The 70,236-nt window shown below is 42.7% G+C and overlaps 2 protein-coding genes across 2 annotated transcripts; one reads left to right on the top strand and one right to left on the bottom strand.

Moving 5' to 3' along the window:
- The first annotated feature begins 21,457 nt into the window (after positions 1 to 21,457).
- On the top strand, positions 21,458 to 36,928 carry atp8b3 (ATPase phospholipid transporting 8B3). The gene is made up of 29 exons (XM_084549014.1): positions 21,458 to 21,978; positions 22,194 to 22,266; positions 22,556 to 22,614; positions 22,977 to 23,068; positions 23,183 to 23,296; positions 23,820 to 23,979; positions 24,361 to 24,598; positions 25,307 to 25,379; positions 25,540 to 25,610; positions 26,690 to 26,781; positions 26,870 to 27,028; positions 28,045 to 28,133; positions 28,222 to 28,415; positions 28,530 to 28,738; positions 29,776 to 29,807; positions 29,858 to 30,122; positions 30,338 to 30,526; positions 30,657 to 30,769; positions 31,124 to 31,291; positions 31,617 to 31,728; positions 31,857 to 31,932; positions 32,026 to 32,155; positions 34,129 to 34,315; positions 34,470 to 34,693; positions 34,786 to 34,869; positions 34,946 to 35,170; positions 35,355 to 35,493; positions 35,646 to 35,776; positions 36,518 to 36,928. Exons 3-29 carry the CDS (start codon positions 22,590 to 22,592, stop codon positions 36,704 to 36,706), a joined length of 3,780 nt encoding a protein of 1,259 aa, XP_084405140.1. The 5' UTR covers positions 21,458 to 21,978; positions 22,194 to 22,266; positions 22,556 to 22,589; the 3' UTR covers positions 36,707 to 36,928.
- A 7,093-nt stretch (positions 36,929 to 44,021) lies between these two features.
- On the bottom strand, positions 44,022 to 59,258 carry onecut3a (one cut homeobox 3a; the record flags this gene model as incomplete). The annotated part of the gene is made up of 2 exons (XM_084547510.1): positions 44,022 to 44,362; positions 58,220 to 59,258. The coding sequence occupies 2 exons, from the start codon at positions 59,256 to 59,258 to the stop codon at positions 44,022 to 44,024; spliced, it is 1,380 nt and encodes a 459-aa protein (XP_084403636.1).
- Positions 59,259 to 70,236: the final 10,978 nt, after the last annotated feature.

Consider the following 70,236-nt stretch of genomic DNA (forward strand, 5'->3'; position numbering starts at 1 on the left):
GGCACTATGGGAACTTTGCTTGAGTGACCAAAATGATGTAATGCAGCGATTGAGTGCATATGTGTGCGTGTGGGCTTTTGTCACGCATTTTGTGTTACCATGGCGTTGAAATGTTGCAGTTTAAATTGGACTGTAGTGGTTAACAGTTGCTGTACAAACAACTCACCTGCAAAGACTTGCATGCACCTCTTTTCATGTGCTTGCAGATTGGTTGATAAGATGCAAACACTAATGTACCAAAGCTCACGTTCAAGAAAATAGAAAACGCAGTTTGATTCACTTAGGTTTGTAAACATTTGTTCGAAACATTTTAAAGTTGCCTCAGCTGAAACTTGATGACACTGGGAGCTCCAAGTTTACATCATTCTCACTTTGACTTTAGCACACCGGGGTCAAAATGACTCGATTGTCATGTAATTCATCACTTGAAATGTGCAACTTAGAATCATAATTCAAAGGATTACTTTTGTTTTTTGACCTTTGTGAGTCATAATGTTCTACACTAGAAGTTTCAGTCGTGCCTGGGAATTTGCATTTGCTTTCTGTTGATGGTACGGTTATAAAAGAATGAAAGAGACGGTGTTAAAAAGTGTCAACCATCAAGACTAAATTTCTTTTCTTGCTTCAAAAACACAAAATGCAGCACCTTCAAAGCCCATGAAACTATATTTTGCCTATGAGAACCATATCTATTCTTGGAGACAGAGCAATACAGGGATAATAGCATGTAAGTCATTGAATGCCATAGAAGTCTAATCACCAAATTAGTAAAACATTACTTATGAATGATCTGATATCTCAATAAACACTGTTTTGTATGCTGAGGGCCTGCTGTATATCAGTATATGGTAATTTACTTTTATGGTAAGTTTGTGGGTTTACTCACTGACAAGTATCAAGCGTAGCCATAAAAAGAAAGTAAAGTTCAACAGATAGGCTGGTTTGATAGAGGAACATCTGGATGTCACAGAACCCCTGAGGGGTCCCAGCGGATTTTTTTTCCTGGCCTAATTTTGTGCTCCATCACCCATAACGTGGTGTGTTGGTCCAGTCCTGTTTTAATTTGCCAATATGCAGATACTATATACAGAGAACTTAAACTATTTAAATTATTCATTTATTGTTTATTATCCTCTTCAAAAGGACCAATAGCCGCATTAGTCTGCATAGCCACTTGCTGCGGGCACAGCTGCAGCTGCTCAGCTGGGTGAAGCTGTGGTTGTGGTTACCGCTTGGACTTCTGGTGCATTATTTATTTTTATTATTATTTACTTCTCCTGTCAGTGGTGATAACTTTATGCCTGATCGATGCTGCTGTACTATAACTAGCCCTTTTGAACATGGTTGATTTAATTTTAGGTTCAGAAATATTCAGCTTGGTAACAGCCACAATCAACAGCCAAAGCACAGCCGTGGCTACAGTCATTCTCGAAGGGGTATACAAACTGTGGTCTCAACCACCAGAGGTCAAGAAGCCTGAACACTTCATATTATATCATAACCTCATAGTAAGTAGTGCATTACTTTTTTTTTTTTTTTTTTTTTGGGTGGTGTCCTAAGCGCATGCTAATGCCGTGTTAAACATGCTGCTGTTATCTGGCTAACGGTCACTTTCAGTGTGTCTGTATGTTAGCATGTACGTTAACAGACTGGTGTTTAGCTGCAGTGGTGTTGTCATTTATAGTAAGTTTTTTGTTTGCCGTGTGTGCTACCTTGGAACAGTAGGCTAACAGATTTAGCCCGTTGTCTGCTAACTGGTCTGCTAACTGGTTACAAAGACATAGTGACGCTGCTAACTAATATTATCTTGCAGGCCGGATACAATTAAGGGCCTTGAGTTTGACATGTGTGGTTTAGGATGTTGAGTCGAATGAATGATCACTTATTTAATATACAGTAGTATTAGCCAATATAAATATTATATATGGTCATTTAAAAAAAAACAAAAAAAACAAATCATACTAACACATACATAGATTAACAGTTAAATAACTAAATAAATTTTGTTTATATTTTAGTTCATTGGTACAGATTTCATTTAAGATTTAATTAACTGCACTTTATAAGAGAATGTGTTCATTGTAAAGCATTTCAGGCTTTAAGTATGAGTAATTGCTTTCTTGATCATCCCTTTACTAAAAACACCTGCACAAAATAAAACATACCAATGCTGCGGGCGCAGAATTGGTATTGGTTCAGCCTATTGGCACGGCCCTCCAAGATATTTACGGTTTCTCATGTGACCCCTTGGGAAAAATAATTGCCCACCCCTGCTCTAGAATCTTGTTTTATCCTGTGACATAGCCTTTGCGTTGCCTGGCAATGTGTGCAACGTAGGCCCCGCCCACACGCACTCCCGCGCTACCTGTAGGCTCCGCCCACGGGCTTCCAATGGCTTCCTTGTGTGAGCTCCGAGAACGACAAACGTTTGGCCCAGACCAACGGCTCAGACACGCTAGAAAAGTGGACATACGTGAAGCGGTAGAGTCCTGAATTTCTTTGGTTCAGTGGGAACGCAAAGGTTCCCGAAAGGTGACGCAAAATAGGTTGCAAGGTAACACAAAAGTAGGCCCAAGACAAAATTCCCCACCATGACCCTTAGGGCGCTCCGTAGCACGCGCCGAGTTTGCTCGTAGAAATCTTACAGTCAACGGTGAAAATATTGCTAGAGCTCGACTCTTTCCTACAAAAACAAATGTTCAGATCTAAAGACCGACATGGCCAGTTTGACCAAGTTATCCCCTTGACACATGTAAGTATATCTCACTCTGACACAGCTACATTTTCTCATAAATGGCATTTGATTTGTCCTGTGCTAGCTTAACCGCTCCAGTCTTTAAGTAAGCTAGCATGTAGCTAACACTGTGAAGTAGCAACTAAATCCTATGAATGAATTCGTCTTACATCATAGATTAAATTTGGAACTGGAACTTTTGCTGCAAACAATTGGCCAGAGTTTCGTGAATTAATATAGGGTACAATGTAGTGTTTCCAATGTACAAACTAAAAATGTACTGCATCAGATAACTTCTGATAGCTGCTAGGATCTGCATATACCTTTTGAAATATTATATATATTAGGGTTAGGGTTAGACAGTTTCTTGGGTTGTTTAACTTGAATAAAAAATGAAAACGAATAAATGTTAATAATACAAGAATATATGGGTATATTTGCTTGGCTGATCATAAAATGTTATTTTATTCGCAAGATACCCCTGTCTCTAGTTTTTCTGGATCTGATTGTAGCCTCTAGAACACCTGCTCTTAAATAGTCATACAAATAGTATCTGATAAGTCATTTACATTCCTGTCCATAATCACAAATAGTGTTATGTAACAAAACAAAAGTACTCGGTAGGCAGCTGCTGTCTTCCTGTTGACACTGACTGTTTCTTTGAAACGGCAGGACATGCTGTTTGTCTGGCCAGCAGCAATGTTGCCATCAGCACTATCCGGCTGCGAGCCGGCAACCTGCTGCAGTCTGGTTTGCTGTTGACTCAAAAATAGAAGAGGTTCACAGCTACTGTTTCTTAACCTGTTTTATTTTAGCTCATAAGACCACTTTTACCTGCTCCTCTGTTGAGATAGTGAGCAGAATGGAAATTTTATACTACCTATAATTTAATTTAAGAGGAGGAATGATTTTTGGACCTCCATCAGCCCAGCATTGATCTTTTTCTCTGCAAAGGGAATAAAAGAATGAACATAAGACATTGTTCACTGTGCCGTTCTTCAAGAATTTTAATTCTTTTTATGTCAAATATATTTAACACAACTTCTAATATTGGAAGATTCAGACACACTGTGTCCACAGTATGGGGGAAGATGACTTCTTCTGCCCACACTGCAAAACCAAAGAAATACATCATCATCATGCTTCACTGTTTCCATTTGTAGGGAGGTTGTAGCCAGCAGTTTGTTTCCGCAATTCTCAATTGTGTGGAAAAAAAAAAAGAAATACTTGATTCTACGTCTATCTAGTCAGGACTACAATGGCTGGTTGACAAATTCACAGTAGCACCAAGACATACAAACTGACATTGTGCACTCGTCTAGTATAATCACAGCTTAGGTTGATATTCATACATCAGATATGGACAAAGATGGTTTTGCTTTCTTGGAGAGCTTTGAATATTTTGTAGTCCTCTGAGATGAGGATGGCGTGCCAATATTAGTGAATCTTGTTTGCGACCTACATCAGACTATCAACTCAGTGTTGAAATGCTCAATAGCGTACATACTGAAGTAGCTTTAGAGTTCAGTTTTTGTAATGCTGACTGGCCTGCTCTGAAATTGAACAGCATTAATTTTTTTTGGAGAGGGATGAAGGCAATGTATTCTTAATGGAGCAGTAGTGTGAACGATCATCCAACACAAATCGTAAAGAGGGTGGAGGTTAACACAATATGTGTGCAATTAAACAACAGGCAATATGGAACATGTACGATCGATTTACAGAAATAGGTCTTTTAAAGTTCCTTTTCAGTAGGAATATGTTGAATATGTTTAGAAAGAAAAATTAAGAATTGGTTTCTTGAACTTTTGATCCAACGACTGTGCAGTACATACACCCCTGTACACAAATTTGACAGTCAGTCAGACATATAATGTCTTTGTGGAGAGCGGATCCTGTCTCCTCTGGCAGTGTTTCTATGAGGTGGAGCAGAACAGGACAAGGACAAGAGGCCTGGGACCTGCTGCTCCTCCTCTTCATCTGAAGTGCTCTTTGTTGGAACGACCTTCAGTAGGGGAGCTCCAGGACGAGGAGAATGGGTTGGCATGAGATTTCGAGGAAGGACAAGGGGTGTGAGGACACCAGAGCCTGCAGCACCAGATGTGTTCATGTATGAGTAGCTTCTCATGGGATGGAGGGCATATGCAGGGATTAAAAATGGGTGCGAGGGTTGGTGGCTGGGCATGACAGCAGAGTCTCTACCACCCCAGTAGTAGTTCCTCTGCAAAGATTGGTGGTGGGGGCTGGGGGCAGTGATGGACTGAACACTGCTTTGGAAATGGCGTTGAAGTTGGTTACTTTGGTGACCAGTGTAGGCTCCTGGATGCACCAGGCCATAGTGGAGCTTGAGGGCCATTAACTCTGCACTAAGCCTGGCGTTTTCTTCTTTCAGAGCCATGAGATGAGACTCCACCACATGATCATTCATCCTTCTTTTCTCCCGGGACCGTTTGGCTGCCTCATTGTTCTTACGGCGTTTCTCCCAGTACAGGTCATCCTTCTTCTCGTCAGGTATGAACTCCCTTTTGCGACGGGGACCTTTACGTCCAAGATCAGTTTCAAAATGTAAAGCATGGCTATTCTGGCCTCCATGAAAAGGTAGTGATAGGGGCTCCATGGTAACTGAGTACCAACAGAAACCTGAAATCAAGGGGAACAGATAAGAAGTTTTAGTAAAGCTGCAATGATTAGTTGATTAATCAATTAGTCAACAGGCATAAAAAATAATCTGCATTTTGTTAAGTGATAAATTGTCGGGTTGTGTGGAAATTATATTGTATTAGCAAAAATGCCAAACATTTGCAAGTCAGTCATTTCGTCTTTTTTTTCCTTTTTCTTTTTTTGGGTTTAGGAGGTCAGACATGAGACATTTGAAGCGTGGACTCACGTTGAAGCGAGTCATGTCAGCAGGCAATTGTGAATATTTTTCTCATAATGTTATAAAAAAGAGACAAGAAGAGTAATAAATAAATTGAGAAAACAGCAGACAGATTGATCACTGATGAACAGTGATGGGAACAATAATGGCGTTAAAATTAACAGCGTTACTAACGGCGTTATTTTTTAAATGTGGTGCGTTATGAAGTGTGAAGTGAAGCAACTAATAGAGCTCCGCTAGCTGACGTCACATTGGCAGGAAAGCGCGCTTTTCTCATTACTAGGGACAAGCAAAGGGGAAATCATTTTTATAGGATTCCCAAGATCCCACAAGACGGCAGATGTGGATTACTGCAATAAAACGCACAAGAAGCAGGCACAAGAAAGCGGAGCGGTGGGATCCCTCAAGAAACGGATTTCACTTGTGTAGCGATCACTTTATATCAGGTACAGAATCCAGCGTTTTCCAAGTGTAAAGTCTTGTTTATTTAGCATGTTTTTAACATGAAGTTCAACAGATTTATAAAGGCAAGTTAGGCCTATGTTTATAACGTGGATTACAAAGAGATGTTGCTCTTTCAGCACTAAAACTACTCACAATGAGAAAGAAATTCACGATTAAACAGTTACTTGTTATTGTAGTTGTGTTACTGTCAGGAACCTGCGCAGTGTTCCTGCCAATAAGGCGGTGTCAAAAAAAAAGTCACGTAATGCACGGAGCTCTATCGAAGACATCCAGCTTGGCTCTGAGACTACAGCCAGCCACAAAAAAAAAAGGTAACGTAATAGTTTCTTTCCCTAGTAACTTTTATAGTTGAGTAATTCAGTTACTAACTCACTTACTTTTTCGGGGGAAGTAACTATAACTTATTACTTTTTAAAAGTAACATGCCCAACACTGCTGATGCAAGTAATCATCAGTAATTTTGTAATGGAGGGACCTATTGTCTTTTGTGATGACAGCTTTATCAGATTTGTATCTTTCGGGAACCTGTGTTGGTTTGTCTTTACTGAAACCAAAATTACCCCTCATTTTCATTTCAAATTATGTTGAATCTCATTGGAAAATGTACTGGTATGGTGCTCGGTTTACAACAACTAAGCTGGGGCAAAAGAATATTAAATGTATACTCACTTATGGATTTATATTAGCCCTGTAAAGTCTGTCCACTTGAAGCAGTCGCTTGTCAAGCCAAGTCAAACATATTGACATGTCTGATCACTTCTGTGTCTCTTTTTTCACTACTACAGTGCACTCTGTTTCATTAAACTAGGTCTAGTGCCTCCCGCACTCAAACCCCCTTCGTCACCCTGTCTCACCTCCCACTTGTCTAGACCACGTGAGAAAATGTGACGGGAAACATGAAGTACAAAAGAAGTGTGTGGTATCTGCTCCAGGTTTAATTTAAAGAGATATTGTGCTGCTCAAGATCACAGGTGGTTGGGGGCTGAGTGTACGAGACTTCACATGCGTAATCCTTCAGACCAGCTTCTCAAAACGTTTAAAGATAATTATACATCTAAGCTGTAATTATGCAGAAACCTTTCTGTCCCATTTTGTTTTTAATCCAAACTAATTTTTATATAAACCTGATTGGTTTTGTAGAATTGCATTTTGTACTTCAGCTTGTCATGAGGAAATAATATACAGGCATCTTTTCGTCGGCAGCTTTGAGTCTGACAATGCTGCGAGTTTCTCACTTTATCACCCCCCATCTTCCTCTTTGATGGTCCTGTCCACATAGTGACTGCTTCCCCCTCTCCATCGCTTTCATCTACTCGCCTCGCTTCATTGTGTGGACAAAAATGCAGCCATGAAAGCTTTTTGTTGCACGAAGTAAAGTTAATATTAGATTAAAGTATGAGCGAGAGGAATACTGACACCTGTTAATAAAATTTATTTTATTTGTGTGAGTTTGTGGGTGGTTTTATGGGAAGCTGTGCAAGAAGGGTGAACATGGTGTTAAAACCACAGCCAGTCTCCTGTATGTGTGATAAACACTCAGACTCACACATACATTGAACTTACGCTTGTCTTTTAACTGATTAATGTTTCCCCCCACCCTTTTATTCTTACACACAACCCTACAGCTTATAAATCCATTTTTAATCAGACACAATATGGTTCTTTATTCTTGCAGTTTCATGTGACACCTCATAAATGAGCTGCAAAATAAGCTCAGGATGTCACGCAGCTAGTCGCCTTAAGCATTTATTATCATGCAGTGTCCTTTTTCATTGTACCCTCTCATTTTTATGTCTGTTATCCACTCTTAAAGCTCCTTCTTTGACCTTGTAGTCATACTTGGACTTGGCAGTCAGACTGAGCCAGAAGCATCAAAACTGAAGGTTCAAAGAGGCAATGTGCCCTGTGCGCGGTGGCGAGAACACACATCAGGTTAAAAATATTCAGGCCTGTGCCCAGTGAGAATGTAGACCCTAACCCTGTGTGTTTGCATGCCTCTGTGAGAACATGCACACCTGCATACCAGTGTGTGACACAAAGACCAAGTGTTGTAAACTCAAAAAAGCAACAGCAGGAAGAGAGAAAACAACAATCACACAGGGAGACACAGACAAAGAGAAAATAAAAAAAGACAGGGTTCTTGAGTGAAATCTCTCTTGAGGCCTGCTCTCTACGCTGCTGCACATTTGCACCTGTTTCTTATTGACTAATTATAGCCGGCCTGCTTTTTAGTAAGGAACTCTCAAACTTCTTCTTTTGGTCTCTATCCGTTTTCTTGCACTTTGCCATCTGTTGTTGTGTTTCTGTCTGCCTTGCCAGTCATTGTTAAAATAACCACCCATAGGAAAAAGTCCATATTCTGTGGCTTTCCACCTCAGTGTACTCTGTTCATGTCTCCTGTAAACTGCCATTGGGGAAATAAGAGTGAATAAATTCCCTCTTGGGGGAATAAAAAATTGCCTCTTTTCTTGGCTTGAATCGTCTGTTAATGCGTAAACTGCTCGCAAAGCTACTAATCCGTCGCTCTATCTCCCCCCAAAACACTTGTACATTGTTTAAACTATATACGTAAACTGCGACGTTCGCTTTTTAAATCTCGTAACTGTTAATGGAATAGATGATAATCAAACTATGAACAAATTATTTACAAATTTATGAACAGGAACAGATAATGAGGAAGGAGTGGACCTTTTTCGGTCTCTAAAATTTGTGTCATTACCGAATACTCTCATTTACCAGTTCATTAGGCACACTAGTGGAAACATGCATGCAGCAGTCATACACTTAATCTTCGCTTCGTGAAGGTTATGATATTCAGCGTTTGTGAGACAGCTGTGGATTCAAATGTGTTTTCATTTAGGAGGCTGTGGAGTTTCGTCAGTGGTCTAGGCTAAATAACAGAAACCTTTAATTCAATTCAGTTCAACCGCACCACACACTACAGTACATCCTCCAGAAATGATCATACACATTACCACCTTTCTGCCGCTGTAGCAATGTAAACTGAACATTATAACCTTGAAGCTGAGACTTAGTGCAGGACTGTTATGTCAGAATGCATTTGTCTTAACTAGTGTACCTAATGTTTTGGCAAATGAGTGTAAATATGGTGCTTCACTGTCTAGGCTAAAATCCAATGATCTTTGCAAGGTATTTGCACACTGCAAATGTTGAGATTCATACTTTTCTGTGGAACCCTAGACCTTTCAACCATCCAGCAGGGATGTGCTACTATGCTCGCAGGTCTAGATGTTAGACTACTACTGCCTTATCGCTTAAAAAAGATTAATGCAGCTGCTGCAAACGGCACGGCCGTATAAGTTCTCACGACATGTGGTGTGTGTGGTTCATCACAATCTCGGGCCTCACTCCTCTGTATTGTGCAACTGTGACCAACTATATCATGCAAAAAGTAAAACATACGTTCCTATTATGATTCACTCTGAGTGGTGAAAAGAAATGATAGTGGTGTCTAATGCACAGGAAGCCAATACAGTTGGATTGACTGCAAGCAGCATCTAATTGAAAATGTTCAATGCTTCAGAAATTAACGATATGTTCCCAAATCATTGTATCTCTGACCCAGCGACATCAAACATTGGCCTCATAATCGTCATTATCGACCTCCTTACTTTACAACACAAAGGGAAAAGGCTTCTACTTTTTTGATCAATGTAAAAATGTTGCCAGTGCCCAGGCCTTTTGACTAAAATGAGTTAACAAGATGGAAAAATGCAGTTCAGGCAAGTTCCACGTCCAAAAAAATCAAATGCTGTTTAGATGAGACAAACCTTTGTGCTCAGGTCAAAAAAAGGACAAGGAGCTTCCTTTTTCTTCTGCTACAATAACTGTGATATGATTTAGGTTATTTGAATCTGATGTTTCCCTGTAAGTTAACAGGTTAAAGAGCAGCAGAATAAGATTCAGAATTGATTCAGCATATGCTTACAACTTAAGTAAAAAGTACCCTTTCTTTTACCAGACAACAAAATAACATCTCAAACTTCTGTATGCTGTGAAAGTATGAGACCTTTTTATGCACAAAACATCAGAAACTTGTGTTAATTATTGGCTTTGCCCAATTTATATAATCAAATGTATCATTATTTTACAGTAAAGCAGAAAACAAGGTATACAACTGTTCAAGTAAGCTTACATGTATTTACAGGGTTGAAACACTTCCTCTTCCTCAAACAGCTCTTACCAGATATTAGTAGCATTTTGCAGATAATGTATGGTTGTTTGATGATGACAGATATGAAAATACAAACAACTTATTTTCTGTATTTTGGACGTTTCCAAAATACAACGATTTAAAAGTTTCCTGAGCTGATCATTGTTGTGAGAGCATGCATTGTTGTGCTTGGTGCTGCAATGAGCACAACACAATAGCACTCTAAAAAATATCCGTTCTTTGCTCATTAACGCTTCAATCATTTCCTTCCCTGAATCCATCTGATGTTAGTATACGTGGTCCAAAGTGTGAGAATGTGAGCCTGAGGCCTTACCTTCAACTCTGGTGTGCACAAAGTCCGATGCCGCCGAGCTGCAAGTGAACTATTTCAGCGATACCACGCAGTGGAAATATGCAGCAATGAGCTGTCCTGTGAGGCTGCACCGGGCAATTAATTCACAAATGCGTAGAGAGCAATTATAATAGCTGGCTGCTTTCAACCCCGCACGCTCACCTCTGCCTTTCTTTGCTTTCTCTCACACGAGTTGTTTTCCTGTCTTTGACTCTGACTGTCCACCTCTGTTGCTGCATGAATAGTGTCTGACTGCCCCCCTTGATCATGTTGTGGTGTTAGTGGCTTGCCCACAAAGGGTTCTCCCCCTCAAAGATGCTGCTGCCAGTGTCAAACAGAAATGTTTTGTGTATTGTTAGCTAAAACTGAATATTCCTCTAGAGTTAGATGATACCATTGGATATTAATTCTCTAACTGCATTGTTGTTGTCTGTACAGTGATCTCCTTTGTTTGTTGTGCTGTTGCTGTTGTTTATAGTTTGGCATTTAGGTGCGTATTTAAGCCACACTTGACGTTTCAGGCCTCCTTTCAGAAAAACGTAATTGTTAGTGGTCATAGTACTAACATTAGAACAAGCATTAGAAACAAAGAAACAACAGCTCTGTAAAAATGTGATCTACGTTCTGAGAGGAGTAAACTGAAGTGCCTAAAAGTTGTATGTGTGAGTTTTAAATAAATCTTTGGCACCTGAGATTCACAGAAAATACAGAAGTTGTTTCTTGCGTGTCTGTTTTCTTACTGACGGGGAGGCTTCGCGTATGTTGCCAATCTGCTTTTCGCAGCACGCTCTACTTACTTTAGAACCACTTGTTACAATGTGAGGACAACGTGACTTTGAGATTGGAATTATAACACATGCTGTTGTCGTGACTGGAAAGTTTACTTCAGCCCCCATTTCTATGTATAGGCAGTGTCACACAGACATATTTCTTTGCTTCCTGTTGTGATGTGCCCGAGCCATTATTGTTAAAAAAATATATATATCGATCAGAGATCCGCATTGGCATAGCAATGCTGCGTTATTGTCGTAAGGCCAAAAAGATACCATGTGCCCGTATAGCTCTAGTTTAAGCTCTAGTATTTCAACCAGACTTGTGTTTAGATTTCCTTGAAGTCTCTTTATGTCAGTTGTCTGCTTGGGATAAAACTGTGACAATGTTCTCTTGTCAAAGCTGGAAAGTGTATCACATTAACATCAACTGACAACATCTGAGGACTGCATAACCCAAAACTGAGGATTTAGTTTACTGATATTTTGCAGTTATTTCAGACTTTTACGTTTTTTCTTCCAGTTTCGTCCATGTTAATTAAGGTGTGTTCTTTTAAAGTGCTTCAGTCCAAAGAAGTTAAAAGCAAATCTATGTATCTGTGTCTTTATTTTAAAATCTGTGTCTGATACACAAACGTGCCATAAATAAAAGAGTGTGGACATTACTGAAAGTCTGATAGTTGCTTTATTTTAAAATACAAACACACTAGATAGGGACAAAATATTTTGCATGACAACCTGCTTCTCAGAGTTGTGCGTCCATCTTTTGCGTCCATCAGAGTATTTGTGTTGTTTGCGCCCTCTGCTGGATCTTCAGGAACATGCGCCGCTGATTGACACGAGTAACCACGCACCACAGACTACTGTCCAAATGTGATAAAAATGAGCAAAAGCACTGAATAAGTTTGTAATATAATGTTTTTTTGTAGTATAGAAATTCATTCTTCACTGTAAAAACGTATCTATGAGTCAGAAAGTCTGAATTTAGAGCTTACATTCTGAAAACGGAAGCTTTTTTTTCTAAGAAGGCCCTCTGAGCTTTTACATATAATCTATTTAACTCACATAATATAATAACCTAATATATAAAGCATACGGAAATGAATCGGGAAGGCACTCAAGCTCGTTTGTTTATATCAGAAAGTAAGACGAGATGAATGCATAAGAATGAAAACTGGTTCAACCACGTTGACCGCCGTTTCCACCAACGATGCAGCTGAGTGCATCCTCTTGTATGAATGTCAAGAAAAACAACCCTCAAGAATGAACAATTAATCGGTTGGAGATGATTTTGGTCTATAAAATCATGTCTGTTATAAAAAAAATAAAAATGGTGAATGGTGATTTAAAAAAAAAAAGTGGGATTGTTCTCTGATAGTTGCAGCGATGTTTGTTATAATGTCATGGTACCATTACGCTTTCTAAGTAAAATTCTGCAGAGAAATATGACATAAGCTGCGGAGATATTTATTGGAAGTAGAAACTATACCCCATTATTTGATAAGGGAAGGATGCTTAATGACTATTCGGCTGTATGCATTACATTGGAATTGGACTTATTTCCTCATTTTATAATAACGATTACGCACGGAAGGACAGCATAACCATGTGCCGTGGGTAGCTGTGTCTCGTTCAACTGTTGGCCTACAAATAAACGGTTCAATTTCCATTGAACCAAAATGTGCTGGGAAATCACGCGGTGGGGATAAAGGGGAATACCAAGTCAACAAGCACCCAGTTTCGTTGGCGCAGTCGCCAGTGTTTTCCACCACAGGTGAACGGTAAATGCGCACGATCAATAAACCGTCCCCTCACTACAATCAAAATAAACACAGTTATTTCATTTGTCATACCAAATAGAGACATGGAATAACGTTTCTTGAGCTTTTTTATTGCTTTCAGATTGGCATTAATAAAAGATGCACGCCGATGGTTTAAAATGTTTTGTGGCTCTTTTTTGTGTATACACGGTTTCATTTTATTAGAAACACAAACCACAGAAACTAGGAGAATGTATTCAACTTCCATCTGTACACCTGACGTATTTTTATGACATCTATGCACAGACTTTTAAGTACAGTTGCCATTATAAAGGTTTATCCTTTCCATCATCACCGACTCGCATTTAATTAATTTGTTTTGCAATTTATGCATAGCAATTATAATGCCAAAATATCCATAGCTGTAATTCAATTTTACAAATATTACATTCAAAAGGAGACTGCAGCACCACAAAGCTAAATTCGTTTCTGCTTGTATTAAACACATGGACAGTCTCGCACTGTCCTGTTAGCGTCCATCAGGACTGAGATGCATTCCGAGCTGAGACAGTCCTGGGGGAGCACTGCTGAACCGGCTCTTGAATCCCCTGTGAATGTGCGCCTCCACACCGAGACCCTGGTCCTGTCTACTCTGTATGTGCAGAGGCAGGCTGGGGTAGACCGCCGGTGGAGCCAGGTAGGATGACCGCCAAGGCAGCAGGAGGTTATTACATACTGCCGGGTGATTCAGGTGGGGCACCAGCCAATTTTGATGGGGGTAGGAGAGGGTGGAGGCATGGTGGATGCTGTCAGGTGCGGACAAAAACGCGTCGCTGGAGATGGGGATGTCATCGCTGGAGGAGACCTGTCGCTGGGCGTCCATCTCAGCCTCCACTGACCTCCCGCCCTCCAGAGCTTCTCGGGTAGTCAGGACACGGGGTCCCGAGAGGGGGAAAGCACCTTGCTGTGTCCCACACTTATGGTGTGGATTAAAATCGCTGACATTGGCGGTAAAACAGGGAATCTTGGCAAATTTGTGCATGCCTGTTTCCTGCTGTCTCCTGCTGTTTCCCCAGAGTCCGGCCTGGAAGAGAGCAGAGGGGTGAGGCGGCATAGGTGATAAGGACAAAGCGGAGGCCAGTACAGACGCAGGTGATGTTGCACAAGGAGAGACGGGTTTGCTTTTCTCTACGCTCATGCTGTGATACTGCAGGTTGAGCATCTGCGCCCGAAGCTGGGCGTTCTCCTCACTCAGAGCCAACAAGTGACCCTCCATCATCAAGTCGTTCAGCCTCCTCTTCTCCCTGGACCGCTTCGCCGCCTCGTTGTTCTTGCGCCTCTTGTCCCAGTAGGTTGCATCTTTCTTTTCGGACGGGGTCATCTCCCTCTTGCGGCGTGTGACGGGGCTCAAGTGGCCGCTGCAGGCCCGCAAACGGACGAGACGTCGGGCCAGCAGGGAGGACCTTGTGACGGGGAGCAATCCGTGGTCTGTGTCGGGCTCCACGTATCCGCTGCTCTCCACCGAGGAGCAGGGTTGGCAGGGGGCAGCTGTCACAGCACCGTCTGGGCTGCTCGCGGTGGACATGGCACTATAGTGGGGATTAGAAACTGTCAGTCAATCATTCTGTCAATTTCTATTCTCTTTCAAACCACACAAACAACCACAAGAAGTTTGTTTTAAAAGGGGCTGCAGCTCCACCAGCTGCAACAGTACACACTGTTGCATGCAATTTTATTCATAACCAGTTATCACTATGCAAACGAAAGGGGACATTCAGCAGATCTTGCACATAACTTTAGACACGTAGATATTCCACCAATTTTCTTCTGATCTGAACACACATTGGACGTCAGTACGTGTGCATTGTGCATTGCATTGCATTGTGGTGGGCTTTTGAACCAGAATACTTCCTCCCACCTCGTCAAATAATTTCGCTCAACAGCAAAGACGACAATGTAACTTTTTTTTTACCTTTCAAGCAATGATCTAAGTCAATTATTTAAGTCAATTTTATGTAAATCAATGAGCAGGTTTAATAGTAGCGTTGAGTTTTGTCTGTCACAAGCAAATCCCGCCGATTCCATTATACAGCGTATACGATGTTGAACTTTGCGCACTGACCTTGAATGGACGGATGACACCTGTGGGATGGTTTGGAAGACACGATCAACTTTGAGAGTCTTCTGTAATTCTGTAACACACGGAGCGACGTGCAGTCCTGTTCACACCGCTTAGATGAGTCACTTAATTTTATTTAGCAGCAACTTTGTGGGTGTTACATGTTTACCCAAAGAGGGCTGCGCTTACCTTTCTATCACAATCATCGGTGCTGAAGAGAGCAGGGTTTCTGGGCGGCGCGCACACTCGCTGCAAGCGCTCAGCCAATCGCGTTGCGTCGTGTCAGTGCTGTGGAAACAGATAGGCAACTTGACTTGGAGAGCAATGTGGCCACGGCCAAACCAATAGGTAAAGCTGAAATGAGTCACTTTGGATAAATGGCCTACTTTTTTTTTTTTAAGTTGCAGCACATCGATCTGCAGTATCTGAAGAACAGTTTGTTCACGTGTCAGTGAATTTATTTTATTACTTGGATAATAAAATAAATGTTGTGAACTAAAACGGTTTTAGAAATCTTAAACTGTGTTTGCTTTAAAAAAAAAAAAAACATATCCAGACTTTTATGTGCATAACTAATAAATAATTATTTTCCACTGACTTATTACATTCAACAGGCAGCAGTATTATCTTTCTTTTTCTCAGATGTGCATTAACTATCCTAAATAGCACTACATATTTTCCCACATTAATACTTAAGGAGGCTTCATGTATGGCTCCATGGGTTAGACAAACTTGATGCTGTCATTTTGCATTCTTGCTTTCCAGTACTTTCTCAGTTACTCTCACGGGTCTATTTCAATCCAATTCAGTACAATATTCAAAATGAATTTGGTAGTGTGTTTCTCATCCTGAGTTAACTGATCTCTCAATACTACTTTTGTCCAAACATGAGAGAGTCTTTCCTCAAACACCCTTGAAACTAATAAGTCACTGTCAGCCATACTTTGCAGTGCTAACATGTCATGCTAAATGTCAGTACATAAGATAATCCTTTAATTTTGCAGTGTTGCAGCGACATATAGTTAAGGACAGTGCACCTCCAGCTCCTTGGTTTTATCTACATTCAGCTGGAGACAGTTTTCTGCTTTTGACAACATATATACTGTGGGTGCCAAGTGTTCAGTCAGCATGGTAAACATGCTAATAGCCTACAATGAGCATTTTAACATATGTAGAAGACAACACAACTAGAAGCTAAAATCAGTCCTCCCTCACCATTGATGGTATGGATATACTCTAATTGGCCCTCTAAAAAGTCTTAACTTGTGTTTTATATTGTTTTTTGGCACTATACCCATCAACTAAATGATAACTCTGGTTTTATGTCAGATTTTTATGTATCCATTGCTCTTCACCGGTCCATACATCACCTGATTCTCTCGTGTTTCTTCATTCTTTGAATTTTAACAGTCTTGGAGCCACCTTCCTACAGTCACAATGGATATCAACGTTAGTTCTTTTAGGAGCTGAAGAAGTGAAGAATTTCATCATAACACACTACAATAGGTTTTCATTTAAATTGTCCCTCACCTCAACTTTCACTAGCCTTAACAGACGAACTGTCAGTGGAGGATATCCAAAGCACCACCTAAAAATCTGCTCGGCGGCGCGGTTCATTAGAAGATCCTGATCCACCACTTTTGCCCTCCTGTTCACTTCTTGCTTGAAGCTCTGGTGGTTCTGATGAAACATTGTCAGGCATGAAAACAGGTTCTCGCCCCAAGTGGTAAAGACACTTTGCTGTAGAGCTCAACCGCACTAAACAATGCCACCAGAATGGAAAACCACACTACATTGTACAAGATCACTCTTCTACCGTTTGAAATGAAGGTTTCCTTGTGTGGTGTGTTGAGTGTGGGGGCTGTCCAGATCGGCCGTCCTATCAGCTCTGTGTTTTTAGAAAACTCCAGCAGATTTTTCATTCTTACTCACTGTAACCACAGGCCACAGTCAGCCATGTTCCAACAGTCAGATTATTCTTTCAGCGAGAAGAAAGTCTCCAGATTTTTAAAGCGATAGTAACATGCATTGTTTTGCTTCTTGATGATTTGCTTGTATGCTTTGAAAAGAGGTTAACCAATAAACACCCTCAAGCACTCTCATATACACATTCACACAGAAATAAGGTAAAGGGGTTAACACTAGTTTATTTAGCACTAAGAGGAAAGTTTTTGCTTAACTTTTTGCCATGACATCCAAACAGTAAATCTTTGGGTTCATAAACATAAGCAGTACTGTTTTTAGATGAGAAGGGATTTATATTTAGTTGCATGATACTGAATCTACTCTGTCTGAGGATGGTTCATTCACATTGTTAAAAAGAACATGCTCAGAAAACATTGTGGTATATCATGGTGGGCCTGCATAATTTGTAGCACTGCCACTTTCTCATTGTGTGGCAACACCCACATCCTGACTGCATGTTGCAGATGATTTCTTTACGTGGATGACTTGTGTTGAGCCCTATATATCCTGTTGGTTTTATTATGATGCATTGACTTGATTAATAAAAACCCCGAATTGTCTGTATATCTTCTTCTACGGCTAATTGTCTCATTAATGAAACATGGTGCTGCTTGTAGCTTTGCGTGTTACTCGAAACATAGGTTTCATTCTTAAAAAGATACATCAGTTTCTCATAGGCACTCGATGTTTAGGAAAAATTACTCATTCACATTAGGTGTTTGTGGCAAGGCAGAAGTGACTCTATTCTCTGGCCACTTTTTACTTTCACACATTTGCAGCCATGCTTGTTTGTTTAGCAGTAATTCATTAGTGTCTAGTTCTGTAAGTACATACTATTCCAGCTTTATTTTCACTCAGCATTATGTTTTGTGACCAGTACAAATGCAATTTCTTGAACTTAGTATTCACATGCTTTCTTCTTGCTTACATGTACCTACCGTGCTTTCCAGGACTTTTTTTTTTTTTTTTTTTTTGCTCTTGCTGATATAATCACTGATATATTATGATCGCTTGAGAGAATTATAGTTCTGCTAAAGATTAGTCTTCAATAGATTGATAGATTGTTTGAGGGAGGTGTTGTTGGTCACTCAGAAAAGAAGAGTGTATAGCTGAGTTTTCCACTGTTCAGCCCCAGGTTATATCAAATTTGCTTTTGAGCTGTTCGTTGTTGTTTTTTTCTTTATAATGCAAGTCATTTTACTCCCTTTCTGTCAACAACGATATTGTGCGAATGTGTGGTATCCCCCATATAGCTACTTTTTGGCACATGTTGCAGTGACAATCATAAGCACCTTTAAACCCTAAATGAAATCCAAGTGACAGCCCCACTTATATTCTGCTAATAATTGAGTCTGACTGTGTCAGGCTGTTGGGTGATAGCACTCATACGTCTTAGCCTAGGATCGCCACTGCACATAGGACTAACTCTCTAATAGGATTAACTCATTGCTGGTTTTGGTTTTTATTGGACCCCCTAAAATGTGTCATTAAACTAAACTTAATCCAGGTAGTTTATCACACTGGAAACCAATCACGCAGGACAATCTATTTGTATCTTGTGAAACTGTATTCTCCTTTTTATCAGTAAATCTGTAAACAATATATGATAATATCTAAGCAAAAGTGTTTGCAGCATCGAAAGAAAAACTCTTGTCAGTGATCACTTTCAGCCTAGTCCATTCAAGTTCAGTAGGATCTAATGACGATGGCTCTAACTGCAATAAAAACTCTTACATCATTATTTGTTCCCCACAGGACCAACGCACACTTACCGATACCCTCCAAACCACAGTTTTATCATTACTGTGTTTCAGTGCACCCACACATTTCACTTAACAAAGCAATACGTTCAGGTGACTCATCACAGGGGGTAAATCTAATCAGTTTGTTCCTGTAAACTTTGATGTTGTTATGTCACTCTCACCCCTCACACACAAACACTCCCACCTACTCTCCCCCCAACAGCCCGCCATGTTCTACTTTCGACAAGCTGCTGTCCTCTCTGCTGTCCTCTTTGTTTTGGCTTTATTTTAACCTACTTAACATCTGTTTGTATGTCACTTCAAACCCAGTTTCCTTTGAAACCCTTTCAAGGAGGTCATTTGTGTGATTGTTGAGGTTGACTTCTACTGGCCTGATTCCTACTCCTTAACTCACAGCTGAGCTGTTAACCACTTTTTACAGGAAGTTGAGCCTCAGCGTACACGGAGGATATCGCCTCCTCATACTAAACTGCAGTGTGACTTTTGTACTGCATCACATGACAACCTTACAGTAGCAATGTAGGCCCCTGAGAAATAAGAACATTGTTCCCACAGCACAGGGCTTTCTCACACTCACTATGCTGAAGATAGGGCTGGTCTGAGGATCACGCACTGCTGAGATCCTGTGAGATACAGAATAAGATGAGAACACACATTCTGACGTTAAGTGTAAATGTTTGGCCTGAGATAAATCGCAGAGAGATATTAAATATGTATGTTTTGCCAAATGTGGTTTTTATTGTCGGTATAAGATTTGTATAAAGTGGTAACTGTTAAAATAGATGTCGAGTGTAACTGACCCACCCACTTAATGTGCTCATTAATTCTCCGCTGTGTTGCAGTAAATAATAACTTAACACTTTATGCAATACAAATAATCATAACCATCAGCTATTACTGTCATTGCTGTTCGTTATGGTACACGTCTGACGTTCAGCGTCATGGTCGCTGCGGTGGACATTGCAGTGTTTAAACCGCTTTTGGTTTAGTAGTGCATGTTTCCATTTTGTATTGAACAAAATATGAGGAAGTTAAACTTGTCATCTCCTCTGCTTGTGTTTTGGCTGCTAAAACAGCAATAAAACTGTGAATCTTAACCAAGATTTTTTTTTTTTTGTGTATACCAGATGATGTCCTTATCAGCAGGTCAGTTCCCAGAATTAAAAACGTGTTAAAATTAGTAAGAAGTGTCACTGTTGTGCACATAGCTTGGTCTTTGCTTGCAGCTGGCCAATATACTGGTTTGAGTAATGTGAGATTATGGGAACCCACTGTTTTCCTGTTCCATTTGGTCATTTTATTATCTTTAACTGGTACAGGCAGCCTATGTTGTACCAAACGGTATATGGCGGATTCAATTTTTAATTTTGAGAATTTCGGATATGATTGTGTAAACATCCTTTGACTGGCATATCTGCTTATAACTTCCAGACATAATTGTATATTTTATTTGTCTGTTTATAGAAGAATGTGATATTGGATTCAATGGATTAACTTTATTTTTTAAATACCCTCTATAATCTGTAATATCCAAACGTTTCAAGACACTTGCCTGATCTTTGATCCAAGTCCCCAGGCGTGAAGAGAAGAATCACCTTTGTGTTAATGGTTGTGAGGTTTGTCAGACGCGTTGGCCAACGGTTAAACTGTGGGGGAAAAGTCTGGCCTATTGACTGTCATTTTTTTTTTTTTTTTTTGGAGGTCTGAGAGCACCCATGCCACACCACTGGCGCATCACCCTAACCACTGTGCAGCACAAACCAACTGTAAAAATAGATAGGAAAGATCGCCCTAGATATGCACGCGCACTCACATACAGACGCGTATAAGAAATAAGATATGCACACCTTCAGGTGTTGATGTGTGGCCTTTGTGGGGGCGACCTCACTTAAGGAAGAGAAATGAGACGAAGAGATATGAAACCACAAATACTACATTTAACTGACACTGAGTGAACATCAATTCAGTGAACTGCCTTTTGTTCAGAGCTGCCATTGTTTATGGAGTCACCCTTTTTGACCTTCAGCTGATGGTTAAACTGCAGTGGGTGCTCACCTCCACCAGGTGGCATTAGATTCATGAAGAAGGCAGAATGCTTGTTACAGAGACCTCAAACACAGGACAATAACAATGGACTTTTATTAGATTAGTTTTATATAAAAAATGAAAGGAAAATCCACACGTTTAATTCTACTGTTTGTTTTTGCATGCAAATGCAAGTAAAAAAAAAAGAGGTGCTCATTTATATCCTGGATACTTCTTGAAAGCACACTAATACACACTCTAGAAACTCGGGAAGCATAAATTAGACTGGAGGCGAGGCTTAATTTATATAACAAATGTTAAAGTTCAAGCATAATGAAAAGTCTTCAAGGTAAGGAACACCATACTGGGTGAGAAACGGATAAAGAAAAGCAGTAAGTGGGCCATGCATGCCTTGTCTGAAAGCAAAGTGTCACTGTCTTCACATACCTGTAAACCAATACTCCCACTGCAGCTGCAATGCAAAAGCGTCATTATGTTAATGTAACAATGACTTGCAGGAACACAAAGTTATTTAGGTTAGACCAAAAAAGAAAAATCACTCGGTATGTCTGGAATCCTGAGTAACCTAAGTTTGTGGTTTACTCCCAAAGTCTAAAAAATGTTTCGGTAGAAGATAAGACAAACTAAACAGTGATCTGATATGCTGGCCTTGGTGCACCTCCTCCATCACTCTTTCTTTCTTTCCCAGGTGTATTGGGATTACAGTCTGTGATGCCGGAGTCCTCACCTGGGGAAAGAGGAAGGTGGAGCCAGGGTCACGTTGCACCGGGATAAAGGATGCAGGTGGATGAATCGGATTTGTGTTATGAAAAGCAGCTGCAGAATGGTTATAAAAACAATGGCGTTAATCTCTCGCTGTGGTCGGTGGAACTTCGTGATTGATGGCTCTGCTATGTCAACTGGTAACGAGTGCTTTACAAGGACTCGAGGAGAGTAGCTGCAAACAGCGCAGGTAAATGCATGACTCCTACTGAATCATGTTAGTTATTTATGTGACAGTTCTTATGATTTATGTCAACAACAAAGTTATTATTCACAGCTGACAAATTCGGCTCACAAACTCGCAGTCACAACAGCTGGGTTAGGTTCACTCAAAGAGTTTGCATTCAGCATGACAGTCATACCTGCTGATTAATCTGTAATGACTTTGCTTTGGAAACGTTGCAGGATTCATGCAAATAATTGGATCTGAGCAGACTGGTTTCTCTCAACAGCTCCCAGCAAAGATTCATCTCTAAGAGTAAGTACATTTCTCAGAGTTTCATCATTTAGAAGACAAGCCCAGAGTTGCCTTCAGTTCACCGTAGTATAATTTTGTTTGTCGTAAAGTAGTTAATAGAGGATTGGTAAGCTCTGGGGAGTTGCAAGAGAGTTTGTTTAGAAAGACCACAGTGATTTATAGCCTTCTGTCTGTTGTGCTATGGTGTAGGTAAGCATGGTAACGCCGTGTAATGAGTTACTTGACTGATAAATGTATCAGAGTTGGGGGACATAAGCAGTCATGTCATTGTGTTTTCTACTTCATGTAGCAGAACCGGAGTCTATAAAAGTCTGCACAGCATCATGTCCAAGGAAACCGCTGACTCCGGTATGTACTTTGTGCTTACTCTTTATTTAACACGTTTTACCTCACTCGTCTTTATATATCAGTATCTTTCCGGTACCTTTCCTTTCACTTAAAAAGTACTTAATACCAACACATGATGTCAGTGTCGTATGTGTCAGCCTGCATATCTGGGTTAATTGGTTGGTTAGAAGGCATCACGTTCAGATGCTTATCAGAGTAATTCTGGCCTTCTGTGGAAACCAGAATCCCTTTGAGATATTAACAGAATTACACTACATACAACTGCTTAATTTGCATTCGTACACATCCATTGTTGAACTACTGCTGTTTGCTTGTGAAATTTATACTATATAATTGCGCGCAAACTGTGTCTTGGATCTAAGAGCCAGGTTTCACATGGGAGGTGAGAGCAAACAACCGCCACTACCACAAACAGAAGAAATTCTTTCTGTGCTTCCGCTGGGGGCGATACGCGGTGAGTCAGTCACGCATGTTTCTTTATTCACAGGTTAATGTGTTGATATGTATGTCCCCTGTGCTCCTCTCTGTTGCTCTTTAATTCTCTGTGGCTCTTTACATTGGTTGCTAGGACAATGTGGTGCGCAGCTACAAGTACTCCCCCCTGACTTTCCTTCCCCTGACGCTGTTTGAGCAGTTCCAACGAGCAGCCAATCTCTACTTCCTCCTCATGGTCGTGTTACAGGTCAGATGATTGTTAAGCAGTTCTCTCTCACTCTTTTCGTAGGCTTTTTTAGTTTTAGGTTCTTTTATGGCCTCAGGTATTGCATTTACTAGACTATTTTTTATTTTATTTTTTTTTTTTTTTTAAAACAGAATTTTAAATGCAGCCAGTGGTGCAAGGGGTAAACACATTAGTACTTAAAGTTACGGTTTGTGGGATAAATTAAGATGTGTGCACAATATGAAGTCACAAGTGTAATGCTTTCACATTACATCATCCTGTCTCTAAGAGTATTTGTGACACAGTCTGTGTGTAGAGTTGACTATAAATATTCTGTGTTTCTTCTCTGTATAAAAGTGGCTGGACAGAAAAACTTTGTCACATTTAATTTGTGCAGTTTGACACTTGCTTTGCTTTTTCTAGCGCTTCAGTCATTTTCCATATAATACTTGTGGAGGCGTTTTGCGTGTGTATATTAAAATAGTATATTTTAATATACATCATGTGTATATCATGTGTACTCACGCTTGCACGTGGTTCCCAGTGCGTCCCTGCCATCTCAGCCATACCGTGGTACATCACCATCATCCCGCTGATTGTTGTACTCTCTGTGAGAGGGATCAAAGACCTCGCCAACGATATAGTGAGACTACAAGTCATATCCCGGTGCTTGTTTCTTGGATTTTGGGTGGCATCATATCTGTGACCTGCCTGCTTGCTTACACACAGACACGCATGTTAAAATCAAATATATGGCCGGCCTCACGCATGCATTTATGCTCTTGGCACTTAAGCATGTGTGCACTCTTTTCTCTCCTTCATTGTCCTCATTGACTCCTTGTCCTCTACTCATTGACAAAACCAGTCATCCCAGTAGCATTAATTTTCTCTCCTATCATTAAAGCTTTTCCTTTTAAATGCAGGCGTGATGTTTTGCATGGAGAATTCTCTGGTTAAGTGCATCACTGAGTTACGGTCGTTAACAGCTCTGGGTGAAACGCTTGCTTGACCCCTCTCTATTGACTAATCATTTAGTGGAGGGTGTAAATCTCCCAGCTGGTGTCACTGTAGAGCCCCATAATGGCATTTCTCCTTTCTCCTCTCTCCTGTTCAACCTTTCATGGCCACTCTCACTCTCTCCCGTGCTCTCTGTCTATCACTCTTATCCTCCATCCTTCTCAACCCATCTCTATGTTTTTTCCTCATTCCCCTTTTCTCTCTTTCCACCCGTCTCCTTTCCCTCTGTCCGTCTCTGATCAAGGCGAGAAGACGCTCTGACTCTGAGATTAATTCCAGGCCCTGTGACGTACTCGTTTCTCAGAGGTGAGGACAAAGACAGTGTGTTATTCTCTCAGGAGTCAGCACATTTCCACTTTGAAACAGCCCTCTAATGAAACTCTAATGAAGTGTGAATGAGTGAATCCCTGGTTGGGCCCTTTGTGCATTAGAGCAGTGCAAAAAAAAAACAACAAAGCATTTTCTGCGTCTGTCAGAAAACGAGAACTATGACCAACCTCCTGATGACATCTCTTATCTCGAGATGTACTTTACTTGAGTCTCTCTCTGAGAATACTACCTTTATGATGTTATACTTTCCCCTAGAGACCACTAGACAGTAAAACTAATGTGTCACATTGTCACGGGCCTACAAAGTGGTAAATGCACAAACAACCAATAAAAATTGGAATTCATTGTTTTGTTCACCAGTAAACATTTTCTATAAAGCCCCCGCCAGACATTTTCTGCAAAATAAACACCTGGTATATTCACATAAATAATGAGATACTACTTCTGATCTTAATGTTTCTGATATTATCACAGTTAACAATTATAAACACGTTTTTAAAAAAAATAAAAAATTCTCTCCTGTTCTTTTTGTGTGTTTTTCTTTAAGTGTTGATTATCGATTGTGTTTTTAATGTGATATCAAACCAAACATTTTAATTGGGTTGTTATTTCCATATATTAACTTATATGAGAATACTTTTTTCTTTCCACAAATGTTCATTCCTCTAATGTTTCCTGTCTCAGTTTCAGCAGAGCACAGTGGAAAGATGTGCATGTGGGAGATGTGGTACGGATCCACAAAGACCAAACCATCCCTGTGAGCTTCTCATTTCATAAAGCACAATTATTATTTGCCATATATTTTGATATACGTCTGATTTGTCACATGATGAAATGAAATGAAATAACATAATAATATCTGCTTGTTTCCCACTGTCTGTTAAGTTTTTATATTTTCTGTTGGTCCATCCCTCCAGGCGGATCTTCTCCTACTGTGCAGTTCAGAGCCTCACAGTCTGTGTTACGTGGAGACAGCCGATATTGACGGGTGAGAAACACAACTAATCAATCTGTTCACTCTTTCTGATACATCAATATAATTGTACAAAATGGCATCAGTTCATTCATTCTATAACATTTATGTACGTATAAATGAATACACTTCATGATGATTATAGTAGCTATAGTGCAATTTCTAATTACATATAAGCACAAAAGAAAATCATGGACAGTTTATTTGCTTATAGGCAATGCATGTTAATGAAATCAGCATAAAAACACAGTGTGCAAAAATCCCAGATGCCCCTATAATTCACTTGGTCGAGCAGATGCCCCATAAACCGGGACCATAGTCCTCAACACAGCGGTGCTGATGTGATTCCAGCCTGCCAGCCTGTGCCCTTTGCTGCTTGTTGTCCCATTACTTCCTGTCTCTCTTCACTATAAAATAAAGACTGAAAAAGAAACTTAAAAAAACAAAAAGAAAATTGCTAATTCACATCGGCCGGGCCTTTGACATGTCTGGAGTGCTCTTGTTGCTATGGTAATTATTGACGTGCACTATCCATTAGCCTACGTTTTGGACCGCCACAATTTAGAAGAAGTAACAGATGTGAACTGGCCTTGATATTAAACTTATAAAGACAGTAAGACTTAAATCTTTATCGGGCAGGAACCATATTTGGTGGCTTCCACACACATTGTAAATTGCGTCCCCGTGGCTCTCGGTGAGATCGTTTAGCATGTGGTTTACACCCAGCCAATCAGCGAAGTGCAGGTTAAACGTGGTCTGCAAGGTCCACCGCTGAATGAACGGCTTTATTAGGTACCAAGAAGAAGTGGCCTCATGTTGTCTGATCTGATAATGTGTATGTTGACAAGTGTCTGAATCAGCACTTGTGTTCTAATGGTCTGAATACATGTTTACATTTTTTTGCCACCACGAGGGGAAGGCACGGTAACTACTTATGCCCTACAATAACACTCTAGGGTTTAAATTTTGAATTTCCAAGTATTCCAGTGAGTGCCCTATGAAGGGTTAGACAAACTGTCCGTCTTCTTAACTACTGAGAGTGAGTCAGAGGCGTTAACTATAAAGCTTCAGTAACCTTTTTGTCCTTCATACAGAGAGACCAACCTCAAGTACCGGCAGGCACTCGGTGCTACGCACGATGAGCTGACCTCTCACCCCTCAGAAGAAGCCCTTGGTGCCTTTGATGGTGAATGAATGTTTTCAATTTTGTTTTTTGTTTCATCAAATTACACTCCTGTCAAAAGTAAGAGTGAATATAAACTCATATTCGGCAGGTGTTGTGCTCTGTGAGGAACCCAACAACCGCCTGTACACCTTCAGAGGTCAGCTGCAGTGGCGAGGAGAGTGTCTTCTCCTGGAAAACGAGCACATCCTCCTGAGGGGGACAGTCCTACGCAACACAGACTTTGCCTACGGCCTGGCCATATACACCGGTACTGTGAGAAGAATGAATTCATTTTAGAGATGCAGATATGACCGTGGGTTTCTGTTGAATTTCTATGAGGGAGAGAGGGACGTAAAGATGCAGTTTTGTTCATAGAATTTGTACCAGCCGATGTCAGACTGTTCTGTTGAGTGTAAAACGATAAAGTGTTGGTATATACAGTATATATACAGAATATACACTATATACAGTGTGGCACGGTGTCTCATAGAGGCGTATGATAACAGATTAAACTATTACAAAAGGTTTTAAGACCACCTATCCTCAAGACACCTTGTACTCTGGCCTCCACTCACTTCAATGACAGTTTTTATTATGTGGAATATAGTCTGCTGCTAATTATGGCACTAAGTACTTAACTCTTGATGCTGCATAAACGCAGATTTCAGGCTCCTTCTGGCTTTTAAGTGATCATTGATCGGATGTTACCGGACCAGGCAGAAGTGTCATGGATCTCAAAGCTATGACCCTTTCAGTTCTGGTGAAGCGGATCAATAGATCAAATTCTTCCAGAGATGGGTTTTAAACCATTCATCAGAAACTGGCGACTGGTGTGACCCCAGTTCAGGCCGATTATAACTCTAATCAACCTCACACTTAGACAAAGCGTATGTTAATTAAGCACGATCAAAGTTGACACATTACTGTTGTTGTAGGAGTAAGTTGGAATCAGTTTTCTGCCCTTGGATGGCTTTGTCATTTATGCACATGAAGTTCAACAGATTTCAGCAGTTTATGTGAGATTGAGACAACATCACCAGAAAACATAATGTGATACTTTATTGATCCCTGTAAGGAAAATTCTCTTTTCCCCTGACCTCTCGGCGCCAGGGTCAGACACCCCGGGAGCTAGAAGGGATTCAGCATCTCGCTCAAGGGCATGTCAGCCGAAACTTGCTGACATGAGGGCTTGAACTGTCACCCTCTGGCTGCAGGATGGTCCTCTGACTCACTTGGCCGGGCCGCCACAGCGGTAGCATCTGATCATTGTCTGTTTTATGCCAGGCGCGGACACGAAGATCCTGAGAAACTGCGGGAAGCTGAGAGTGAAGAAGACTCGGATGGAGAAAGTTTTCAACAAAGTGGTGATCGGGGTGAGCGGGTAAAGGGCATGGGGATGATGAGCATGAACCACTATTTGAAGAAGTTGTAAACGTGTGTGTCTATACTCTGGATTTCTAGATAGTCCTGTCTGTGCTGCTGACAGCTATGCTCCTTGCCATTGGCGGTGGCGTGTTCTCGAGTCAGGTCATGAGCCCGTCATGGTTTCTGCAGGCTCTGGTGGTTGACGGCAATCCAGCCTACACCGGATTCCTTGTCAACTGGAGCTACATCATCCTTCTCAGCCCAGCCATGCCCATATCACTCTACATCTCGTTAGTTCCATCTACAATACTGCAGTCATTTCTGGGTGGTTGAAAAAGGAAGAAAATCACCTGTGTGTATATTGTGCTACTATGTATGTATGTTTGTATGCTGTGTTTCTGCAGATTTGAGCTGGTCCACACAGTCCACAGCTTGTTTATTGGTTGGGATTTGGAGATGTATTGGCAGCAAACAGACAGACCGGCCCAGGCCAGGAATACGTCACTGAATGAGGAGCTCGGCCAAGTGGGATACCTGCTGAGTGACAAAACTGGGACACTGACCCAGAATCGCCTGCTCTTCAGACAATGCTGCATAGCGGGGGAGATTTATGGTAACAGTAGTAACCAGGTCATTCTATGACAGGTTGCTGATCAAAAACATGTCTTTGTAAAATTATTTCCTACACAAAAGCTAATTTGTTTTTTTTATTCGATGTTTTAATTTTCCAGTTTAAAAAACACGATGACAACACAGTATTGATATATTTTTTTTCCACCACGTCTTCCAGTCGCAACGCAGTGACATCAACTTAAGAAATGTGTTGACTTCAATTCAACTATCATCTCTATTTGTTTATGTTGTTCCAACAACACAAATTGTCTTGAGATGCTTCGTAGAAAACCAAGCCTGAACCCCCCAGAGCAAGCACCACGGTGACAGCGGCAAGGAAAACTCGAGATGTCCGTTTGTGTAATGCCAAGACAAAATGTTTTGACTTGCTCTTCTTGTTTTGTAAAAATGTTTCAGTGAATTTCAGGAGGTACTCACAAAGTATAACACTGTAAAATTGTTAGTAATTCCAAAGTTGAAAAATTGGGAACATGTTGAGTATTTATCCATCTAAATGTGAAAGACGCACTGAGACGATAGGTCATTGAGACTATAAAGTAAAGATGTAAATAATTTCCTCCTTTTCAACCAGACTGTATTCACATTCGTGCTCCCTTTACAGTTTTGCAACTATTTGTCCCAACGCTGCAACCTGTGCCCAAGAATGTGCGGAGTAACAACACTGCAGCTTCCTTGACTTATGTAACGAAGTTTGATAATGACCTGGAAGCAACGTTTCCTCGGAGGCTCACAGTGGAACAAAGATTGCTCTGGGGAGGCAACCTCACATAAATGCTTGATGAATCTGATTTTTGAGAAAGACAACCGCAGACACGCTCACATACAACAGTCCTATAGATGTCTGCTAAATATTTAAACTGTAATTAACACCTTGTCAGAATCCAGTCAACAACATGTTGTTTGTCTGAGCCACTTCCTGGTTCAGCATGTATGTCTGCTTGCTTTCCTTCTTGTGTTTGTTCTAATAATGTACCCGTACTCCTTCATTAAATATAATAATGTCAACTGCTTTCATAGGGGATGCATCAGTCAAGGCAGAGGATGTAGAGGTATCATATAATTCCACTCCAGTCTACATCTTTGAGCTCTGTTTTGCTCTTTCTCCTCCTCTGTCTCGTATATTTCCAACCTATATTATGTCCTGCATGGTATAATGTCATTGCACACTAATATTTTGTGCACGATGTTCTTGCTTTTCTTTGTTCAGCCCATGAATTTAAGCTGGAATCCGTTCTCCCGCGGCGGCCTTTTCATGTCAGCCCCCAGCCTCGTGGAGAGGCTCAGAGGACAGCAGTGTCCCGTGAGCAGACAGTTCCTCTCTGCGCTGGCTTTATGTCATACGGTTATGGCTGAGTGGAAGGAAGGTGTGTGTTTTGTGTGTCTCACTGTGCTGTCAGCGAACCGAGCCAACCTCAGCTATGATATTTGATGTATTTTGTGATTTATTATGTTTCTTTTTGGTTGACTGTGGTACAGGTAAAGGTCATCATCAGTAATTCACTTACATATGCAATCACTGCTATTCTGAACAAAAGGTTTTTTAGGAATAACATGTTGTGTATTGGCCACATATCCCCAGAGACCCCAGTTTATCAGGCGGCATCCCCAGATGAGGAGGCTCTTGTTGGTGCCGCCAGGGAGCTGGGCTGGGTCTTCCTTTCCAGGACGCGAGATTTTATTGTCATCTCTGAGCTGGGCGTCACTCGCCAATATCAGCTACTGGCTCTGCTGGACTTTACCAGCAAGAGGAGACGCATGTCTGTGCTGGGTGAGAGTAACCCTGTGAACACACACAAATATAATATCTCTTCTTTTCTCAGTGGATCAGCTGAAATGATCTCTTGTCATCTCTCATAAATCCACTTATGTCCTTACTGCCTTTATGTTTTTTATTTCAGTGCGGGAGCCAGAGGGTGGGTTAAAACTATACTGCAAAGGGGCAGATATAGTGATACTGGAGAGACTGCAGAGGGACTGTCCACACCAGGAAAGTACTGAAAGAGCTCTGCAGGTAAAGTACTGAAGCAGGCTGTCTCCTGTCATCATGCTAAGCTTTTTTACTCAGTGTACAACATGTTCCATCGTTGTTATCAGCTGTCTGATCATTAAGGTTTCCTCACACTCTATTGACAGCCGTGAAAGATCTGTTAAAAGTTTTTGATCTATGATCGATAGTGTTTTCATGAAAGGTTCAGGCCAGTCGTCTAATGCTCAGTCCTACCGAGACAGCTGAGGCATCCCTGTCATGACTGAAATGTTTATCTTGTCTTTCCCTTTCCGTCGATTGTTCAGTTCTGCCTGAAAGATCGCTCTCGGTAAATGATGTGCAGCCTATCAAAAACCCTGTTAACTTATCTTCTGTCAGTTGTTTGCCGAGGCCTGTCTGAGGACACTGTGTGTTGCGGTTCGATCTGTTCCTGAGGCATCATGGGAGCAGTGGAGTAAAACTCTAACCCAGTCTGCTACCATGGCGACCTGCGACCGTGACACACTGCTGGAAAAGCTGTATGATGAGATGGAGGAAGACCTGCAGGTGGACTCTTCCTCAATGTGATTTTATATGGTTAATGTTTAACCTCTCTTTAAAGTGGGGTCTCTGATCGCTGACACAGCTTGGCATAAACTGAAAACTCATTAAATCCAGCTCATGATCAAAGATTTCTGCCCTTTCCTTTTCCATAAATAAGGTTTTGTGTGCGTCAAGCACAACATAGGCCTTTAAAAAAAAAAGATTCACATTTTCCGATACCGAAACTGTGATTGAATCATTTCTCATATTGAGACTGAACTTGTTTGTTGTACTACTATGTAATAAAGTGAATATCTTATGTAAGTGCTAAAAAGAAATGCTATCTTAGCTTCTGGGGGTGACGGCAATAGAGGATCGGCTCCAGGAGGGTGTCCCTGAGACTATTGCTCTTCTTCAAGAGGCTGGGCTTAAAGTATGGGTACTGACTGGAGACAAAAAAGGTATTGTGACATGCTGTAGCAGGAGGAGGGAATGGCTCCATTTTGAATGATTCGCTGTAGCAACATGAAAACAAAGCATCACTGTGTACCCCCCACTCCCACCCCTCCTTCTTTCCCTGTGCTTGTAGAGACGGCAGTGAATATTGGATATTCTTGCAAATTACTGGACCCTGATGCCAGATTACTGGAATGGCAGGAGCTGAAGTTAGTAATGATAAAAATAAACAAATGCACACAAACACACACACATGCACCTTCACTCAGTCCCATTGATCTCTTGTTTGTTTCCCCCCACAGACAGATACTCCAATCCCCAGACCCACAGGTCAGTTTCGTCAAGGCCAGACAGACAGAGCTGTGGGCTGTAGACAAGGAGATGGCTGGAGCTTCAGCGAAGACTTCTGTGGTCCTTACCGGACCTGAGCTGGTAAACACCAGCCTGTACACTAATTAGATAACTTAACTTCTAGATAAAAAAAATTGTCAAAAAATCTTTTTGCATTAGCGCATGATCTGGTTTCATGAGAAGTTATGTTGTTTTTTAAGAGATAAAGATAGGTCAGTGGAGAGCAGAAATACACAACAACCCCCTACGGTAAGGTACAGGAATTAAATTAGACTTAGACAGACTTTATTTGTCATTTAGATTTCCATCAAAATGAAATTTCGGTGCAATGGCTCAGAGTACAGCAGGAATAGTGAACAGAAACGGTATATACAATTTACAGGAACGGTATATACGAAATAGAATAAATATACATATAAAAAGCTTAAAAATGTAGATAAATATTATTGCACATTTTAATTGCAGGGTAATGGGAGTGGGTGGCTTGTAGACAGTAAGTGCTTTTATTATTATTATCATTATTATTAAATAATAACTGAATAAAGATTCCTTCAGAGACTATTCCAGATGCTGCTGTGCCATACGTCAATCGTTGCCAAGGGCAACAATAATTGTTTATGGGTTGTTTGTATATTGCTGTGTCCTGTCCTCAGAGTTTGTTGTTCACTCATTAAGGAAGGACTAATTAGATTCTGATGATCGAAAGGTAAACTTCACTGTGACCTCACAAATGACAGCATTTCCCACAAACGGGGTGAAATGAAAGTTGATGTTTTATGTCCAAAGGGACAACAGTCAACTGATTGTGACATCCTAATGTTTTACTAAAACGTATTTTTTTTATATTTCCAATCTAAATATAGGGACGGAAGGGGATATGGCAACCGTATGTCATATTTGGTCAGATTTTGAATTAATGACACTGATTATGAGGCAGCACTGTGAAACTATGGTGTTTGTTCTGCCGGGCTGAAGATGTTTTAGGATTTGTAGCTTCTTTGCATCAATATCCATATTTAAAGCTACTGTCATGGCTACGGCTTTTAGGGCGTTTTGATCAACAGGGAAATTATTGTGCACGCTCAAGTTCTGTCCAGGTACCACAGAACAAACTGACCTGTAGAGAACCTATGCAGAACTGGTTCCACACTCCAGCCTCGTAGGTGGCTTTATCCTGATTAAACCTGGCCTTTGCTAAGTGTTCAGCAAATTCTGCATGCAATTTTCCTTTTCCGAGTAGAGCTTTTGGCCTTCTGCAGAAGTTCAGCAATGTCCATGTTGACATTAAACGCTGCGTTTCTTCAGACAGACAGGGAACATTTTACTTCTTTGTTTTCCGCCGGATTCGTGTCATGATTCCCGTTCTGGTCTGACTGGCACCCAGTTCTGGCTATAAACTAATATTTTACATTACAAACCAACCTGTTTGTGCTGGAAAAGCCCAGAGCTGCATTCATAAACAAGAACATAACCTTTTTGAGCATAAAGCTCTATATTCGTATTAGAGTTTGACTCTCTTTTGCTGTCTTACAAACTTAAACAACAACTTTAAAGCTTACAGCAAGGTTCAGTCAGTTTTATTTGTACAGTATATCCTTATATAATAAATCAAACCTCAAGTCATCGCTGCATATTTTATGTCTGTCTAGACAGACATAGATGTAAATTGAGATGGAGACAACCCAATAATTCTAATATTAGAATTTTCCTAGTATGACCTCAACCGCACTTGAATACGTTATTTTTTGCCAGTGTAGCTTGTTTTATCGTTTTACCCAACTTCACCCACCAACCATTCCTACATAAAACTGCTCTTAACAAGGTCTATGGATTTTCTTGAGCAACCCAGTCAGGAGACATTTTTGAAATGCATTCCTCTGGTGCTTTGTGCACCACAATGCCAATTACTTCTTCTAACCTTAAGCCTAACTCTGCAAATCACACCAAAACAAAAATCTAGATGTATAATTAGCACTACAAGCCAGAGGGAAAACATGTTTATTTGATTTTAGGGTGAACCTTAACTGAGCAGTTTGATGCCGTTTTTTTCCCAGGCGGAGTTTGACCAGAGACCAGAGTGGGGGGCCACTTTCATGAGCATAGCAGACCACTGTCAGTCGGTGCTATGCTGCCGTGTGACACCTGCACAGAAGGCAGATATCGTCACACTGGTCAGGAAACATACCAGCTCGGTCACTATGTCCATTGGTGATGGAGCCAATGACGTAAACATGATTAAGAGTAAGTCATGTAAACTGAAAATATCACAGAGTAAATGATTGTTCTGAAGTGTAAATCAAATGGTTTTAATATGAATCAATGCATCAGTCTATTATGAATCTAATCTATTATAAAATGTTTTCACATTTTGATCCGTGTTCTTTCTCAACACCAGCGGCTCATATTGGAGTGGGACTGGCAGGAGTGGAGGGAGGTCAGGCGGTACAGAATGCAGACTTTGCGTTCTCTCAGTTCAGGTTTCTGCAGAGACTGCTTCTAGTCCACGGCCGCTGGTCCTATCGCCGCATTTCCCTCTTCCTGCGCTACTTCCTGTATAAGACTTGTGGTTTTGCTCTTGTGCACATATGGTTTGGTTTCTTCAATGGCTTCAGTGCTCAGGTTAGAGACACGTGGAAATGACATAAAGTCACGTTATATGCTGAACGTAGAGAAAACTTTCAGCCCCTCTCCAATGTTTATGTCTCTTGCAGACTTTGTATGAGACATGGTTCATAGCCCTCTACACTGTCTTCTACACAGCAGCCCCAGTTATGTGCATTGCCATTTTTGAACAGGTGAGGTCTTTATTAACTGGTGCATCAGGTAAAGATGAACGCTATGATGGGATGAGCCCTCCTTTTTGTGTTGCAGGACGTGAGTGCAGAAAGCAGCCTGAAACTGCCTGAGTTGTACAAGTACGGACAGAGGCAGGAGCGTTCCACGTACATGGCGTTGTCCTGGTCGCTCCTGTATGCCGTCTACACATCCCTCATTCTCTTCTTCATCCCGTTTGGAGTTTTCTACAACACAGCCTTTGACTACCACACCATGGCGGTCACGGTCTCTATGGCGGCTACGTTTGCTGCCACCATTGAGGTCAGGAACACTTTTTAATGTATGCAAGTGAAAGATACTCAGCTGTTTATGATATTTCGTCATGTAAATACACACACAAACATTATCTGTGAACCACTTTCATAGTCATAGTTAGGTATTGATGTATCACAGAGATGTTTAATGCATACCATTGTCCGCTAACAGCAGTGTTTCTGTTTGTCAGGTCGTGCTGCTGACCAGATACTGGACGAAGTTCAATGTTGCAGCTTTGTGTGTCTCTTTTTTGATGTTCTTCATCTGTACCAGGATCACCCACGGCAGCCGCCTGTTTCAGAGATCACCCAACGACTATTTCTTCGTCGGTAATGATGGAGACAAATAAAATCCACTGCAGCCACACGATGGTCCAATTCAGCGGTCATTTAATGTTGTTATCTGTTGGTCCTGACGAAAACAGGGATCCGTCATTATTCACGTGAACAGGTTTGATTTCCTTGTGTCTTCTTTTCCTCAGGTGTGTCTGATAAGGCCTTCATCGATCCACTCGTGTGGCTCACGGCTCTGCTCACTTCGTGGACGGCTGTTTTGCCCTCAATGACCAGTCATGCCATCTGTGTCATTCTCGCCCACCTTGACAATCACAAGGTAAGACATCTTAGAGTGTGTATGAAATGAAGAGATCCACCAGAAATGGACAATAGGATTAAATGAATACACCAATCAGCCACAACATTAAAACCACTGACAGGAGAACTAACATTGATCATCTTGTGACAATACAATGTTCTGCTCTGAGACTTTTGGACCTGGCATTCATGTGGATGTTACTTAGACATATAGCACCCACCCCATAGCAATGACACTCTTGATGGCAGCAGCCATCCCCAGCAGGATGCAGCCTGACACAGGCACACACAAGCAAAAACGGACCTAGACCTTGACCTGGCCTCCAAATTCACTAGATCCCAAACTGATCAAGTGTCTGTAGGATGATCCACAGAGGCCCCTCCCCTCAACCCATAGAACCCAATGGCCCCCCACTAACAACATCCTGTATCCAGACACCACAGGACACCCTCAGAAAGTCCATGTCCATTCTCTGATGAGTCAGAACTGTTTTGGAGGCACAAGGGAGACCTACACAATATTTGGAAGGTGGTCATAATGTTATGCCTGATTGGTGTAAATGTTTACCTCAATAAAGATTCTCGGTCATCCATCATGGTGAGTCTAAAACAAAGCTCAAACAACAGAAATATCTTCAAGAAACTTCTTTGTTTTAGATGAATTAAATGCGTATCTCTGGGCCTGAAATGCCAGGCCTGAAACGATTTACCCGTACCATTGGAGTTTGATAGATGTCATTGCCAACTTGCTGTGATCTAGGTCCACAGCGTAGCCCCGCAGCCCGTAGAACTGAGGTCACAGTTCAGGAGAGGGACGTCTCGCCGCCGTTCGTCCTATGCCGTCTCTCAGGGAGCCGGGCCCGGACGCCTCATCACCTCAGCGACCTGCCGCACAACACTGCCAGTGGATGAGAAGGTGACTGCAAGTAGTAAACCCACTGACTCATAGGGCCAGTCTAAATGGTGTGGGAACAATGACTAATCCATTTATACTTCTATGCTGAAAATATGTCATCCTGATTGTTGCTTTAATATAGAAATGAAAAGATTACACATTATGTTTCTGTATTTTCAACATGTTTTTGCAGGTATGTAGTATATAGTGGAACGGTCACTCTATTGTATGCCTACTATTTTTCAATAAACTAAAAGATTTGATATCCACAATATATCATTCATCGTAAATCTGGTTTGTTACCTTTCCACCGACAGGCTTCCTTTGTTTGGACGCCTCTCATCTTTGTTGTGTGAGACTTTTGTGGTAGAAATCAAATTTCCATCGGCGCAGGTCACAGGGGATTTCCTTTGAAGATCAATCCAAACACAATAAACCGACAGCACCGCTTTGTTTTACAATTGTTTTATTTGTTAATTTATTTCAAAACACGCAATTTACCCATATTATCCTTTTAAGTTTTTATTTTTCTGTAACAGTTATTACTCAGATTTTTTTCCTTCTCAAAAGTCTCAACTAGAGTGAAACAAAAAGTCCTCCACAGGCTCTCCGGCTTCTGCAGTGGGAGGAGGGAAAAGAGGCTTTCTGATCAGACGTGAGCGGGTTTGATCCCTCGTTTCTGTGTGGGTGGAGGTGTTTGTGTGCGTGTGTGTGTGTTTGTGAAAGGTTTACACCAGGGTATGTGAATGTGTGTGCATGTGTGTGTGTGTGTTTAAGTGCAATATGTGGAATGTCCACACGGCCGGTGAATCGCAGGACCCGTAGAGCAGCCCGGAGAGCTGAACATTGTCTTCTAGGTTTGGCAGCCGGATTGTCGTACCTCTGATTTCATCTTTGGTTTCAGCAAACACTCTCAAAAGGCAGACTCACCCTCTCTCTCTCTAACATGTGCCTGTGTCTGTTTGTGTGTCTGTCTGTTCGAGTGCAATATAAGCCACCATCTCCAGACAACTTTGTAAACTCAAGTAAGTACAATGTAAGTGTCTTTGCATTGATTGTGGCCCTTCCTTGGCGCTGGGGACAAAGACAGTCGAACATTGTAGAGCAATGGAGCCATGAGCGGGGAGGATCAGCTTGCAAGCATCAACATGGACTCCATTTTGATGTCAGTGGCAGTTTGGGGCATTCATGTAAAGCTGTATGACATCAGTCGAGTGAAACACAGGGCGCTGTAGTGCTCCTCTCTCCCCAGCCACTCTCTAGCATACCTCGAGTGACTGGGGTTTGCTCCGCCTACACTGGGCTCATGAGATGGGTGGGTCAGTGGTCGGGCGGGGAGGGAGAAAAGATCATGGAGGTCAAAGTGGGAGTGTTTAAATGCTGAGGGGAGGGAAAGGGGGTTGAGGGTTATACACTCTGACCCAGCAGCAACGATTAAGATTGGGGGGGTCAGGTGTTTGCATAGTTCTCTGTGCAAAAGCCACCAACCGGAGCCATTTTTTATTCCTCGCGGCTGGTTACATCATCATTAGATTAGCAGGAAATCATGGCAGGTGATGGGAATCATGGACTTTGCACCACTTTTTTTTTTTTTTTTTGGTACTCCTCCGTTGCACTACTAGGAGGCAGGAGGAGAAGCGGAGTGACAGAGGATGGAGGTGCGGATTTAAAATGCCTAATGAGTGTATGGTGTCGAGCTCGAGCCTGAGATGGTGGTGACAGATGAGCAAGGGGTGGTGGTGGTGGTCTGGCAGTCGGGCACTACAGCTTGTCAAGATTCAGAGAGCCTCTTTTCCCACGATTTTTGTTCTTCCGTCCTCCCCTTCCTCCTCCCCACTGGCCTGCCCTCTCTCTACCTTTTTTCTTGTTTTGAAACTGATTGTCTTCTACCATCACAAAGACACTTGGTTCTGATTGATTAACAGGTAACAGAAGAGGGAGAGCACAGTGTGACTGGGGGTGTCCACTTCAGTCCCACGGGCAGCCCGTTTCGCCCCACAGAGAAACGACAAGCATATGCTGTTTGACAGCAAACGCCGACGGCGTTTCAGGCTGGACGACCGGCTGCCACGTGGTACTGCGGTTGGTTGGTCAGTAAGAAATGGTTTCAAATTTTTGCATGACAAATATTGCAACCCATAGCAAAGGAACATAAAATAGAAAACACTTTGTCTTCCACATAGGTACAAATGAACACATATACACAGATTGAAGAAAAGCATGTAGACAGACATACAGGTATATTCAAAGCCGCTCAGGCCTGCGTGTGTCCCTCTGATTAACTCCAAGTAAACAGCCCGTCTTTGGAAAAGCAAGACACACCTTTCAGGACCCGAGCGGGGACCACAAGCTGAGGAATGAAGATTGAATGCTATTGATTGGGAGGAGAGGAGTTTGACCTCCCCCAGCACACACTGCCCCCTACTGTCTGGATTTATATACATCAAAGAAACATGGGGAAAGGGGAAGGGTTGCAACAACACATGCACACAACCAGTGAATCCAACAGTGACGGAAATTCTAAAAACAAGGACCCCTCCAATGCCTACAACCCAAATCCTCCCACCCTTTTTTTTTTTTGTTGTTTATTTTGATAACCAAAATAATCCCCATCCCTCCTCCACCCACTCCCAAGTCTTTCCATCCTCCTCCTCTCCCCACAAAATCACAGGTCATTCCTGTTGGTTTCTATACAGTTATACAATATCCATGCACAAAAGAAAAAAGCGCACCTTCTTCTCAACAGGAGGTGCTGGTCTTTAATATTCTAAGAACATCAGGAGCACTTGAACACACCCAGGAACCTTCGAAAGTAACTGTGAATTTTTTTTTTTTGTTGTTTTTTTTTTGTTTGTTTTTTCAGAGAAAAGACAACTTAAAGGCAGAAGAAAGCTAACAATGAATATAAGGTTATTCCTCCTTTGGTTTAACATCAAATTTTTGGTTTATAATTCAGCCCAAATCATATTTTCATCATTTCTTTCATTTTTTTGTTTCTACTTTTTTTTCTTTTTCTTTTTTTTAACCCCCTCTTTGAATGTACCCGCGTGCGAGAGAGCTTCGAGCTTCGAGCTAAACATCTACGGCGAATAGCTCGCGCCCCTCTCTCTGTGTAATAGCCTTCCGTCGCTTCTTTTCTCGTGTAACCCTCCACAGAAACATTCACAATGTCTTTTCCTTTATGAAAACAGTTAAGTACATGCCGTAGCAAAAACAAACAGGAGAACGTACGAGAAAAATAAGCAAACAAATAAAAGGAATTTAACAGTATAAAGCTTCAAGTCACAAGTTCCAAAACTAACTATCATAGTATCATAGTTTCATAATCATTGTTATCATTAGCAGTATTATTTTCAGTTTAAATTACATAAAGTTTACATGAAAGGTTTTTGAGGTATTTCAGAATTAATTGTCAACACACGCCTACCAAGTCTTAGCACTAGCCAGGGGGAAAGGTTGACTGGACAGACGAGGTGGAGGGAGGAGAGAGTTTGTGTCTATAAACTGTCAGCGAGTCTTCCACACTTTTCTAGTGCAGCCTCTGTGCTTGCACGCAGTGGAGAGAGAGAGAGAGAGAGACATTTAGTGGTCAGGTTTTCCATCTAAGGCCCTCTTAAGTGCTTAGATTCACAGCCTTTTGTTTACCCCCCTCTTTCTCTGTTACACAAAAATATCTCTGATGAGAGAGGGGTAAAGCGGCCGAGAGCGTAAGCACGTCCGGGCAGGGAGACCAAAAGAAAAAACACGAAAAGGCCGAGAGCTAGTAGAAGATCGACGATACAGTAACAAAGACTCTGACAGATTAAGGAGCAACATATAATTTTGTTTCAAATAAATAGTGTATAGAAAATGTTTTATAGACTTTCTACATGATAAAGTGCTTGTATTCTAGTGTATCAAGATGGAAAGTCAATATGGGAGAAAATGCTGACACAACCCCCACTCTGTGTCCCTCTCTTTGGCCCCCCTTTCTGTCCATCCAATTATGGGTGCATTGTCTGTGTGAGTGCGTGTGACTAAATAGGTGTGCTGCTCTATGCATGTATCTGCATGGCTGCGTGTGTGTGTGTGTCCAGTGCAGTCCCACCCGTGGTTGAAGGGAAAAGGCACTCAACTCTGTCTGCAAGGCAGCCACCTCCTCCGATTGTGGCACGATGCAGTCCGACTGCGCTGTTAGTGCGAATGTGTGTGTGTGTAGTTATGCCATTGTGTCTGTAAATGTCTGGGCAAAGAGGGGGGGGCTCTTATTTTTGGTTTGTGTGTCCCCCTAGGCAGTTTGTGACTGGTAGGCTGTAGTATCTTTGGTATTGGTGGCGGTTTCACAAACCACTCAGCTTAGTGAGGTAGCCACATTGGTTCTCACTACAAACAAATGTCATTTTGTCAGCTTAGTACCTAGAGCTGTATCTAGTTATTTACCTATGCTCGCTGAACTGTATACCACAAGTCAATTTAAGCTCATCTTCCTTTGGCGACGTTAACTCACTGCTTACAGCAACGTGAAGTTAGTCGGTACCTCCCAACTCTACAAAGACCATCTCTTGTCTAATCTGCACCGCTAATCTGACTACATTGTTGGAAATGCTACAGTTGCATCTTAAGACCGTACAGATAACTATTGAGCCCCGAGCTTGAACGCCCCCCCCCCCCCGCCCCCAAACCCGCCCTCCAATAAAACATACTGAGTCAGCCAGGACGTTTGGAGGTCATGTTTTGTCCCCCCTCCATTGTGCCCCATTCTTGGGGCTTAAAGGGGGCTGAGAGTACCACAGTTCTGACATGAAATGCCGAAACAGAGAAAGCGTCTGCCGTTCATTCTTCTCTTCAGCAGCTCCCTGTTTTTCTCTTTTTTCCTCTTTCTTGCTGTAAATGTCTCCTCCAAGTCTATATTCACACAGAATGCAAAAAAAAGAACAAAAAAACGTCCATCATTGGCCTCAGTCCTTGCATCCCTCCTTTTTTTTCCTTTTAAAAAGTCCTTCCTTTTTTTGTTTTTGATTTATCAACAAGGTGCCTTACTTATGCACAACAGAGCACAATAGTAACAAGAAATAGAAACTTTGTGTCTATGGTACTAATTAAATACCCGCATCAATATAGAGGGGAAGAGAGAGAGGGGAGGGGAGAGGTGGGGCAATGGGGTTAGAGGGACAGAGGAGGTAGAGAACCAAAGATAGAATGTGAGTTTTCTTCTGCTTCAAAATGTGTCCAGTCATGTGTTGGAGATCATTTGTACTTGTAACACACACACTGTGGTTGTTGTCGTTTGAGGTTTGGTTATTGTATGCCTTAAAATCTGATTCTTTTTTTCTTTCTTTTACTAAAAAAGTATATTTTAATTCAGTTAAAAGCTGATTGTTGGTTGCTATGGCACACACACGGCGCCCGCCATCAGTGGGGCGCACTGTAGCCGTGTGTTAACCCTAGTACCATATTCTCTGACTCGCATTAAGGCAGTAAGCATTGGCACTAATCGTTGTAGCATTTCAACAGCTGAGTGTGGTGGTTTAGCTTTGGGTTAGCTACTGATAACCCTTGTGTGGGAATAACCGGGAGATTAGCTTCGAATCACATCTGAAAGCTTTTTTTTTTTTTCTTTTTTCTTTTGCAAACAGATGAAATGAATGAATGGAAATAAGATCTGACAAATATAAAGCCTCCCGAAATTAAATTAAAACCTCCACTGCACCTCAGATGTGTCTGTCTCGCTATGCCTTTCTGTTACATTTTACTCTGTTGTACTTTCCTCTGCTCCCCTCTTTGCGTAATTTTAGTACTTCGAGGATTCTTGTCAGATTCAGATTGCCTAAATAAATCCCTGCCTTTGCTAAATCCCTGCATTTTCAGCATTCAGTGTAACCATCCCCCCTCCTCCAGCGTCACCGGTGCTGGTTGGAGGAACAATGAGGAACAATAATAAGATAATGGTTAGCTATTGATCTGCCTTCAGAGAGCTGTGAGGGCCTGAATGTGTTGTGCCATGACTTCTCCTGAGCATCTAGTGGCTCTTCCCTCCCTCTCCTCCACTCTGAACCCCCTTGCTCTGCTGGATACAGGTCTCTGCTTTAAACAGCAGGGGGCACTGTTGCTCCGCCAGCACAGGCAGGACCAGGGGACAGAGGTGGAGGTGTGCTGCTGCTGCTGCTGCTGCTGCTGCTGTAGTAGTGGTGAGGCCTTTGTGTCCCCATCTCCACTGGGTTCCATGTGCTCCTCTTACATTCTGCTATTCGTATGCAGCTGTAACGTAGTTGGCTGGATGCCCGAGCGTGTTGTTGTCATCGTTTGGTTCTCAGTTATTGATTAGAGAAAAAGCTCCCAGCAGAACAAAGAGCATGTCCAGACATCTCACCCGCCTCTCCCGTTGGTCAGAGAAACACAGACTCTATAGGCTCAGGCTAAGAGTAACAATGACATGTCTCCCTACAGGCCTCCAACATCTGTGCAAAAAATATAGACCTGGGCCTGGAAGACCTGAGTATCTGCTGCCGAGCATCTTGAGTTTCACCTTCAGGAGGGGTCAAGGCCCCGCTCTTTCTGTCTGCATCGATTCATTTTTCAATTCATTAGTTTGCCGTATGATCAGGCTGAGCTGCTCTCTGAAATGGCTGGCCATCAGGGAATACCTTTGGCCGAGGAATGAAGGAGACTACAGGAGGAGGGGGAGGTAGAGGCGCAGAACTGGAAAGCCTTGTTGTTTTTTTCATAGGCTGCGTTGTTTTCTTTATGACGGCCTTGTGTGTGTGTGCGTGTGTCTCTGTGTGTGTGTGTGTGTGTGTGTGTGTGCGTGTGTTGCAGGACGGGGCTCTGATAATAAGGCTATGTGCTGTTCTTTTGTCAGATTTATTGCCGTTCTTTCGCCCTTGTTGCTTCCGTGTGCCGGCGTAGAGAGGACGTGAGGGAGAGTAAGGAGGCAGACACAAAGGAGGTGAGTCGAGAGAAGAAAAAAAAAAAAGCAAAATCTGTGGCTACTTGGATGGTGAAGGAGGAGGCCGGCGCGATGCAAATACCGTCCATCAAAAAAGAAAAAAGAAAAAGTCAAATCTTTGGTGTCTCTTTACTTTGTCAGATGCCATAAAAATGATTTTCTTTCAAAAAAGACAGAATCAATGATTGTCCTTGTGTGAGTAATGCTGAGTGGACCTGACTTCACAATTCACCTTTTAGATTATGCTTGTTTCAGGTGAGAGCTTGAAATTTTGACTGACATAAAAGATGATTGCATGGCACAAAGGATTTTTTTCGGGGCAGAGGACACATTCAGGCAGTCCAGGCCAGGAAGGGTTGTTATAGACAGGTTTCACAGCCAATTTCCCATGTCGCCTGTTGTCCCAACCTGGTTCCCCAGCCCTCTGAAGGCCCTCTCCTCCTCTCAGGCCTTGGAGAAGGTGGTGGCAGAAGTGCCCGGCTGCCCTGGGCTTGTACCATGATCATCGTGCCAGCGGTCCACACAGCGGCGGCGCGCGTTCATGAAGAAGTTGCTGACGGTGCTGAGCTCCAAGCCGAGCTGCTGGGAAATGGTGATCTGCATTTCCTTGGATGGGCGCTTGTTCTCCTTGAAGATGGCGATGAGCGTGCGCCGCTGCAGGTCAGTGAAGACTAGACGTTGTTTCTTGGGCGCCGTGTTGCGGTCCTTGTGTTGCTCCTGTTCTTTGCGCTTGCAGGCTTGGTGTGGATGGCAGCGGTGGGAGGGATGGGGATGAGAGTGGGAGGCAAAGAGGGGAAAGAAAACACAAAGCAAGGTAAATATACAAAAGTGATTATTTTTATGAGCGAATGACAAAAAACAGGAGGTGGAGGGAAGTAAAGTGACTAAAAGTGTTATTAGCCAGTGCTTAAACACGTGAAAACTAGTTTATACACCAGCAGAGATGCTACAGCTCCATCTCTATTGCCATATTAAAGTTGATTTAAAGCTAATCCATGCCTCCTGCCCAGTGGGAATATTCCTTCCATCCTGCAGAGTGCAGACAGGGAGCCAGCCTGCGGTGAGAGAAGGATGGGGTGGGGAGGATGAGGGGTGGGTGTGTGTTGGGGGGGAGTGGGACTGGCTGTTGCCTGCTAGCTGGAGACACTGCTGTTTGATTCAATATTAATGCAGTTTGAGTCGCAATGGGGGACTGAGTGACTGTTGCACAAAAGTAAGCATTTTGTGTTTCTGTGTGTGTGTGTGTGTGTGGAAACGAGAGACGGAGAAGGGGCCTGACACAGGCAAAGAATAGGGTGGAGAAACGAGAACAGAAAAGGTGCAGGAGTAAGACAAAGTGTGTGCAGTTGTGTGTGTGTGTGTGTAAGAACTGAAGAGAGGAGACGAGAAGAGGAGGGAGGGGCGGTGAGTGAAGGAGAAAGCGAGATATTGACCGACTTTGCTGTAGGAATTGAGGGGTTCTCTGTAGGGACTGAGGTCAGAATCCCCCCCAGCAGGTCTACAGTCTGCTACTTCAAACAGAGCCCACTGGAGCCCACTCTATTGAGCTCTGAGAGGGTATTTATAACCCCCCCCCCCCCCCCCCCCCCCCCCACCCCTCCCCACATGCACACTCACACATATACACGCACACACACCCAAACACAAACACTCGAGAGGTGCTTGCGCTGGCTGCTATGAGCCCCCTTCCCATACACAGAGCAATTTTCAAAAGAAAACACAGCGAGTGTACTCTTTCACGTTTGGGAGGGGGCGCTGGGGTTTGTATGCAGCGAACACAGAAATTAATAGTTAATAGAGTGCTGTATTGTGGGCAAGTGTGCTGTAACTCAAAGTATTTGTAGGAGACGTGTGGAAAGCAGCAGACAGGTGGAGGGTAAAAGGCAGAAACGGCGCCCAGAGATGGTGGAGGAGGAGGAGTTGTGTCTGTGTGTGTGTGTGTGTGTGTGTGTGTGTGGAAGGTTAAGGCACCACCTCTGCAGCCACATGTTCCCCCGCTGACTGAGGATCGAATCCTGCCAGAACGGACTGCGTGTCCCTCTCAGCTTCCCTACTGTCTCCATAAAACGAGAGCAAATTGGAGAGAGAAAGAGAGAGAAAGATGCCATCCCTGTGGGGTCTCCACCTGCTGCTGTTGCTATTGTCTGATACTTTCATACTCGCCTTCAGTAATGTCTCACTCTCACGCTGTGTGTGTGTGTGTATCTTGGTGCATTTAAAGACAGGTTTTTTTTCCCTTTTGTCATTCTACTTGTGTGTGTGGGTGTGTGTGTGTGTGTGTTTGTGGGAAGGTTGTGATTATGCTGAAGTGGCTGGAGCCAAGCAGTGGCGCTGTGTGTCTAATTACAGTGGAACAGAGCCCATTGATCAGCCATTGCAGTCCAATCTGTTTACTACAGATGGCTAACCTGCACACTTGCACATCCATCATATTCATATTTCACATCAACACCGCTGCTATATATACATCACACAAGCGCACGCTGGCTAATACACAAATTTGCCCAAACGCTTGCTTGTATGTACAGCATGCACATCATCGCGTGTAATATTTTGATTTATGAGAGGTTTATGGCGATGAGAAAAAAGCAGGAGGATGATGAAGGAATTTTAATATCGGACGGCCAGGAGAGATTATTGATATTATCTGCGCTCACTAAAATTATAACATCTTGCGGTTATTGTCTTTTAGTTTAATAAAGGTTCTGTAAACATAATTTAAACCCTCAATGCTCTTCCGATGACATTAAGCTCCAACTGCAGGCCAAGCTAAATACCACCTGGTAATTCCAGAGACTTATCCCGGTGTGTCAGCTCATATCATGGATTTATCAGCGGATTGATTTATTTGTCGTTCATCAATATGACAAGAATCTATGATCTGGTCTGATTCCACCAGCGAGAAGTGTTTTTAATTAGCTTTTAATGAACAGAGTTAGCTTTGAGGCTGATGTGTGACGTTATAAGGATTTATCTTTATAACAAATGCTTGTAGATGTAATTTTTCATGTTTAATTTGGTTTCCCTCAAAATATTATCACAAAAAAAAGTAGTTTATGTGCCCGAGTTCTAGTATGGTGCATGCAGTGGATCTGCACACAGATCAGGGAGAAGTTGCTATCAGAGACACACCAGCCCGTCTGGATTAAACTCGTGTTGAGGAGGATTGGTTTCCCAGCAGGACGATGAGCCTAGACATGCATCCGAGCTCTGCCAGGCCCGTTTGAAGTCCAAGGAGGACATGTCTATTCCCCCCACAATCGCCCAGACCTTAGTGTTACAGAACATGGACAAGGCGAAAATTGCGGTCTGTGGGATGGCTGGGAGGAGTGCTGACGTAATGTGAATTCTAATGATTGTAACTGTGATGGTTGTAAAAGGTAAAAAGGCTAAGCAGGTTTTTTTTTGCAAAGAAATGTTTTTTTTATACATCGATATTCATTTTCTGATTTTGTAAAATCATCACCTGATTTAAAAATGGCTTAATGCAGGCCTGCAATATATTATAGTATATTTACAAATTTTTTTTTTTTTTTTTTTCATTTTCACATTTTATTCTGAATACAGATTTATCACCATCTCACTATTTAAGATCTGAGGTTCTGCTCGTTTTACACAGCTTCCAGTTGGCCTGAGCTCCAGTACTTCCTAGTGGTGTGTGACCTTTTTCTTCTGTGGTTTCTCCAGATGTGTGACATTAAACAGGTAAACACACGCCACATCTGGTTTCCTACTTTGCATTAATACATTAATAACAAAAAATTGACAAATTAGGCTTAGAAATAGCAGCATTGTAGATTTTCTTTAGTGAATGCTACAGTAAAATCCACATGGAACAAACTGGTTACTCAGTGGCGTGTCTTCCAAATGACTGATTTATTTATGAATGGCTCACACACATGTGGAGGAAATGTTTGGGCAAGCTAGAATTTTTTTTCCACACTTTTTTTATTTTGTTGGAAGGGGGGGTTATCATTATATTTTCTTTATTTACTAAACCCTTAGACATAAGATAAAAGAAAGAGTATGCTCATCTACATCCTGGCCTATTTGTGTGCATGAAACACTGACAGGAGTCTGCGGGGCTGACGGCTGTCTCTCTCTTAATGCGCCTCCACAACTAGACGACACAGTCCCCTCTCCTCATCCGTCCAGCTGACAGTCACGTCCTGCCGCCTCATCGACCGCTTGCCTTGCGCCGCTTCGGTCGGCAGGTGTCGCTCTCGTCGTGGCCCGGCTGCACGGGGGCGCCATAGTGCGCTGCCTTTGCTACAGGCGCTGGATTTAGTAATCAATATCGATCGATCGGTGAGGAAGGGGGCCCTGATTACTGAACCAAGCTCGGCGTAGAAAAGAAAAAAAAATCGATCATTGCAGCTTTTAGAGCTACAGTAGGCACCGAGCAGGGAGACGGACATAAACTCATGCACAAAGAGCAGAAATCCTGGTTTGGTGCTGAGTGTTTTCTGAGGTGTAGCTACACCCTGTTGATATACGGGCGGAGGGAAATGTGATTTCTATAACGCGCTGTGTGGAGCCGTGAGCAGGGGCTGACCTACTTTGAATGGAACCCGAAAACGCACAAAGACTAATTAACAAACCCATATTTGTGTTTCTCTGATTTTTTTTTGTGAAGGCATATTTTCCTCCTGCGTTACAGTAATATTTCCTATATGAACACGTCCTGTTAATCTCCATTTATATCAATTCAAAGGCCTCCGGGATTGGACTGCGCCGGCGTCTCGACTCTCTCTTAATGAGTGGTTTTCCAACACATGCTCGGGTGAAAACGGTGTAACTTAGGCCCATTTCTTTTCCACTGATGACATTAATATTCTTTGCTCCACGACAAACCAAGCGAGGTTAAGAGAAAGGCCCTGGGTGTTCAATATCGATCGATAGATTCGTGAATAATTCGTGTGTGAAATTCAGTTCGTCCAATTAATTATGCCTCGGAGGGGGGAGGGAGGGAGGGAGTGGGCCCGCAGAGGAGATTCATGAAGGGCTGGAGACGCGAAAAACACGCCGTGCGAGAGAGAGAGGGAGCGAGAGAGAGAGAAGGAGGAGGAAGCGGTGTGATGATCCTGCTCTCTTTGCCTTTAAAATCAGAGCGCAAAAAAAAAAAAAAAAGAAGGAAATTCTCATCACCTGTTTCATCTGTTTACAGCGTGATGCTGAATATTCACAGCTGTCTCCGCTTAGGCCTCCTCTCTCCCTGCAGATGTGAGTCCATCTTGAGCATTAATCATTTTATTGATCACCGCTGCCCTTCCTGCTCATAATGAAAAAGTCAAACCGCCTAATATTGTGCCTAAAGTGTTTTATGAAACCATGATTACGCATTTGCATTTGCATTAAAAAAAATAAATAAAAATAGTATTCCAGCCCACCTTCCTGTGATCCAGTCCTGGAGCCATTGCGATCCCTGTAAAACAGTGCGAGGTCAACGCCGTCTGCTGATTTAATTAATTTACCAATAAACGTGTTGACTGGTAGCGGTTCGGCGCGTTTATACGCAAACAAACACAGTCGGTGCCTCTATTTTATTGGTGGAGGGCAACACATGTCCTCAGTCATAATCTATGCCGCGCGCTTGTTTGTAGCTGCACCGTACAATGTAATGTTTAAAACTCCAGCTCCTTTATTAACCGTGTGCTGCTTTGCATGGGCCGTTGCCCTAAAAACGGATGGCGTGCGTAAAGCTCTCTCTTTTTACTGTGGCATTTGGCTGCAGGGCAGTGCCAAGCCCCCTCTCTCTCTCTCTGTCTCTCTCTCTCTCCCTCTCTTTCTCTCTCGCCAGGCCAAAACACTTCCAGCTCGATACTCCTTAATGTAATGAGTGAGAATTGGTGTTAATATACTGATAAAGCGGCACAATTTGTTTGTTTGCCTTCTCCTGCGACTCGGCTGCGAGGCATTTCGTCTCCAGCACTTCAATAACAACTCGGCCTGAACTCAGTTACACATCTTCGCCCACACCTCACCTTTTAAGTCCTGTCAGGAGCAGCCTCTACCTTTTTTAGATTTGCTGCATCAGCTATCGCAGTCGCGCACTGACCGGGGGTTGTTGTGTTTTTGTGTTTTGTTTTTTTTTTCCATTTGAAAATACGCATCAGAAAACAGACAGCTGCGCGCGCCGTGCGTCAGTTTCAGATGCACAATATATATGCGGGATGCAGCTGAGAAATCTGAGTTTATTCAGTCGCTGTTTGCATCCCGGTGTGTTATCAGGCAACGCGGTGGTGAAGCCAAGAAATTGCACAGTGCTAAGAAAATTCAGTAATCGGTCGAGGCTGCAGCCTGCGATGATCACGGTCCTTTAGCTAATTAAAAGCACTCAGCCATTTAAGCACATGATTGAGAGAAGACTGAAATTTAACCCGCATCATTATTATGATTTTTAATTTATTTATTTTTTGCGAGTTTAACAGCAGCCCTTACATGTGCCATTTATTTGTACGAGTGGGTCCATTGTTGGGGTGATACTCTTATCTGTGATTATCATTGATTTCATTCATAATTGCTTTGACCAGTTATGCGTGATAGCGGTAATGATCATCAAGATGATTTTGTGCAGACCAGGAGGCCTGACGGTTTCTCTCCTGCAAACAACAGGTGTGGGCGTCGCTCTGAGTGTGTGTGAGTGTGTGTGTGTGTGTGTGTGTGTGTGTGTGTTTTCAGTTAATTCGTGAATTTATTCAGGAGCCTCTTTGGAAAATTTAGACAAAATTGTGCTCGAACTGAAATCTTATTGAATTGAGAAAAATGATCCACAAATTTTAAACATGGCATTCCTACTTATAAACACAGTACTTAAAATATAAAATAGTGAATTGCTTCAAAATTCACTTCATAAGATTTGATTTATAATATCATATAGTAACAAGGAAATTTAGTTGAGAATGGAAGTCTGAACTATTTTTGTGGAAATTTCTCCCTATGATCAGCATCTTTAAAGTCTCGCGGGAGTAGCAGGACATACAGAGGTCATTTAGGTCGAAGTTTGCCCTCCTTTTTTTATTCATTATTTTTTTATTTTTTTTATTTACACTCCTGCAGTGAGGTGCACAGATTTGTGGAAAAGTTGCACCATTTGGTTTATTTTATCCACTTGAATCCGCGAATTCCCTCAAATATCAGCGGTCGTCGAGCTGTCACCTCTCTGCTGAAGTTCTGCTTTGTCGTAGGAGAATCACCGCTAGTATATCACACTGATACACAAGCAGGTGATAGCCACTGTTTTCCTGTCCACCGGGGACACGGACAGCTTTTCAATATGCACGAATTTTTCAATTCAGTCCCTTCCTCTCTCAATCACGAGAGAGAGAGAGAGAGAGTCAACAGAAATGTCCTTAATCTTTGTTATATGTCCCAATCCATTTGACTGATCTGTTGTCTCCAAATAAAACGTAATAAGTAGAAATAAAAAATAAATCTATTTTTTTATCTGTATTTTTTATTATTTTTTTATGTAAAGCTCTGATTTTTATTTATTTTATTTTAATTTGTGTTTCTGGGGAAAAGCAGCAAAAAATACTTTAATTTGTCTGAATTTATTTATTTATTGCTCCAAACTATTCAAATAATTAAATCATTGTGCCTTTCCAACCTAACAACTGATGCTCAGATTAATATTAATAATTTCGGAATATAAAATAAGTATTTAGAAATTATTATATTATAAATATGCATTATGAAACTGTAAGTTTTATTACATGTAGGCTATTATGTTGTGTCCCAAAAAAATAATGAATAATAAAAATCAAATATGACAGCAAAGACACACACACACACACACACACACACACACACACACACACGCCGCAGTATTTTTCCAAACATCCTGAACAGAAACCCCGAATAAAGACAGAAGTCAGCGTTTTCACATCGTCTGACTGAAGCAACAAATTAACCAAATTATTAATTTTGGAATAACCCCGAAGCTAGTTCGTTATATTTAATAACATGTAACACAAAGACTTTATGAGCTGACATCGATTCATTCATCAATTGATTTCACAGTCGTTTTGTTCCTTTGTTGATCTGTGTGGGGTTGCCCAACCGGAGTTTCGGGTTGCATCTGTGGGTACGATAAGCTGTGTGTGCTGTGTGCGTGCCTGCCTCTGTGTGTATGTGTGTGTGTGTTTGCGGTTTTGTTGCGATCGACCCTGTAAGAATGACTTAAAGAGGCTCCATACAAACCATCTGTAGGCTCCTCTTTCTTTTCAGATATGATTTGGCAGCTGGAGAATTTCTGGGTTTATTTCTGATGTTGTAAAATTGTTTTATTTTATTTTTATTTTTACACGACCTGGGCAGGGTTTACACTTTACACACTACTTTAAATTAGTTACATACCTTATCCAGTCTTATACTGGCTATCGTAATCCTATTTTTTCCTTCTACCAGACTGAAAAATATCACATAAAATTATTTTATTATACTATTGTCATTATTTTTTAATTTCCGTCCCCGCAGGTCACCTTTTTTAGAAATTAAAACGTGCTACAGATAAAAACAGCCCTCCCTCTGTGTAGAAATGTGAGATCCTAACACGACGTTAAATGTTTTGCCTCCTTACAGTGATCACCTGAATGCCCGCTCCTCTCTTCTTTAATTGCGTGGACATTGTCCTTGCCTTGTGTTCTTAGCATGCGCATTAAACAAGCCATTATCGGCCCTTTAATAACCGATGGCCTGTCAGGGCGTCAGATAAGCGGGGAGTGTGCACAATCGCTGCTGCTGCTGCTGCTTCAACGCCGCTGGACACTGATTTATCCTCCCCCTCCAAAAAAAAGTAATCTATTACTCATTTCCATAAGTATCTCAGCCGTCTCTCGGTGTATCACATTTTGGTGCAGATCAGGTTGGAGCCGAAAAACCCCCAGTCAAACACGCAGTTTTGTTTGAAATGTAAAGAAACTATTAGGGGAATTGAAGCCAATCGGGACTCAAGGTGGAAGAGTTTTTCTTTTGGGGTGGATGTGTGTGTGTGTGTGTGGGGGGGGGGGGGGGGGGGGGGCGTGGGGCGTGGGGCGTGGGGGCTCCCCGGCGTTACGTAACAGCGGACTGAACTCCATCAACACAATGCTGATGTGGTCTGGTCAACAATTTTAACTGCACAACAGCTTGCTCTTTGGAACCGTATCTTGCTTTGGCTCTTGTGTAAACCATCACAGATTGTGGAGGGTCAAAAAAACAGTCCACACAGCATGATTAGGTTTTGTTTTTTTGTTTTTTTTCCTCCACCTGGAATCTTAGCACACAAAACCTTCATTCATCCCACATTTTAAAATCCCTTTGTGCAGCTATTTGACTTCAACGCGCCAGGAACAAATAATTAGATTTAATTATGATTATCTACGGTATGGGCTCTTTGTGTTTTTTTTTTTTTTGTTTTGTTTTTTTGCTTTCTTTCTTTTGGAAAAAAAAAGCGGGGACGCGCACACTGTGCCATTAACCCTTTGAAGCTAGCCGCGCGCATTCCGTTGACTCTGCCAGCAATTTGATTTAAAGGTCATTCTCTCCTATCGATCCGGTTTGGCGAGGGGGCGACGGAGTAGCGTAGGAATTGATCATCTAAAATAGAAGAGACGGTATCCGAGACTGTACAGAGTCCAGACCTCTGCTGCATTTATAATTGCTAACCACGTACCCCGTGTGAATTGGATCGTGTGTGAGTGAGAGAGAGAGAGAGAGAGAGAGAGAGAGAGAGCGCATATGTGTGTGTGCGCGCTTTTAAGAATGGGTGAAGAAGTGGAGGAGTCGGCTCCTGCTTCAGTCAGACTAATCTGATTTCTATTAAAATTACATTATTTTGAATAATAAGGTCAGCGCGTGTGTGTGTGTGCGTTGTGCCGGACGGAGCAGTGTGGGTGGGGTGCATATTGAGCGTAGGGAGGTTAAACGACTGTGAACTTTAAGTCGTCTCACGCTGCTAATCCCAGCAATAGAAGGGAGCCACTAAACCCTCTCGGATTCACAAGTCAGCGTTTGACGGTTTTGGGGCAGAGCGCGCAGAGAAGTCCGCAACGAGCACGCAGCGCCAGAGCGTTGTTAGTCATTCCGTGTGTTATGGAAGGTGAGCTGTTAATGGGAGAAAAGGTGTTGCGCTGTGGAGATTGGAGGAAGAGGGGGGGGGGGGGGGGGGGGGGGTGGTAGTTGCATGGATGCATGGCGCAGCTCCAGAGATGGAAAGGAGAGACCGGGGGAATGGAAATCGATACAGATCCAGGGCTCGCCAGATCGGCCCTAACAATGTGGCGCAGATTCTACATCCCGATCACATACGTACAGGAGGGAGGAAGGAACGAGGATGCCACACGTACGCAGGCTGGTGCGTTATGCAGCCATGCATTAGTGATCTGGTTGCAGTCGTATGTTTTATAAATGATGTGTATTTGTTGCATTAATTGTCCATCACATACTGCAGAGCCAGCCTCTTCGAGGTTACGGATAACGGCGCAATGCACGAGATGTCATTTCATCTGCTATGAGCTCCACTGAAGCCGGGATTTAAACAAAATAGCCTCGAGGTATAACCTCAAGAAAACGACTGTTGCTCTCCCACCAGGGGATTGCAAAGGCGATGCTTGTACACGCGTGTCTCGGTAGCCTACTTACAGCACACGTTGCTGTGCTTAACGAACAACGAGGCTCTGAAACCACAGCTGCACTGTTTACTCCCCTATCTTCCCCTCATACATCAATTATTAAAGAACCAATCGATCATTTCGCGGGCCAACATCAAGCCATCTCTTCGTGGAGAAAAAAAAAATAAAAAAAAAAAATCCAGTTTTAGATTAACACGCATCAGTCACACATCTTAATGGTGTAAATCTAAATGATCCTGGATTAAATGACCAAAACATGAATAAAGAGCTCTCACTCTTGACACGTCTTTGTTGCGGCCGGATGCTTTTTGTTGCCAAAAACATAAGACGAGCTGCTGTTTGTGTTGAGCAGCTCCCAGAAGAAGCTGTGATTTAAATGGCGGGCTTCGCGCTGGACCTGAAAGTAGGATGCAGGATGGTGTGATTGACGCGCTTGTGGATTGTAATATTGATCGATGGGTGGAAGCTGTTGGATGAAATAATGGTGTTTAGGGCCTACACGAATGCTATTAAGTATGTATCGGTAAAACTCCAGTTCACCACCTTGAACTGTCCTCAAAAAGACATCCCGCGGTGCAGCGTGGACATTTCAGCACCCAGGACAGCGCCTAGCAGAAAACTGACCTGCGGGGAAACGGGCTTATTCATCAACGCTGTGTTGCGACAAATAAAACCCCTTTTCTGTCCGATATATATTATAAATCTATTTTATATACAGAAGAGCAGACATATTTATCTTAAACTATTAAACATCAATCAGGTTGAGGCAACAATTTAAGACAAAAGCCTCAAAATGATGAACCTCTGCTGACAATAAAGGCCATACTCTGTAAGGAAGGCAACCGATCAGGTTAATACAAAATATGTTTGCCAAGATAAATGGATGTAGGCTCTGCTATGAAGCACGGTGCAGAGGGGAAAGGGCGCAGCGGGATGGGGAAGGGGGGGGGCGCTGGTGGTGGATGGGGATGAGTACTGCTCCAGGATTAGGCCTGTGTAAACTGCGTGTAGTCCATTGAAACATGAATAGAGGCCTCCCACCCTCATTCTCAACAATGTTTTTCCTCCGTGTCCCGTGGGTCTTGACCTGAACACCCTGGCACGTGCCCTGGCCATTCAGATGGTAATGAACTATACTGCTTTTTTTTTTTTTTTTTTTTTTAAAAAAGGGACTTTGGCATGCCTCGGCATTCTGCGTCGCTGTTAGAAAATATGAGGTACGGAACTGGAAAAACGTGAATTTGGGCTTCTCTTTACGCGCCATTTATATTTGAGACCAGTCTGGAAAAAAGGCTACCCGGATATAAGACTAAATAGCAGACGAGTAAGCTTACAGTGCATATAACAAATGGGACATGATTACAGCAAAGAGGGGAAGAAAATGTGTGCAGTAACCTTTTTTTTTTTTTTTTTTTTATAACAGCTGTCCCCTTTCCCAACCTTTTCCGGCTCCCGCCTTCCCCCCACTTCTCTCTGCTCCGGGGGAGAGACCAATGGGAGAGAGTGCTGAGGCGGGATAATTGATAGATGCACTGGCCATCCTTATCGATCAGGGCTGTATTGACCCGACCAAATACATTGAGATGGAGTGTGGAATTCAACACAAATGCAAAGACGAATTGTTTTCATCGTTAATGCGATCTTTAAATGCCTCCCAAACCTCACCGTGCCCGCGTCTTTCTTACTTGTGCTGCTCTACAGTGAAGCTGCGTGTCTATACAGCAGCCGTCTAAGAGATGTGCTTCATGATACACGTATTTTATTTTATTTTATTTAAAAAAAAAAAAAGCTTTATTTGGACGTTATGTTCCTGCATGTAATGGACAGAATAGGCGGAAAAATCGGTGCGTCTTCGCCCTCGTTGCTTTATTAGATGTTAAGCGTGAAGGACACACACATTGCCCTCCCAAACAGGCCTATATCTCTGCTCTGTTTTTCCTTTCAGGAGTGGATTGTCATGTGTGTGTGTGTGTGTGTGTGTGTGTGTGTGTGTGTGCAGACACTGGCATTTTCGCATTAGCTAAGCAGGGCAGCTGCATTGATTTGTGTGACTGTGATGAATTTGGAATAGTAATTTGAATTTATTGATTGATGTGGCCGAGCGAGTATGGCCCAGCCTCACTTTCAGCATCACAACCCCCCCTATCCCCATCCAAACTCCCACTCCCAGCCCACATGCGCACCGAGGATAATTGTGATTTTAAATGCAATAAGTAAAATGTTGCTCCCTGCATTTACATACGAGTCATTTGTCATTTGGCCCATCCGGTGTTTCCCTGAGATCTCCCCTGGCAGCAGGTTAATGCATAATAGGCGCTGTATAGCCTTAAAACCGGCCTTTCCAAGAAAATAAGAACATTAACAAGAAATTGAACATAAACTGTATTTGGAGATGGATTCACTGACACCATCTGTCACCACTGGGTCACATTATAGTATGAATAAAATGCTAATTGTCCTTCTGCAACCCTAAAGAGAAAAAATGCGCACACACACCTCTTACACCTCTATGCTGTCCTGGGCCTGACCACATTAAAACATGCAGAAGGTGTGCACTGCACAGCTCTGTGCCACTACTGCGCGTCAGTTGAATTGGAGGGTTTTATCCTGGTGCCTGGTGTGGAAGATATAAAACCCCACAGCCCAATTAGCTTTAACAGCAGTGGCACTTAAAGAGACAATTGTGGAGTGTTTAAATCTTTATTTACCAGAACCCCACTAAATACGCAAAGGAACAATTTACATGCCATTAAGTGCTTTTCAATAGGGCATTGACTGGAACTAAAATATGCCACTATATCTGCTTAATTGAACTGTTCACTGAAATACGACAAGGAAGCGCTGATTGACGTCTGGGAGCGCAGCACGTCTAAACAGGGCCTTTACACAAACATCGATGAGAGGGGACCTCTCACTCACATCTCCGTTTTAACCCCACTGTGACGTCTCTCGTTTCATTTATGTCCAGTTAATCAGGTTGTTGGTCTTAAAAGACTTTAAAGGGGGGCGGGTTCAAATCACGGCCTTTAGTGTGATAATCTTTGCGCAATAACAATTGACACGACGGATCAAAGAGACGAAGCATTCAGGAGGCCGAAATTGTGAGACACAGGCGGTTTGTGTCACAGTTTATATATGTGGAGTCGCTTCTCTAGTCACTACAATAAACAATATCTCAGCTACAGAATGCCTGAAAGGTCTTTGAATCAAATTTGGACACAGCATGCCCCAGAGTGCCGAGGAGACGACACAGGCCAGAGAACGACGCATCTGTTTGTGTCTCTGTCTTTCAGATCCAAATCGATCATTTATCAGTCCGCTACTCTGAAAGGGGACGCCTGGATCTGAAATATTGATCCATAGGAGGTCATGCACCCCCGGCTCTTTGGCCAGGCCTCAGACGAGCCTTGTTTGCGGCGACGCTCTTATTTGACAGGGCAAGTGCCAACGTATTAGATCAAGTTAGTTAGATACACAAAAGTGGGCATTTTGACTTGGAGTGATATCAAAGCGTGGGCCTGTTTTACCTTTAAAGTAGAAGCTGCAAGATGTAATCAATCTCACATCCTGCTGATTTCCTTTGTTTGGCCTCTTTCTGTATGTGTGTGTGAGTGTGTGTGAGAGAGAGAGAGAGAGAGAGAGAGAGAGAGAGGGCGACAGGGGGAAAGAGGGTGAGGCAAGGGGAAAGGGATGAATGTATTCGTACTGTATCCGTGCGTAAAAGTGCTACATGTGCGTAAAACTGAACGCGTCTGAGCGTACCGTGCGTGAACCTGGTCTCCCATCTTTTGTTTATCACACCTGGAGTCTTACACAGCGTCTGTTTATACTTTCCTGGATTGTAGCATCAATCAAAATATAGATCCCCCCAACGTCTAACACCCCAACTGTCATGATGAAGTTTTACTCAATACAATCGACTAATAACTTCTAGTAATGTCTGTTTGAGCAGCTATTGACAGTCTCGCCACATTGACTTCTAATTGATCCCTCCACATCACTCAGGTTGGGAGCTGTCTCCTCACTCACCTGCAAGCCTGAGCGCTGACATCCGCTGGAACTCGGGCTCCTGGAGCCACTTCCACATCCTCCTGAACGTCTCGCGGCCAGACTTGAGCTTACTCCACGGTTTAGGGTTCCGCAGCAGGTCAGACAGAGTTCCCTGGGACCGGCACAAGATCCTCTGAGCAAAGATGGCCTGGGGGATGCTGTAGCGCTTGAGCTCTGCTGTTATTCGCTGTGCCACCTCCTTGGTGTTTATCTCCTCCACCTGCCCCGACCCAGCTCCCTGCCCGCCTCCCACCACCGTCTGCCTGTCCCGGTCTGACAGCATTGACCCGTTTGCCTGAGAGTGCGGATGGCTGTGATGGTGTATGCCGTTCAAGGATGTCATGAGCCCGGCGCCGTGGCCCCCGAGACCCCGGGCCAGGTGCTCCTCTCCCCGGGACAGCATGGCTGCGTGGGACTCGAAGCCTCCCGAGGACAGCATCTTGTCATTAGAGAGGTGAGCTCCAGGACCGTAGGCGCCGAGGGTCTGCTGGGAGCTGTGCAAAGACCCCAGACCGTTAGACAGAGGGGACAGGGGCTGCCCCATCCCGGACATGTCTTTGGGGTAGTGGCCGTAGAGGTTACTCATGGAGGCGAGGCTTCGGTCGTCCCTCATCAGGGTGAAGCTGCCGCTCACGTTCCCAGCCGCAAGCCTCTGGTGCGCCGGATGATGGTGAGCATGTGGGTGCGGATGGTGAAATTTCTCCGAGACGGTGGATATAGGGGGTAGGTGCTGCAGCGGCGTCAGCGTGGTATAGGTGCTGCTCAGGCTCATCCCGGAGTCGCACGACATGGTCATAGCCGGATGCAGGGGGCCAGACAAAGCGTGGTCTGTGCGGTAGTCCCCTGCTCCCTCCAGTATCGAGGCCATGCTGGACACCATGGCTGACCGTCCGTGCGACACCAAGTTCCGATGCGACGCCGACGACTGGCGCGCGTGTGGGGAGTTCATTAAGTCGCTCGTTTGGTGGGAGTGAGACACACCGTGCAGATTTCCAATGTTTTCCATTGTAAGCTCCATCGTTGAAAGGATCTTTATTTCCACCCCTTCTCGCCACTCTCTCTCGCTCTCTCCCTCGCTTCTCTCCCTCACTCGCCCTCTCCCACTGTCGCTCTATCTCACACTCCTTTCCAATAAATTTTGAACGATTTCAAAGCCAAGCCATTGATTGTAGTTGCCTCTCTGCAGTCAATCCAGCATGGTTTTAAAAGATCGGGTCCCGGCCGCCACACAAACTGCGCCGCAAAAACCTCTGCTCAGTGTGTGTGAAGGTGTCTGCGCCTGCCTCGATTTCTCTCGCTGCCGAACACCTTCTACTATACCCAAAGCGCTGCTCCGCTCGCTGTGTGTATATTGACGCGCCCGCGCTCATGTTAAGATGAGACCGAGCCTGTGCGCATGTGCGCGCCCCCGCGGTGTATCCTCGCACCCGCGCACTCTGTCTGGGGCCGGCCTGACGTCACTGGCCCCCCACCTCCACCCACCCACCCATCCACCCCTTACCCCGTGTCATGCGTTGCTCATGTTGCAAACTGGACCTCAAATTCCAGAAAGAAAAAAAAAAAAGATTGCATTAGAGACACTTTAGATAAAAACACAGAACTGCGACCCTCTCCAGCGCGTGCAACATTTACACTCAGATGGATAAGGAGGACACGCTCCTTGTTTTCTCTGATAAAAAACCTTTTGACACGGCGCCAGCAGCACATGTGACGGCTCTGTTGAAGGTTAAATATTAATTGACATGTGTCACGCCAGGCCACGGGTGTAATGAGGAAACCAGATCTCGTAGAGGGAGGTCAGAGCTTATAGAGCCTTTTTATTTTGAGGATGCGTAATTTATCGATGCCGGCAGAAAGAGCTCCATAATATAACCACTTATTTACGAGTTTACGCACGAGAACCGCAGCTTCAAACCCGACTAGCTTCAGCTTATAACTGCTGTCTAAAAATCTGAAACGATCTGAAGTTTCTTCCCAGCGTCTTGCCGTAAAGCTCACTCTCATAACTTTTTCTTACAACTTTTTTTTTGTTTTTTGTTTTTTTTTTTCTTCCTCCTGCAAATGTTACTGGATAAATCTGCGGAGTTTCATTTCATCATAGCCTCTAGGCTTTGACCCCTTTCGCATCTTTGCTCCTCGCAGTCAGGCCACGAAAATCAAACTCTCACCCATAAACTCGCGCATAATCTTGCACGCCTCGTAAAAGTTTGCACGTGGAACTTGCCGCTCGCTGATGTCAATCCGGTTCAGCCATCCATCAATGTCAAAGTATGTATGGATCAGGGAGGGGGGGTGCGTCGATAGGCTGGTGCCTATTGCAGGAGCCGCAGTATGGATGCGATACAGCGGCTACATTGGATTCAGTGAGGGGAAAAAAAGGGGGCCAAGGAATAAGACGCTTTGGGTGTAAAGTGAAGAGTGTATGAAACTTGATTTAAGCCGATAAATGGTTGCGTTCAGATATTGTGCGTATTTATTTTAGCGTTGCTGTCTTTTAGGCCCCATACAGAGCTTGTTTAATTTCGTTAAAGCGCGCGTCCACTGTTTGATTTAGTGGCCTGCTGCTGTGGTTATTGTGTGTAATGTTGTATAGTTTTCTCGTGTTTGCCCCGCGTAATTGACCCAGCACCAATCGCAGTTATTATTTTGCAGCACCCAATCTGTGTGTGTATATGTGCTGAGAAAACTGTCACCACCTCCACGACATGTTTAGACCAGTTTCAGGACACTGTGGGGTGTGATGACGGTGTGTGTGTGTGTGTGTGTGTGTGTTACCAACCAGCAGCCCTCTATCGGGCTTCAGTTGCTCAGTAAACTGTGTGAACACTGTTACCAAGTGAGAGGCCTTGGCATTTTCACCGATGTTATGTAAAATGAGTCCATTAGTATTTCGACCCGGAGCTGGAGGGGGAAAAAAATAGTCCAACAATCCAGGAAGTGGCATCACTAATCATTTGCAAATTGCATAAAATAATTTCCCTGACCAGTGTTTACAAACTGTTAGGTCGCGGCCATCCATAACTTCACTGATGAATTGTGATATCAGTGGCCTTGGCACACAGCTCCTCTCCCCGCCAAAGGATGACCCTAAAAGCGGCGCTGATTGCCAACGGGGGGGACGGTGGCTTTTGGCTTGTGTGCCATCCGGAGAACAGCAGTGTCCGCTTGGGTTAATGTCCCTGTATTGATCCCAGCAACCACTGCTATCGAAAATGAATTACCGAAGCCCGCACAGCAGCGAATCCGTCATCTGTGCTCAGCCAGCCGGCCAGAGCAGCTTATTGGTCGCGGTGGTGATGGATGTTAACTTTCATTGCTGGCTCCTTGCTCCTAATTCACAAGGGTTTACAACCCAAAAGCAGCGCGCTGAAAAAGTTTTATACCCTCACCAAAAACTTGTAAACTCCGTATCAGACTCTCTGTCTTTCTTTATTTTATTTTATTTTTTCACTGGGGTCATGTTACACTGATAAAAACAACCAGGCCTACAACAGCAGGGTCAGCAGGAGGTGGGGAGCTGATCAGAGTACTTTCCCCATTTTCAATCAATCTTGTTTTCTTCTCTTTCATGCAGCTTGGCCAAATCGTTCACAGCTACAGAAGCTCAAAATAAAAATTTGAATGCAGACTAAATCCAGCCATTCCCTCCCAAAAATCTATGCATCCGCCTAGAGCTCGGCTTTAATTTGTATTTTAATGCACTGTTTTCGAATACTTAAATAGGCATATCCTATGGCAAATACAATATGAAATATTAACTGTGTCAATATCTGCGCTGTGACTGAGGCGATGCCGCGGAGACCCGGTGATTTATTTCATATTAATAATAGCGGGCGAGGCGGTGGCCTCAGCACCACGTTGGCATCGACTTTGCACACACACACACGCGCGCGCACACACACACACACACAAACACACTTTGCAGTGATTATGAGGCAGCAGTTTTGCGTTTTAATTTCCTCGTTACAAACATCAGATCGCATCACAGAAAGTTGGAGCGCGTTCTCAAACTGCATATGACATTTGTTTAAAGTTTTAAACTCGCCCCAGCCCGAAGCTGGAGGCTTTAATGAGGCCCGGGGCATTTTGTTTTTATCTTTAAGCGCTGCTGTCGTTTGCTGATCAACTAATCAATGCTGAACCCGGAGCTCCGCTCGATATATTTCTGAAGGATCGATAGTGCCAAATAAAAAGTGGGGGGAAAAAAAGCTTTCTGCTAAAATGGCTTAAGTTAGGTCTCCTGTTATGTGTCTGACCTGCCTCAACAGGCATTTCATTAGTGGAAATGACCATATAGTTTAAGCTGAGCTTTTCATTTGGCTGAGTGCTGCAGACTTCACACTCTCCGTGGTGTGTGCACCTTCTATTTTGCTGCATTTAATGTCTATATATATAGAATTTTAAAATTATTATTATTATTGTTGTATTTTATTTTATTTTTTTAGAATAGTTTTTATCCTTCATAATTTTTCCATGTCTTTACGCAGCAGTCGCCCAAAAAACTAAACGCCGCTTCCCTCCAAACTTGCCTTTGACATTTCTTTTATTTAATTGTAACACAGTATCCTAATAGGATAGGGATTTGTATTGGGCCAGTTCTCCTGTAAGCTTGTCTATTTTCCCAGGAATCACTCGATAGAGACAGACTAATCTTTTCATGACTCCTTGAATGACTCCGTGGCTGATGTATCACGCTTAATGTATTCTAAAGTATATTTACTTGAATCTGGCTATTGGCAAAAGTTAAGTAGCAGTGTTTAGTAATGTCGCATTGATCAGGCCTCTGAGCAAGTCAGCGGGACGGGGCGCTCCTGCTCTCGTCCCAATATCCACACACACACACACACACACACACACACACACACACACACACACACACACACGGCTGTGGCCTTCCTGGAGATAAAACTCACAACATCTGCCTTGTTTGCCCATGGCTCAACTTTAAGTAAGCGTGTATGTGTGTGTGTGTGTCTGTGTGTGGGAGAGACAGCCATATAACTAAAGCTCTTCAAGATCTAGAAATATGCTCATAAACATTTCACATATTGGTAAAACACTGAGTCTATTTTAGTTATTCACGACTCATTTTGCTCATATGAACTATTTGTTGTTCTGTTACACACTCCCTGTTTTTTTTTTGTTTTTTTTTTTTGTTAGTTGGATATATATTTTTTTGCTAAATATTATAAAATGAATCCTGCTCCACAGTCTCTCAGACCTTTAACTTATCGCCTCAAACATTTTCTGCAAACTTTCAATAGGCTACAGGCCAAATCAATGTTACCCTGCACTTTCAATGTTCCATGTTTGTCCTGTTAAATCTTTGAACGGTAGCCCACTGTTAAGCAGTGCGTTTCACACTCAGAGCTCTGCAGCTAAATTTAAAAGACCTAAATACCGAAATCACTCGAACATTGAATCGCTGTGTTTGTAAAAACGTTTGGCTGCAGTTTGTTAAGGAATTAGTGTGTTGCCATAGATTATTATTTAGGTGCATTTGCATTTGAAAGGGCCTGGCAATAGATGACCATGCTGATCAATAGCCCTGGTGCCATATCGACCTATCCGCAGTCTGATCGATTGGCAGAAAGAATTGGGCGCACATTTCTCCTCTGCTCTTGGTTTCACTCAAAATGAAAATCAACTTAGGTTGGGGGAAAAAAGACGCGCGTATGCATCGGGCCTGCGTGCGTAGCGGCTCTTAAAAAAATATGTTTTGGACAACAGGTGCCAAAGGAGGCCTGACATGCCCCGCCGAAGACCAATCAATGTTCAATACGGTAAGATGTTTTCTGATACGTTCTCATTATGAATTAAATTGGGACGTCTCTTAAAAAATAAAATAAAAACACAAATCAGAAGAAATGCCTGTAAAAATTGTTTGTTTTATATCTATATATTTATATATATAGATATAAAATATCTATATATATAAAATATCGACAGGAAAAATACACTTTTATTATGTGAATTAACAATTCCCTGTAGTTGTAAATTTGTTCTTATTCCGAAACATATCTGTGTTTAATTATATGTCACTTGACCAAAATTGGCAAAGGAGACGTCCAAAGAAAGATTCCCATCTGTCTTAACCGTGTCATTTTTCATTATGTGTATATATATATATATTGTCAAAAAGCTCAGTGAAGCCCTGCAGATTATTTTAATTCTGACAAGCTATTAGCAAAATAACCATCAGTCAGGTGTGTTCACATGATGCCTCTGCAATCGATAGGGATACTAATCACGAACACATTCAATAGGCTATCGATCTGATCGGCCTGGATTATTAAATGTTACGCGGATTAACCATAGTTTTTAGTTTTTTAGTATTTTTGGGAGGGACACTTCCAAATGCTGCTGCAAAGGCCATGTCGTGTTTATGAGACTAGTTGTGTTGACATCAGGAAAAATGACCAAGGAAAATGAGACCTGAGAATTAGGCCTGTGTAAATAATAATAATAATAAAAATTAGTATTAATATCAATCTTTTCATCCCAGATATTTCCTTTCATTTGATTGTGTTCACTTGATGAAATATTTACTTTCCTCACTTACACTCAGTGAAATAGATGTTTTAAACCAGGAGCAAACAGGCTGGAAAAAAAATAAATCTAAATGAATATCAGAATAATTTATAAGTACATCTGTCCCTTGTTTCCTTTGAATTTAAAGAGTAAAAGTTTAAGGGGATATTATTTAGAGTGGACTGGTATGTGTGTGTGAGTGTGTGTGTGTGGGGGGGGGTTATTGTGTGTTGCTATTGAATGTGTGTGTGTCAATTATAAACCGTAGTTGTTACAGAATTGTATTTTACTGCTTTATGTTGTATGTAGCAATTTAATGTGGATTTTACAACCTTATGTCGATAGTTATTTCCAAATCCCCACAATCTGCAGTCATGTCAGATAGATAGATAGATAGATAGATAGATAGTTTACATTCCTTCGGCCGTCTTCCTCTGACTGACAGTATAACTGCACTTTAACTACTGGCTATAGGCACAATTCATTCATGTTGACTAGCATACAGCAAAATATCTCACACGCTCCAAATGTGCCTGTATAATTTTCCACCGTATAATGTTGCATTCCCCACATAATATTTTCACTTCTGTGCCTTCAGATGGTGGATTAGAGAGCTCACCGCCCGTAATGTGGATGCATATTGCTCCACATCGCCCGTGGGCCTATAGGCTGAGATGTCTATACGTTTCTTCTGCTCCATAGATTGCAGATTAGAATGATTATAGATTGTAATGTGCACATATTATCTCACAAGCTAGTTAAGGGCATTATTCATTGTTCTTCTCCCAGTGCCCTCCCGGTTTTAAACCACACAGCTTTTTCCCCCTCTTAAGCACTGCTAACGCTGGATTTATTAGGCTTAAAGCATAGCCTACACATCTTCCTCAAAGGGGATCAGACATTAAGTGTAGATCAAAAGGATAAGGTCTTAAAAACAGAACAATGCTCCACGCACAACACTTTTTTTTTCTTCTTCCTTATTCCTTATGCATGTTAATTCAAGGAATGTGCACACACCACACCACACACATGCACAACAATAATTCTCATAGCCAGGGAGGATAATACTCCAAACTTGCCTCCTGAATAAGTCTACTGATTTAAAATAACGTGAAAAAAGTTATTTCTACATATTATTAAAGTCACATTGTCCTACACAGCATTTGTGGACGACCTAAAACGAGTAGAAATGTTGTTTTTGTGAGCCAAAATATGCTGGCAGTTTATTCTTTCTCACTCACTTGTATGTTTTGTGGAGACAGAAAAGAGGAGGCGTAGATAAATTTAAAGTGCAGGCTCACTCTGCCGTGCTTTTGTGTTTTCACAGAAACGGCTCCCCGCATGAAACGGTGACACAGCTTCAGGGAAAGTGATGGACTGCTCGCTCGGATTTGTAACGTTCAGATACACAGAAGTGACCTGCACTAGTCATCCTGGCTGCGGTATCAAACGTTTTCCTTTTTCGGTGTGCTACAACTGCAGAGCGTGTTTTGTTTGTTGTTGTTGTTGTTGGTTTTTCTGGGCCGGGATAAATGGTGAAACATTTTTTCCGTGCCAGATTCATTTTGTTATCCTGTAAATCTTTAAAAAATATATATATATATATTTATATCCATCAGCCGAGTTGTAAAAGCTCACGTACAAAGTATGAAAGGGAAATGTGTTTCAGTCAGAATAAATGTGGAATCAAGTACAATTGGCTTTTGCTTAACCCCCCCCCCATACATACCCCCCACCACCACCACCTCCTCTCTTCCATCCAGCAACCCACCCCTCCCCTATTGAAACTCCCACCCTCCACACCCAATAGAGCACCCGTTGCTAAGCGACAGAGGGAGAGATGGATTGAGGAGACATAGTCAATCAATTCTACAGAGAGAGAGGGTGAGAGAGGAAGGGAGGTGGGGGGGGGGGGGAGAGAGAGAGAGAGAGAGAAGGGGACGGAGGGAGCGAGAAGGCGAAAGAAAGAGGGAAAGGGGAGAAAGAGAGAGGAGGACAGAATGCAGAGTGATTGCAGTCGTATCGAGGCTCCGGTTCGGGCTGAAGACGCTCTTTTGAAACATCTGTCTTTGTTAACTGTATCGTGCCTCCGAAAAATAAATCCATCTCTGCAGCTGTCCACCCTTCCGTCTTTGTCCAAGTGCTTTGCTTTAATACTTTTATCACTACAAATTACGGTCTGCACAAGCAGCCTGTGTTTAATATTCCCCCACTCAAAAGAGAGTTAATTGTATATTGCCTGCACTCTTTCTCTACGGGCTCCCCCTCTCTTTCTCCATTAGTCACTGCTGCACGCACACACACATGCACACGCAAACATGCAGATGCCCGGCAATACCACATGCCCCCTCTGTGTGTGTGTGTGAATGTGTGTGAGTATGTGCAGAGCTGGGTGTTGAGCGCATCGACTGAGTATCGATCCCACCACTCACCTCCCTGCAGTCAGCTCTTGTCCTACATAGCATGCCCTGTCTGATTTCTCCCTTAATGGCTTTTATCCAGCTCCAATCTTTATTTAAACTGAAAAGTAGGAATTAGCACCCACTTCTATCCTAGTCTCTCTTACCTTTTCTTTTCATTGTCATCTTGGAGTGAATATCGGCAAGTATCGGTCCGCTGACCCCTCTCCCCTCCTCCCCCTGGCTATCACTGCCTTCCCACTCACAAATATGCAATACATACGTTACAAGCCTTCCTCCGGTATGTTCAGTATTCCTCATGGTATGCGTCAAACCTATATGAGATGCTGCATGTGGTTCTGCAACTAACGTTCCCTTCTATTATTAATAAATCGGCCTAATGCTTTGTCGATTCATTGATTTCGTGTTTGGTCTATGAAATGTCAGAAAATCGTGGAAAATGCCCATCACGCGCTCCTCAGATGACTTGTTTTATTCAACCAGCACTCCAAAACCAGAAGAAATTGAGTTTATAACCATACGAAACGAAGAAAATCATAAAGAGAGACATTTCTTTCTGTCATATTGTATCTGTCTATCTAATACTATTGGAAATATATGAAGAATCACACTTATTGGTCAGCTTATTCCCCTCCTGTGCATGCTTGTGCTCTCTGCAGACGGCTGTGTACTCAACACGGGCTACACCGCTGTCTGGTTTTAAATAAAGAAGCTGCAGCTTGTTCATATGAATCATGCAATGTCCACATTATAAAGTATAAGAACATGTGCAAGGCTAATGGTCCAAATTTCTCTAATTTGACCCACTAAGACAAATGTACGTTATGGTGACGTGTAGTGTTTGTGGAGCAGGATAAGAGCATTTTAATAAACGTGATAAGGGACAAAAATCCACCCTTTCTTGTTCTCTGCAAAAAAATGTGTAGTTTAATTTAACCCACATAAATATCCTAATGCTTTTAGGACAAAATGTGTTTCCACTGTTGGTCTGATCATGTGAAAACCTATCCTTTAATAGACTAATGATCGCAGGCTGTTATTTCTCACATTATTTGAATAAAACGTCATTAATCAATCATAAACGGGGCCATGAGACAAGTCGAGCTATATAAAGCATTCCTATCCCCACCTTGCATTGTCATAGCAACAGGGCAGACATCTCAGCCCAGAGATGAGCTGCATTTATTCTGCGCCGAATACTTTTCATATTGATGGCCTTTCCTTATTGTGATCAGCCAGCCACAGCCTGGGGAGGAACCCTCCGCGTGCCGTCATCCCTTTCGATTTGATTTGATTTGTTGCTCATAGAGGGAAGCGATGGCAGAGACTCTTATCTCGGCCGAGCAGAAACAAGCCGTACCAAATAAGACACATTGGACTATCTGTGCTGGCACACACAATGGGGATTAATTGATCTCCTAATACCACAGATAAATCAATTCCTTCCTTCCCCCCCTGAGCTCTCCGGCCAATTGGACAGCTCCGCCGTTTGATCAACACGGCATCTCTGGCCAATGAGAGGAGGGCTTGGGCTTGACTGACGGCCGCACAGGAGCGAGACCGGAAAGAGGGTTAGGGAGAGGGAGTCCATCAGAAAGCCATGAGTGAAAGTGAGGGCTGTGGTGGAGTCTGTGCAGTCCACAGAGAGCACAGGCACGCACAGAGGTGGAGCAAAGCTGCATAAGAAGGTATTAAAGTAGTGCTGCGTTGCTGTGCAATATGTGTGATTTAGGCCTGCAAAGACTGAGATGAGGCAGTCATTCTCAGGCGGGACTAGACCAGTAAAACATGACTGTGTGTGAAAAGTGAAGCAACTAAACGTGAAAAGCAGAATAATAATAAAAAAAACTGAACTGAACTCTTTAGGATATCTTTCTGCAGCCTTTCTCCTCCTGGCTCCTACACTGGCTCTGGTCAAGCCATCAACATCAGCCATTTTCTCCCAGTTGCCCCATCTTATCTGCACCTTTGTTTGATCCATCTCCATTAGACTCCCCTTACACGGCCCACCACCATCATTCTCACTCTTTCGCCTCTTTTCTAGCTCTCCCGCCCAATCTCTCGCTTATCAGCAACTTGGCATTTCTGTCATTCCCACAAACACTGTTTTCCTCATGCAGCTCATATAATAACAGGCTAAAAATATGCCTTCTTTTTTTTTATTTATTTTTTTTCTCTTTCCAGTATTGATTTTGCCCGTAGCATTGTCTATGGAGAGAGAGGGAGAGAAGGAGAAAACGAGAGGGCGGGGGAGAGAAATGAAGTAGAAACAACTGGGAAAAGAATTACTTTCTACGTATGTGGTAATGCTCTCACCTTTCCTATTTTACTTAAGTGGAAAACCATACTCCACTTTAGGCCAGTGCAATACCTTTCAATTAAAAGGTAACTGCATTCACTGGGGTCTTTTCTTAGCCGTTCAAACCACTCAGCATCACACAGCACCACCGAAGCACTCACACACTGTACACATTTAATAATAACTCGCTGAAATTAGAGAAACCTTACCATTGCAAATATGGTCCAGATCAGCTTTTCACGGAAAATGGTTGGCTCTTTTGGCACTGGTGTGTAATGGGAATGGAGAGAGCTGATCAATAGGCTATTGATCGTAGCTGGCCAGAGTCTGGGGAATTGAGAGTGAGAATAGAGGGGAGTTAGGGTGGGGGTTGGCTCCAGGTTGAATTTTTAAAATGCTCTATTTCAGAGATGACAAATAGTCTATTTGAAAAGGGAGAGACAAAGACAGGGGGAGAGAGGGAGGGCGTCATAAAGAGATGGAGAAAGAGTCTCTGCTCGTGTTGCTCTCTGAGCGGAGAACTGAGACCTCCCTGTTTCCCAGAAGTTACAGTATTTTGGACGCGAGCTGCTGAACTACAAAGACAAAGGGGAGCAGGGACTTCTCGGGCAACAGCAGCTTGTGTGTATTCTGGCTGGAAGACCAGGAAGGCGGTTGGAGGGGAGGGGTGGGATTATTATAAAAAAATCTTTCAGATCTAGAAGACTGCTTTAAAGAAAAAGAGCACACAGACAAATAATTCACAC

The sequence above is a fragment of the Chelon labrosus genome (genome assembly GCF_963514085.1).
Source record: "Chelon labrosus genome assembly, chromosome: 7".
NCBI lineage: Eukaryota > Metazoa > Chordata > Actinopteri > Mugiliformes > Mugilidae > Chelon > Chelon labrosus.

Coding starts and splice junctions, on each gene's coding strand:
- atp8b3 (XM_084549014.1), top strand. CDS start 22,590: ATGTCCAAGGAAACCGCTGACTCCG. Junction 26,782..26,869: donor AGCCCTTGGTGCCTTTGATG/GTGAATGAATGT, acceptor CATATTCGGCAG/GTGTTGTGCTCTGTGAGGAA. Junction 30,527..30,656: donor GAGACGCATGTCTGTGCTGG/GTGAGAGTAACC, acceptor TTTTTATTTCAG/TGCGGGAGCCAGAGGGTGGG.